The sequence below is a fragment of the Podarcis muralis genome, chromosome 13, assembly GCF_964188315.1.
Source record: "Podarcis muralis chromosome 13, rPodMur119.hap1.1, whole genome shotgun sequence".
NCBI lineage: Eukaryota > Metazoa > Chordata > Lepidosauria > Squamata > Lacertidae > Podarcis > Podarcis muralis.
Genome location: NC_135667.1, coordinates 13556487 through 13611903, shown reverse-complemented (window position 1 = coordinate 13611903; position 55417 = coordinate 13556487). Strand labels below are relative to the sequence as shown.

Here is a 55417-nt window from a genome sequence, read left to right as displayed (position 1 = left end):
GAGGAGGAGGAGGAGAAGAAGAAATATTCTACTGTACACACAAAGAAAAGCACAAATTAAAGCAAAGGACAGGTTTCCTATTTCTTTATTTTTTCTTCCTTATTAGCTGTTCCCTATTGTTCAGCTCAGGCCTCAGAATGATTATGTAACATTTTGGGGAAAAGATGCAAACCAGCAACCCAATACTGGAGGTTAAGATGGAGAAGATCTCCACAGCTACCATATATTTCCCCTTGGTGCTCAGGTAGGAGGGAATAAAGGACAGCCAAACACTGCAGAAGACCAACATGCTGAAAGTGATAAACTTGGCTTCGTTGAAACTGTCTGGTAACTTCCTGGCGAGGAAAGCCACAGCAAAACTTACAGTTGCCAGGCAACTCATGTAGATGAGGACACAGTAAAACATTGTCACAGACCCTTCATTACATTCTAGTATAATTTCTTCAGTCATTGAGTGCCTGTCCACATCTGGGTATGGGGGAGAGGTTGCCAGCCACACAGTACATATGCCTACTTGGACTATGGAACAGAAAAGGAGAATGGAGTGGCCTAGTCCTTTCCCCACCCATTTCCTCATCCTGGACTCTGGTTTTGTAGCCATGAAGGCCAAAACCACCGTGAAGGTTTTTGCCAGGACGCAAGAAACAGCGGTTGAGAAGATGATGCCAAAAGCTGTTTGCCGGAGGAGGCACGTGACCTTCTCAGGTCGGCCAATGAATAGCAAAGCACAAAGGAAACAGAGCAGGAGAGAGATGAGGAGAGTGTAGGTGAGGTTTCGGTTGTTTGCAATGACAATGGGTGTGTCATGGTGTTTTATAAATGTACCTAGTACCAGAACTGTGATCAGGGAAAGGAAAAGAGAGAAGCAGGCTAAACTGATGCCCAAAGGTTCTTCATAAGACAAGAAGCTGATATCCTTGGGTAGACATGCATCCTGGTTCTTGCTTGGATAGTCTTTGTCTGAGCATTTGTTACAGTCATTCATATCTGGGGAAAAATAAATAAATTAGCTCATATCATATCAGCTTGCTGAAATGTTTACTTTCTGTCTGAGAAGAAACGAAGCTCTGTTTAAATCAAAACACATGTTGAATTCTGTCTGTAATGTGGTATTGTTGAATTCAATCAGTTCAGAGCTATGTGGTATGTAAATGGCACAGCCAGGGCTATTGCTGCTCATGAAATTGGGATGCATCATTCCAGTAGCCTTGGTGCAGTGACAAGCCCCCTCTTGATATGAGTTGAACCACATACCACCCAAGTACTCTCAATGCATAGTCATTCTCATTTGATTAGCATATTTAGACTATCTGAAGGGCAGTGATCACAAAAAGGCAGAATCAGACACACAGTAGATCAACACCTCTTTTGAACCTTAAACTCAGCCATCATTACAACACCTTTCATTCCGAAGTACTGAGTCTGGATCTATTGAATCTATTTCTCTTACCATCCTGGTTTGCAATCTTCCCCTCTGGACATGGGATGCAATCGTAGCAGCAAGGTGGCTGTCCCTCCTTCACTTTCTTGCTGGATCCTGGAAGACATCTCTCAGTACAGACAGAAAGAGGCTGAGTCTATTCCATAAATGAAACAGTAGAAGGTTCATCAAGAGACTAATGAGTTTGGAATCCTTAATGTTCTCTGTTCTTTCTCTATGTTACTAAACTGACACAGCATATCAGCAATATGTAATGGCTATACAGAGAGCCATTGCTCCTTTTCTTATTATTATTCTGATTACTACTAGCAATGTTTGAAATTATGTGATATTCCATCTATATTGCTCTGGGATGTGCAGTGCCCCATCTGTTCTGCAAAGATTGCTTTATCCATTATGGTACAGTTTGAAGTTACTTTAGTTTCCTTCTTAATTTTGTTAGAATTGTTAATGTTGAGTATGCTCTCCACTAGGTAGACACCTCTAGAACTGATTTTGGTGCCGGTGGCTACACCTATACTTGGACCCATCAGATGCTGCCTGGGGAAGAGTTCCGAATAAGACATTCAGAGCGGCTGGGAAAACCCATCCAGATTGGTGGGTATTATTATTTTGAGAAATGCAGTATTTGTGAATTCCAATACAAAAATATTCTGGACAAATACATGAATTGGAATGCAGCTATCTAGTGTCCATGACACTCCTTGGAATGCTGCAACACAATAATTCTCAGCATGGTAAGAACAATATCTACCTTTGAAAACATATTTTGAGATCACTCTTTTTAAAAGATTGATGCATCCATTCCTAATGCTCTGTCTCTTGCTCTTCACACCTTTCTTCTTCTTTCCCTCCTTCACTCTCTCAATCTTCACCACTTCTGCTTCCACCTCTTCCAGTGCCCCCCTTAGAAGAAGACTGCTGCATCTGCTGCTGTCCTCAGTTTCATTTTTCTGGTATTATTATGCCTCCTTTCCCCAACCACTTCATTTCCTCACCTTTCTTGCAAGAAAGACAAAATCCTGGGGGTTATCAATTTGTACATCATATTTCACTCAGTTAAAAACCAGTATTTAATAAGTTTAAAGAAATCCCAATTTCTTTGGTTTATTTTACAATAGTTTTCTTTTTCTACTTAGGATTCTGGTTGAAGTCTTCCACTGGAAAATAATAATCCATTTAATCAGTCCGAGTTACCACTTTTCTGCACTGTTTGATGTAAGGTTGCTTTAAGAGCATAATGGTCTTGCAGAAATCCACTTCATAGCTTCATGGTCTTTCAGCACACAAACCCTTTAGCACTGGGGAAATGTACTCAGAGACTCTATTTGACTGAAATAAAACCTTCCCTCCTATATCCAGGCCTTTTCATATGACAACTAATATTTGACCTGAACCTAATTACCCACATTCAGATGAAGATGTATCTTGTAGTGGGGTATCTGAATGGCTGGGATATTGTTTTGTAATCCCCTTAATAAAAGATTTGCCTTTAATCCATGTGTGACTTCTTCCAGTAAGCTTTTGGTTCATAATCTAGTACCTGGATGCTTTGGCCATACACCACTCATCAACTTGCATCTCAAAAGACAGTGAGTAGACCTGTAGGTGGATAATGATTGCTTATTCAATACTGAATCTCTTTTGAATTAGCAAACAATGCAACCCTACCTGGTTAAACCAACTGTGCCATGTGATGGCATCTTCATCAAGGAGTAATGATTGGTTTGGAGGAGCCTGTGGATCTATCCTCCCAACTCTCACTCTGTGCAAACTTTGGTTGGAGAATATAATCCAATTGACAATATCCAAGCTAGATGCTGCCTCTCCATTCTGGTTGATGAAGACCACATCTCCTGCAGTATTGTTAAATGAGATGCTTCTCAGAAAGTGATGGAGCTAGATTGAAAACAGAAAAGACAGGGGTTTGGAAAAGACACCAGTCTAATGCAGGGAGGAGTATTTTTTCCCTATGAGCAGAACCTACAGCAAATGGTCAGTGACAGCAACTGTCAGTGGATTCAGGCCCAAGCATGGAGAGAGTCAACCAGTTTTCTTTCACACGCATGCCTCTCTCCGAAACTTCCTTACAACCCGTCTCTCTCTGAATGCCCGCAAGTTAAATATGTGTGAGTAGCGAGGTTTCTCTCTCTCTCTTACTCCTCACTGTCACTGAACATCTTGGAAGACACAGCAGTGGTGTGCGAACACGTGGTCTAAGGAAGGATTTGGTTGATATGGGATAGAGGGAATGCTGAACATCTCTCAACCATTACCACAGCTTCCTATATATGAATGCAGTGGCACTTCACTGGGCTGCAAAGCTTCCCTCATACAAATGCTTTCTCTTCAAACACAAGGCAGTACCTGCTCAAGGATGAACACGGCCATCATCATATGTGTATGTAGTGAGGTCTCTCTCTCCCTCATACAAATGCTTTTTCTTCAAACATAGGACAGTACAGTCAAACCTTGGAATTCAAATTTAACCCATTCTGGAAGGACTTTTGCCTTCTAAAACGTTCGATTTCCAAGGCATGGCTTCCGATTGCCTCTTTCAATACCAGTTTGAAAACCGGAACACTTATTTCCGGGTTTTCGACGTTTTGGAGCTGAAACATTTGGCAATGGAGATGATCTGAAACCAATCTTTGAATGGAATGGGATATCATTGGACTGCAAAGCTTCCCTCATACAAATGCTTTCTGCTCAAACACAGGGCAGTACCTACTCAAGTAAGGGCACCACTATCATTTCCCTTTCCTATAGGGCCTACTGTCATTTGCAAGCAGCACAATATGTGGGGAATCATCTAGTGTACCATCATATCAGTGCCACCTCCTACACTGTCTGTAGAATTATAAATTCAGTTCTTTGTTCTTCTTCCTAACACACCCGCTCAAATGTTTGAACTCAGAGAGGAAAGAATAAGTCGATAGGCTTTTGGGAACCCAAAAAGTGTCAGGAAGGAAGAGGACTTTCACAGTTGAGGATGTTCAGCCTTTACCTGCCAAATCTGTTGATTCAGATTCTTCCCTCTCTCTTTGTATGGCATTCTTCTATGTCTGAATCTGGAAGTGGACATGGCATGTAAGGCATGGGCCATGGCGTAGACAGCACTGTGGATGCTATAACTGTGACCTGTCATGCTCATTTCAAAAAGTGATCCGGGAAGGCTCTCCAGCTTCTCTTCTCCGGTGCAAATATTCCCCTCCACCTTGTCTGAAGTGATATCTGGAAATACACATTCAAAGGCCTGTTGCCAGAAGTCACTGATAAAACCATCCCCATCTGTGCTGGAAGGATTTCTGTGCACAACATACTGATGAAATCCTGGTGGGTTTCTGAAGTGAATTTCAAAGGATATAGCACCATTGAATATTCCTGCATCCCAGTACCTTTGAAAGACAAATGAAGCAAACTCAACCTGGGCTGATATTATCCATACTTTACTTTTTACTTTCTTTGTCATGTCATCATTTTCTGAAAAGTATGAAAGCAACCTAAAAGTTGTCATGGAGTAAGATTCTCCAGAGGCAACCACTACTTTAGCATTGCTGCTAAAAATTTTCTCGTTTATTGTTGCCCCATGTGTTAGCATTCCAGGAATTTCAGAAATAAAACTAAAACTGGGGATTCTTTCTAGGAATGCAAAGCAGACACCACTCTTGGTAAACATTGGGGAAATAGTTTGCACAAATCTTTCTCCATTGTCATTGTCCGTTGCAATAATTCCAATCCACGTCCACCTGAAATGCAGAAGCAAAGAGAGAATTCCCTCATATTGAAGGGCTTCTGTAGCTGCCATCTGGTAGAAGGGAAGCCCTGGGCTTTTATCATTCATCACTGGAGCAGAGCCATAAATGAGCTGAAGAGGGAATGGAGGAAGAGAAGAGGCCAAGTAATATTTGCAGAGTTCTTTCAAACTATTCATATACATTATGTGGTGAATCCTGTTAGTCAGATATGCCTTTTGCCACCCACCAGGTGTTGCATTCCTTTCTCACTTATACTAAAGACACACATGCAGATGGTCTGGAAATTGTGATCATCTCCTATTCCTGCTTGTTACACATTTGTTATGTTGACCAGACAGGGGCATTGTTCTTATATTATCTTATATTTTTTAAACTTACGCATACTTGCAAAATTTGGCAGGGTCTTGTACGATGGATGAAACTGATTGGAGGGACACATAATGCCCTAAACAGAATTGCAAGTATGCAACTTGGGTTGCATACACATTCCTTCTCTGGAACTTCTTTCGTATTCATGATGCACATACCCCAAGACGCAGCAGAACTGCCATTTCTCCCTCTTCTTTTTCAAGACTTCTCAGACATCATTTATGAACATTTATTTCACTTTGAAACCAGCTGCTCAGTACTATTACTGTTTTCCTGCATAACTGGATTATATCTGCAATTTGTCATAGCTTCAGAGTGTGTTTAATTTGAAAGTGCTTTCCCCCTAAACATACACATATCGTGTGTGGAGCCATGGCTGGTGAGGGAGAAGCCCACTCTCCCACCAATTGCCTTTGGGATGTCCTTAATATGTGTTACAGGTAGGTAGCCGTGCTGTTCTACCATAGTCGAAACAAAATAAAAAAAAAATGCCTTCCAGTAGCACCTTAGAGACCAAGTAGGTTTGTTTTTGGTATGAGCTTTTGTGTGCATGTACACTTCTTCAGATACTTAATGTGTGTGTAAGAGATTGGGTGTGTGACATATTTTTTCTGGTATTGCAGCCTTTCTTTCCCCTAATTCAGGTAATTTTATTTTATTTTAATTCTGTACCACCTTTACATTCCAAAGAACTGGTTCTGCTCCAATTTCATCCCAACCCAGAACTGGTAACACACCCTGAACAGGTGCTGTGAAAGTGTGCATGCACATGAAAGTTCATACTAAGAACAAACTTAGTTGGTCTCTAAGGTGCTAGTGGACAATTTTTTTATTTTATATATTTCTACTGCATCAGAGCAACACGGCTACCTACCTAAAACTCAAGCTAACAGAGGTATAGTACATAGGTGTCCTACCTGCGGAATCTTATAGATATCCAAAACAGTTGCCACATAAAAGGAGATTTCAGAATCAAGTCCCCCAATGACCCCTGCCAGATTATTTTCAACATCACATATATAGTTAGGAACAAATTTCTCCACCCTGGATAAAAGCAGCAGTGTGGCGAGATACGTGCTCCTTGCATTCTTATAGCTGTCATATAAGTGGAAGCCCAAGGTGATATTGGGTAAGATGTGAGGGTCTTCGTTGACCTCCTTGACTGCAAATGCCAAGGCCACAATGTGCTGGTAAAGCTTAGGCACCACCCTAGAATGAGAGTTGCAAACAGTTTCAGAAGGAACATATACCGGTATATTGTTTTACATATCAACAAAGTAGTTAATCATATAGACTTCAGTGGAGTTAACTCCCTGTCTATTCCATTGATGAACAGTTCTTATAATTAGCAAGTTCTTCCTGATGTTTAGACAGAATCTCCTCTCTTGCAACTGGAATCCATTGGTTCGGGTCCTTCCCTCTGGAGCAAGAGAAAACAAGCTTGCTCCATCTTCCTGCTGACAGCCGTTGAGATATTTAAAAATGGCTATCCTACATCCACTCAGTCTTCTATTTTCATAGCTAAACATACTCAACCCCCTCAACTTTACCTCATAAAGTTTGACTTCCAGACCCTTGATCATATGTGTCACCCTCTTCTGCACATGTTGCAGCTTGTCAATATTCTCCTTAAATAGTGCTGTACACAACTGAACACAGTACTCTAGGTGTGGTCTGAGCATGGCAGAATAGAGCTGCTCTATTACTTCTTTTGATTGGGGCACTATACTTCTGTGGATGCAGACTCCTTGATCATTTTCAAGTGTGCTACTGGCAAGCCAATGTTCCCTATCATAGATTTGTGTAGCAGGTAATTTCTGCCTAAGTGCAGAACCTGACATTTGCCCCTACTGAAATTCATTTTGTAATTCACAAAATTCTATGTTTCATAATATATACCATCATTATTCTGAGGCTGCATCTGTAGGTTTGATCATTCCTGTTCTGTAATAAGTGAGTGGTTTAGTTCTTACACAAGCTCTTCAGGCAGCGCTGGTGGGGGTTCCTCAGTGAATGTTGCTGCAGACGAGATGAAGCCACTATGGAAAACAATGCCACCAATGAGGAAGTCTCCTGGCTGATGATACATGTGAAGTGGACGGTGTGGATCTTGAAGCCTGCATTTTGCTATTTGAGCCTGACATACAATGTAAGAAATCAGTTCCAGCAACAAGAACATTAAAACCTCCATTCTGAACACAAAGGCAACTTTTTGTTCTATGCAGAAACTACGTTTTCTCTTTTCTGAGTTAAAATTGTCTTGTTTAAATGGTAGTTTATTTTCCCAAAACGACGCAATCTGGGAGTATCCAAAATCAGATTCAAATTATAGCCCTGTTAATTATCAAGCAGGAATGTAGTTATTCACCCAATGCTAAGAATTCCCTCTGGAATTGCTGAAGAAAATGTGTTTGTCACCTATTCAGAACTGTTATTTTTATTACCCTTTCATTAGATAATAAAAGACCAGTGGTGTATTGATGAAGTTAGAAGTTAGAAACTCATTAAAGAAGACATTGTAACCAATTGGGTTTCCAAAATATGTAGTCCGCATCTTGGAATTGGGGTCCCTTCCAGCTCTATGAGTCTAGGTTACATGAACCACTGCTTCCCTTAATAACAGTACTGTGTAAGAGGAAAGTCCAGGGAGAATAGCTACATGGTCTGCTCTATGAGCTATGGGGGACTGTTTTGTTGGGTTGTGGCAAAATGAATATAAGGAGATTTAGTCCATCTATTATATGCCACATCAAATACACTTGGTCATGCTTCATTTCTTTCTTATGATAAGCTGTCCCCTGCTGTTTAACTCTGGCCTCACCAAAATGATATAGCATTTGGGGAAGAAGATACAGCCTAGTAACCCAAAACTAGAGGCCACAATAGAAAAGATCTCCACAGCCACCATGTACTCTCCCTTGGTACTCAGGTAGGTAGGAACAAAGGACAGCCACACACTGCAAAAGACCAACCTGCTGAAGGTGATGAACTTGGCTTCATTAAAACTGTCTGGTAACTTCCTAGCTAGGAAAGCCACAGTGAAACTGACAAGGGCCAGCATTCCCAGGAAGCCTAGAACACAGTAGAACATGGTGACTGATCCGTCATTACATTCCAGTACAATTTCTTTAGTCATTGAGTGCTTGTCTAAATCAGGGGGTGGGGAAGCAACTATCAGCAAGGCACTACAAATCATCATTTGAATGAGGAAACTGAAAAGAACAATGGAGATGGCCAGATGTTTCCCCACCCATCTCCTCATTCTGGACCCTGGCTTGGTAGCCATGAAAGCTAGAACCACTATAGTTGTTTTTGCTAAGATGCAAGACACTGCCTCTGAGAATATTATTCCAAAAGCAGTTTGTCGAAGGAGACAGGTTATTTTTGTGGGCTGGCCAATGAATAGCAAAGGACAGAGGAAGGAGAGAATGAGGGCTATAAGGAGAACATAGGTGAGGGTCCGATTGTTGGCTTTGAGTATAGGAGTTTCTTTGTGCTTGATGAAGATCCTAAGCACCAAAGTTGTAGTGAAGGTATATAAAAGAGCAAAAGTGACGAAACTGATCCCCAGAGGCTCATTGTAAGTCAGGAAGCTTATTTCTTTTGGAAGACATATATCCTGGCCAATGTTTGGATACTGATCTTCTGAACATTGAAAACAATCATCCATGTCTGAAATCAAATATGAAAAATAAAGATAAAATGGTATTTAAGTATGGCTTTCTGATCCTGAATGAGGGTAGTGAACTTGAAGTATCAAAAGTGGATTTTGCAGTAAGAATAATAGGAAATTCTACCTCTTGCATAATCTGAACTCAATGGCAATTAGAGCCTGCTTTCTCATGGGTTCCAAGCAAATCCAGAAAAATAAACAAACTGAAACCATCCTGCTAGCGGCTGAAGGTGTCAGAGGCCTCTGTGTCTATTGATTTGTGTGTTTGGGGTTGGAGCTTGCACAATATTTTTGTTTCAGCTGATCCAAACTACTGATATTCATATCCCCTATGAATTTAATTGATATTCTGTTCACCCACCCAAGTTACCTCATGTGAAGGATGTGGAAGACAGCCCTGGATCGTTTGACCCTTTTATTATTTCTTTAAGGTTACCAGATTTTTTCCAGATTAACCCGGGGACACTTTTCAACTTCAAGGGATTTTGTATGGGGACTGATTTGTAAATCCGGGGACTGTCCCCGGGAAACGAGGATGTCTGGTAACCTTATCTATTTTCCCTCCTATAAAAAACTACACAAGACTAACTATCATGAATCACCAGGTCTAGAAAAAAATTATATAAGGTAGCTGCTGAACACATCTCTGCAAATATTCTATTGTACACACAGAGAAAAGCACAAAATGCAAAAAAGAACAGGTTTCTTAAGTCTTTAATTTTTCTTCCTTATTAGCTGTTCCCTATTGTTCAGTTCAGGCCTCAGAATGATTATGTAACATTTGGGGGAAAAGATGCAAACCAGCAACCCAATACTGGAGGCTAAGATAGAGAAGATCTCCACAGCTACTATATATTTTCCCTTGGTGCTCAGGTAGGAAGGAATAAAGGACAGCCAAACACTGCAGAAGACCAACATGCTGAAAGTGATAAACTTGGCTTCGTTGAAACTGTCTGGTAACTTCCTGGCGAGGAAAGCCACAGCAAAACTGACAGTGGCCAGGCAGCTCATGTAGATGAGGACACAGAAAAACATTGTCACAGATCCTTCATTGCATTCTAGTATAATTTCTTCTGTTATTGAGTGCATGTCCACATCTGGGTATGGGGGAGAGGTTGCCAGCCACACAGTACATATGCCTGCTTGGACTATGGAGCAGGAAAGGAGAATGGAGTGGCCTAGTCCTTTCCCCACCCATTTCCTCATCCTGGATTCTGGTTTTGTAGCCATGAAGGCCAAAACCACCGTGAAGGTTTTTGCCAGGACACAAGAAACAGCAGTTGAGAAGATGATGCCAAAAGCTGTTTGTCGGAGGAGGCAGGTCACCTTCTCAGGTCGGCCAATGAAGAGCAAAGCACAAAGGAAGCAGAGCAGGAGAGAGATGAGGAGAGTGTAGGTGAGGTTTCGGTTGTTTGCAATGACAATGGGTGTGTCATGGTGTTTCATAAATGTACCTAGTACCAGAACTGTGATCAGGGAAAGGAAAAGAGAGAAGCAGGCTAAACTGATGCCCAAAGGTTCTTCATAAGACAAGAAGCTTATATCCTTGGGTAGACATGCATCCCGGTTCTTGCTTGGATAGTCTTTGTCTGGGCATTTATTACAGTCATTCATATCTGGGGAAAATAAGGAAATGACCTTTAGCTCATATCACCTTGTTGGGTCTGATGTTGACTTTCTGTCTGAGAAGAAAAGAGCTCAGTATGTGGAATACTGCCTGATACTCTGTAATGTGGTATTGTTGAAGAGCTATGTGGTTCAGAGCTATGTGGTCAGCCAGAACCATTGACATCTGAATGTTTATTCCCACTAGCCTGGGTGCAGCCTGCGCAAGTCACAAGGAGTGCATAGCTGTTAACTTACAGATTTGAAAATAAGGGACCAGCAGTCTCAAAAATAAGGGATCAACAGTCAAAATAAGGGATCAACAATTACTTTGTTACCAGCTACAGTCTAGGAGCAATGAGAACTTTGCCCACCTCCCTGGTCTTGAAGCTCACAGAGATTTCAAAACTAATTTGTGATGAGGTCTGCTATTCAAATTCAAATACCAGGTACCCTTCAAGTAGCTTTCCAGATTCCAGCTGCTTTGGCACAATATCCTCAAGCCTTCCCCTCTTGCGACATTTACTGCTATTCCTTTAATTTAAACTGATTCACAGCCTGAAGCCATCAAAACAGTGTACAGCGAGATAATAAAAAAAGCAAGCAAACCGTTTCTACAATGGAAAATGTGTTTTTTTTGCTTGTTTTTCAGAGGTATGCTATAGCTCAGGGGCTTAGCAGCTGCCTAACCCTAAATCAAGTAAATAAATACAAATATTTAACTAAAAGAAATTGTAGAAAGATTTTGACAGATTTGTCTGAGCACTAAGGGTCAAAAGGAAGTAATTTTAAACAACTGTTGCTGAGGAATTTCATTCTGAATTTGCACAGGATGATGGCAGGTGGGTGTCCTGCCCCCTCCCCAAATCCTCGCTATGCCCCTGCTGTATGTTGCTGCTTAAGCAGCAGCAGCAGGTCCCCCAAGTGAGGGTTGAGTCCTGATGTCAGGTATGGGAGACACTTGGCTTAGGAAAGAAGGCACCCGTGCGGGAGGCACGCCCATCCATCCATGCCGCACACAGCCCTTTGGACCGGTCCACTATGGCTTCTGCACCACCTGGCCAGCTCTGACAGCGGAGGCGGCTCTCCAATGGAGCCGAAGAAGGGAGGGCCTAACCAAACACGGCGGAGCTGGTGGGCAGCCGCCCTACCCTTCAAGTGGGCTGAGGCAGAAGCGGATGGCGAGCGGATGTGCTCGGGTGGATGACAGCGAGCTGGTGGAAAATGCTGCGCTTAGCTGCCGGGCTCTTGGCGGCCGCCCTCGCTGCCCTGCTGGTGGGCTAGCACAGCCCTTCACGGCCCAAGCAGTTGTGGCGCCAGCCTCGCTCCTTCTCCTCTGAGCCGGCGCCCAGAGCAGAGGTCAACAACCTGTTCTAGATAATTCAGGTGAGTTGAGCTGAGGTGAGCAACGCAGCCAAGCAACACAGCTGGAGCCTCCCTCCTCCCTGGCTGGCAGGGAGGGAGGGAGAGGAGCTGCTTCCTTTTAAACCCGGGAAATTTAAGAGACATTATCGATCCGGGACAGCAGCGGGACATGGCGCTGGGATAAGGGAGTTTCCCGCCAAATAAGGGACGGTTGACAGCTATGAAGGAGTGGCAATCTAGATATGATTCGAAACACATACCACCCAACTACTCTCAATGCATAGTCATGCTCATTTGATTAGCATATTTAGACCATCTGAAGGGCAATGATTACAAAGAGGTAGGATCACACACACAGCAGATCATCTCCTCTTTTGAAACTTAAACTCAGCCTTCCTTACAGGACCATTCAATCCTAAGTACTGAGTCTGGATCTATTGAATCTATTTATTTCTCCTACCATCCTGGTTTGCAATCTTCCCCTCTGGACATGGGATGCAATTGTAGCAGCAAGGGGGCTCTCCCTCCTTCACTTTCTTGCTGGATCCTGGAAGACAACGCTCAGTACAGACAGAAAGAGGATGAGTCTAATCCATAAATGAAAGAGCAGAAGGTTCATCAAGAAACTAATGACTTTGGAATCCTTTATGTTTTTGGACCCCTCTCTATGTTAGTAAGCTGACACAGAATTTCAGTAGTATGTAATGGCCATACAGAGAGCAACTACTTTTTTCATATTCGTAGTAGTAGTAATGTTTGGAGTTATGTGATGTTCCCTTAATATTGTTCTGGGATGTGCAGTACCCCATTTGTTCTGCAAAGATTGCCCTGTCCATTAAAGTACACTTTGAAGTCACTCTAATTTCCTTGGCAATTTTGTTATAATTCTTACTTTTGAGTATGCTGTCCACTAGGTATACAGCTCTAGAACTGATTTTTGTGCCTGTTGCTACACCTATACTTGGACTCATCAGATGCTGCCTGGGGAAAAGTTCTGAATATGCCACCCAGAGTGGTTGGGAAAACCTACCCAGATAGGGGATATTATTATTATTATTATTATTATTATTATTATTATTATTATTATTATTATTATTATTATCATCATCATCATCATTTTTTTTTGAGGAATGAAGAATGGCTGGGGAAACCCACCCAGATTGGGGGTTGTTGTTGTTGTTGTTGTTGTTGTTATTATTGAATGCTTTTAATGTTTAATGGACTATTATATTTTAAGATTTTGTTGGAAGCCGCCCAAAGTGGCTGGGGAAACCCAGCCAGATGGGCGGAAAATGAATGAATGAATGAATGAATGAATAAACATAACAATAATAATAATTATTATTTTTGAGGAACGCAATCTTTGTGATCTCCTGCAATCTCCTGCACCTGCTGCTGTCTGCTTTCAGTTTCTTCCTCTGGTATTATTATGCCTCCTTTCCCCACCTTTCTAGCAAGAAAGACCAAATCCTGGGGCTTATCAAATTTTACAGCATGTTTCACTCTGTCAGAAATTAATATTTAATAAGCGTAAAGAAATCCCAATTGCTTTGGTTTATTTTACAATAATTTTCTTTTTCTACTTAGGATTCTAGTTGAAGTCTTCCAGTGGAAAAAATAATCCATTTAATTAGTCCAATTTAACACTTCTCTGCATTGTTTGATATATTGTTGCTTCAAGGTCACAATGATTGTGAAGAAATCTACTTTGTAGCTTCATGGTCTCTGAGCATGTATACTCTCTTGTGCTGGGGGAATGTACCCAGAGGCTCCATTTGACTGAAAGAAAACCTGCCCTCCTGTCTCCAGGCCCTTTTATAGAAAAACTGATAATTGATCTGGACCTAATGGCGCACATTCAGATGAAGGATTGTGTGATGCAAAACCCACATTTGCATGGATGCAGCTTGTAGTGTGGTCTGTGAATGGTTGGGATGTGGGTGAGACAACCTAGCTTTTGTTATTTTCGTCTGAACTAGGATCCCCTTAAGGCATATTTACACTGTTAGCCATGCTTAACTTTATTTTTTAGTAAAAGGGTTCTGTTTTGTAACCTCCTTAATAAAATATTGGTCTTCTAGCAGCAAACTTTTGGCTCTTAATCTGGTACCTGGATGCTTTCGTCATACACCACTCATCAATTTACGACTCAAAAGACAGTGAGTAGACTTGCAGGTGGATAATGATTGCTTATTCAATACTGAATCTCTTTTGAATTAGCAAACAATGCAACCCTACCTGATTAAACCAACTGTGCCATGTGATGGCATCTTCATCAAGGAGTAACGATTGGTCTGGAGGAGCCTGCGGATCTATCCTCCCAACTCTCACTCTGTGCAAACTTTGGTTGGAGAATATAATCCAGTTGACAATATCCAAGCTAGATGCTGCCTCTCCATTCTGGTTGATGAAGACCACATCTCCTGCAGTATTGTTAAATGAGATGCTTCTCAGAAAGTGATGGAGCTAGATTGAAAACAGAAAAGACAGGGGTTTTGGAAAAGACTGCAGCATTTTCCCCTAGGAGCAGAACCTACAGCAAGTGGTGGGGGATGATTCAATGAACTGTCAGTGGATTCAGGTCCAAGCATGGAGAGAGCCTATCAGTTTTCTTTCACACACATGCCTCTCTCTCAATCTTTCTAACAACCCTTTATTTAGCCCATAAGTCTAATATGAGTATGTAGTGAGGTATCTCTCTCTCTCTTTCTCCCCCCCTCTCTCTCCCCTCCCTCCTTCCCTTGTCTCCCTGAACATCTCAGAAGACACTGCAGTGGTGTGCAAACACCTGTTCTAAGGAAGGATTTGGTTGATATGGGATAGAGGGAATGCTGATCATCTCTCTCAACCGTTACCATAGTTTCCTATATATGAATGCAGAGGGACCTCACTGGGCTGTAAAGCTTCCCTCATACAAATGCTTTTTCTTTAAACATAGGACAGTACAGTCAAACCTTGGAATTCAAATTTAATCCATTCTGGAAGGACTTTTGACTTCTAAAACGTTCAATTTCCAAGGCGTGGCTTCCGATTGCCTCTTTCAATACCAGTTTGAAAACCGGAACACTTATTTCCGGATTTTCGATGTTTCGGAGCTGAAACATTTGATCTGAAACCAATCCTTGAATGGAATGGGATATCATTGGACTGCAAAGCTTCCCTCATACAAATGCTTTCTGCTCAAACACAGGGCAGTACCTACTCAAAGAAGGACACCACTATCATTTCCCTTTTCTATAGGGCCTACTGTCATTTGCAGCAGCAAAATATGTGGGGAATTATCTAGGATACTATCATATCAGTGCCACCTCCTACTCTGTCTGCAGAATTATAAATTCAGTTCTGTGTTCTTCTTCCTAATACACCTGCTCAAACGTTTGAAGTCTGAGAGGAAAGAACAAGTTCATAGGCTTTTGGGAACGCAAAAAGTGTCAGGAAGTAACAGGGCTTGCCTATTGAGAATATTCAGCCTTTACCTGCCAAGACTGTTGATTCAGATTCTTCCCTCTCCCTCTGTACGCCATTCCTCTATGTCTGAATCTGGAAGTGGACATGGCATGTAAAGCATGGGCCATGGCGTAGACAGCGCTGTGGATGCTATAACTGTGGCCTGTCATGCTCAGTTCAAAAAATGATCCAGGAAGGATCTCCAGCTTCTCTTCTCCGGTGCAAATATTCCCCTCTGCCTTGTCTGCAGTGATATCTGGGAGTACACATTCAAAGGCTTGTTGCCAGAAGTCCCTGATAAAACCGTCCCTATCTGTGCTGGAAGGGTTTCTGTGCACAACATACTGATGAAATCCTGGTGGGTTTCTGAAGTGAATTTCAAAGGATATAGCACCATTGAATACTCTTGAATCCCAGTTCCTTTGAAAGACAAATGAAGCAAACTCAACCTGGGCTGTTGTTATCCATACTTTACTTTTTACTTTCTTTGTCATGTCATCATGTTCTGATAGGTATGAAAGCCATCTAAAAGTTGCCATGGAATAAGATTCTCCAGAGGCAACGACTACGTTAGCTTTGCTGCTAAAAATTTGATCTTGTATATGGGCTGCTTGTTGTAGCATGCCATACATTTCAGAAATAAAGCTAAAATTGGGGATTCTTTCTATGAATGCAAAACAGACACCACTCTTGGTAAACATTGGGGAAATGGTTTGCACAAATCTTTCTCCATTTTCATTGTCCATTGCAATGACTCCAATCCACGTCCACCTGAAATGCAGAAGCAAAGAGAGAATTCCCTCATACTGAAGGGCTTCTGTAGCTGCCATCTGGTAGAAGGGAAGCCCTGGGCTTTTATCATTCATCACTGGAGCAGAGCCATAAATGAGCTAAAGAGGCAATGGAGGAAGAGAAGAGGCAAAGTAATATTTGCAGAGTTCTTTCAAACTATTCATATACATCATGTGATGAATCCTGTTAGTCAGATATGCCCTTTGCCACCCACCAGGGGTTGCATTCCTTTCTCATTTATACTAAAGACACACATGCAGATGGCCTAAACTGGGACCATCTCCCATTCCTGCTTGTTAAATATTTGTTCTGTTGACAGGGGGGGGGCATTGTTGCTTTTTTAAAAAACAACAACAAAAACTTATGCATACTTGCAGGGTCTTGTGCGATGTATAAAACTGATTGGAGGGACACACCTCCCTAATAGAGGATTCGCCACCCCTACTTGAGGCATTATTTATGGAGCCATGTCAGAATTGCAACATGGGTCGGATACACATTCCTTCTCTGGAACTTCTTTTGTCTTCACAATGCACATACCCCAACTGCCACAACTTCCATTTCTGCCTTTTCCTTTTCAAGGCTTCTTAGACTTCACTTATGAACATTTATTTCACATTGGAACCAGCTGCTCAGTACTATTACTGTTCTCCTGCAGAATTGAACTGTATTTGCAATTTGTCATACCTCCAGAGTATGTTTAATTTGAAAACCCTTTCCCCCCTAAACATTCACTGGCCTTTGGGATATCAGTGTCCTTGAGGTGTGTGTAAGAGATTGGGGGTGTGACAGTGTTTTTTGGTATTGCAGCCTTTCTTTCCCCTTATTAAGGTCATTTTATTTTATTTTATTTTAATTCTGTTCCACATTTATTTTTCAAGGATTTCAAAGTGGTGTACATGGTTCTGCCCCAATTTCATCCTCAGCCTGAACTCGTGATGCTCCCTGAACATGTGCTATTAATTCAGGCTCTTTCTCTATGCAAGCTAATAGAGGTATTGTACACGGGTGTCCTACCTGGGGGCTCTTATAGATATCCAAAACAGTTGCCACATAAAAAGAGATTTCAGAATCCAGTCCTCCAATGACCCCAGCAAGATTATTCTCAACATCACATATATAGTTAGGAACAAATTTCTTCACCATGGATAAAAGCAGCAGTGTGGCGAGATATGTGCTCCTTGCATTGTTATAGCTGTCATATAAGTGAAAGCCCAAGGTGATATTGGGTAAGATGTGAGGATCTTCATTGATCTCCTTGACTGCAAATGCCAAGGCCACAATGTGCTGGTAAATCTTAGGCACCACCCTAGAATGAGAGTTGCAAATGGCATCAGAAGGAACCTATACCGGTATATCATTTTACATACCTTAGGCACCACCCTAGAATGAGAGTTGTAAACAATATCAGATGGAACTGATATATAATTTTACATATCAGCACAATAGTTAATCTTCCTGGTGACAGCCCTTGAGATACAGTGGTACCTCAGGTTAATAACTTAATTTGTCCTGGAGGTCTGTTCTTAATCTGAGGTACCACTTTAGCTAATGGGGCCTCCCACTGCTGCCATGGCTCTCTCCTGCAATGACCCCTTTCCTATTCATGAAGCAGTGATGGTTGTTGTAATTCACAGAATTCTATGCTTCATAATATATACCATCATTGTGAAACAAACTTTAGCCTAAGATCAGGAAATGAAATGATATGAGCATTCAGGTTCAGAACAGGTTCTTTTAATTCATTCTCACTAACACTCCTGTTCAGATAAAGTCTATCAAAACTGGCTTTTCAAAAGGGTTCTCTCTCTCTCTCTCTCTCTCTCTCTCTCTCTCTCTCTCTCTCTCACACACACACACACACACGTATACATTTCAATACATTTATATTCATTTCCCTATTGAGAAATGGGAGCTTCAACAGGATTCTCTTAATTCACAAGAGATTCCTATGGATTTTTGCATCAGCATATGTCCCACTGAAATCAAAAGTGGTTATCTCAAGGTAAATGGGTTGACGTTTGCAGCCTCAGTCATTATTCTGAGGCTGAAGCTCTTGGTTTGATCATTCCTGTCCTGTAATGAATGACTGACTTAGTTCTCACACAAGCTCTTCAGGCAGCGCTGGTGGGGGTTCCTCAGTGAATTTTGCTGGAGAGGAGATGAAACCACCATGGGAAACAATGCCACCAATGAGGAACTCTCCTGGCTGATGATACATGTGAAGTGGACGGTGTGGACCTTGGAGCCTGCATTTTGCTATGTGAGCCTGACATACATTGTAAGAAAACAGTTCCAGAAGCAAGACCACTAAAACCACCATTCTCAATACAAAGGCAACTGTTCTATGCAGAAACCACCTTTTCTCTTTTCTGAGTTAAAATTGTCTTGTTTAAATGGTAGTTTATTTTCCCAAAACGACGCAATCTGGGAGTATCCAAAATCTGACTCAAATTATAGCCCTGTTAATCATCAAGAAGCAATGTAATTATTCATCCAGTGCTAAGAATTCCCTCTGGAATTGCTGAAGAAAATGTATTTGTCACATACTCAGAAGTGCAATTTTAAATTTCCTTTCATTAGATAAAAATGGACCAGTAGTGTATTGGTGAAGTTAGAAGTAAGAAATAGATGACCTTGTAAATAATGGAGTTTCCAAAATATGTAGTCAGCTCTCTCTGTCTAGGATACATGAGGTACTGTGGTACCTTGGTTCCCAAATGCCTCTGTTGTTGACTGTTTCAGTTCTCGAATGCTGAAAACCCAGAAGTAATTTTTTCCATTATTGAATGTACCTCGGAAATTTTACGTCTGATGTGGCTTCCGCTGAGTGCTAGAAGCTCTTGTAAGCAATTGGAAGCCGCACCTTGGTTGTCTAGTGTATTGGAAGTCAAAGGTCTTCCAGAACAGATTACATTCGACAACCGAGGTACCACTGTAATTTGTCAGGGCTGTTCTGCTGGCTTTGGAGAACAGTTTTGTTGGCTTGAGGCATTCTGAGATGAAGAAAAATGAATTCAAGGAGATTTAGTTCAGTTATGATTTGCTACATCAAATAGACTTATTTATGCTTTAACTCTTTCTTATAATAAGCTGTCCCCTGCTGTTTAACTCTGGCCTCACCAAAATGATATAACATTTGGGGAAGAAGATGCAGCCCAGTAACCCAAAACTAGAGGCCAAAATAGAAAAGATCTCCACAGCCACCATGTACTTTCCCTTGGTACTCAGGTAGGTAGGAACAAAGGACAGCCACACAATGCAAAAAACCAACATGCTGAAAGTGATGAACTTGGCTTCATTAAAACTGTCTGGTAACTTCCTGGCTAGGAAAGCCACAGTGAAGCTGACAATGGCTAGCAAGCCCATGAAGCCCAAGACACTGTAGAACATGGTGACTGACCCTTCATTACATTCCAAAACAATTTCTTTAGTCACAGAGTGCATATCCAAATCTGGGAATGGGGGAGACGTTGCCAGCCACACACTACAAATAATGGCTTGAATCAGGGAGCAGAAAAGAACAATGGAGGTAGCCTGTTGTTTCCCCACCCATCTCCTCATTCTGGACCCTGGCTTGGTAGCCATGAAAGCTAGAACCACTATAGTTGTTTTTGCTAAGATGCAAGACACTGCTACTGAGAAGATGACTCCAAAAGCAGTTTGTTGAAGGAGACAGGTTATTTTTGTGGGCTGGCCAATGAAAAGCAAAGGGCAAAGGAAGGAGAGAACGAGGGCTAGGAGGAGAACATAGGTGAGGGTCTGATTGTTGGCTTTGACTATGGGAGTGTCTTTGTGCTTGATGAAGATCCTAAGCACCAAAGCTGTAGTGAAAGTCAATAAAAGAGCAAGCGTGACCAAACTGATCCCCAGAGGTTCATCGTAAAACAGGAAGCTTATGTCCTTTGGAAGACATATAACCTGGCCAAGGTTTGGGTACTGATCTTCTGGACATTGAAAACAGTCATCCATGTCTAAAAAGAAAAACAACAACAAAGAATATGTTTACTGCAGACTTTTGGAGTTCATTGGTGGTAGGGGGAAAGGCTTCCACAGCCTTTTGTTTTATATCCCACTTCTTTACTCGACTCTTCAAAGCAGTCAACAACATTTAGAAAACACAGCAGATCACAAAGCAAAATAACCAGCCTATTGAACCAGCCAGCAGCAGGCACCAGATGTTTGTTTCTTCAGTTAGCCCTGTCTTTAGCCAACTGAACTAGGCCCTGATGTGGTCTTTGATTGCCTCTCTTGTTCTGTCCTTTCTTCCCAAAAGGCAAGTGTCTGTTGGCTCATGTAGACTAGGCCACATTGCTCCCCTCACATCTGACCATCTCTGATTCAGTGTCATATTTGTGGAAATAATGCAAATAGCTGCACACTTCATAAACTACTTCAGTATTTTGGTGGAATACAACTAAATTTCAGCAGGCTACAGTCCCTCCAACTGTTCCTATTTTCCATGGATGTCCCCGCTTTACAGAAGCCATCTGTCAGGGTGCCCTCAGAGCACTCTGACATAAGCTACACCCGTGAGACTGAGCTGTATGAGAGGCAGGAGGATGGGATTGAAGATGGAGTTTCTGAAGCGGAAGGAGGCAATGGAGTGAGCAGGGGTTATTGGTATTCCCAGCCCATGCAGGGGGAGGAGGACTTGGTCTGGGAGGGAACGCAGGAAGAAGAGACACAGGAGAGAGAACAGGCAGATTCATAGGCGTTGCAAGGGTTAAGTTCAGGGTCAGAGGCAGAGCAGATGCATGAATCTCTGCGCTCAAGGCATCTTGGGAGACTTTGGGAACGCAGGGAAAATGTCATAAAGATCCCACACTTTCTGTGTTTTAGACGGAAGGGGAAGTCAGTGCTCCCAACTGACAGCTCCGAGGAAGACTGATTTACGCGGGCTCCCACCCGGGTTGTATAAACAGCAATAAATAAGGACCATAAAACCATCGCAGTGTCAAGGCTTCTCTGTGTGTAGAGAGATCAATTTGCACATCCCTAACACCATCCTGGTTTCTGATTTGATCCCAGAATGCCCCACTTTCCCTTAGGACGTCCCTATTTTCATCAGAGAAATGTTGTAGGGTGTGGAGTTATCTGACCCCCCCCAAGCCTTCTGTATAGGGAAGGTTTTTTTTAATGTCTAATGTTTTATTTAGGACCCTCGTACCTACGGGACCGCCTCTCCTGGTATGCCCCACGGAGAGCCTCAAGGTCCATAAATAGCAACACCCTAGTGGTCCCAGGCCCTAAGGAAGTTAGATTGGCTTCAACCAGAGCCAGGGCCTTTTCAACTCTCTGGTGGAACGCTCTGCCTCATGAGACCAGGGCCCTGCAGGATCTGATTTCTTTCCGCAGGGCCTGTAAGACAGTTGTTCCGCCTGGCCTTTGGCTTGGAGCCAATTTGATTCCCTCCCTCCCTCTCTTTCTTTTTTCTTTTCCTTCTCCTCCTGCAATGAGGCTACATTTTAATATTTTAATGTTCCATTATTTTAATGTTGTATTTTATTTTTGTTTTTAAGTTGTAATCATTCATCTTGTTTTTATTATTGCTTATAAGCCGCTCTGAGCCCGGCCTTGGCTGGGGAGGGCGGGGTATAAATAAAAAATTATTATTATTATTATTATTATTATTATTATTATTATTATTATTATTTATATATGTTAGAAGCCACCCAGGGTGGCAACCCAGTCAGATGGATGGGGTATAAATAGTAAAGTTATTATTATTACTATTATGGTACAGTGGTGCCTCGCAAGACGAAATTAATTCGTTCTGCAAGTTTTTTCTTCTTGCGAGTTTTTCGTCTTGCGAAGCACGGTTTTCCATAGGAATGCATTGAAAATCAATTAATGCGTTCCTATGGAAACCGCCTTCAGACCAGGTCCGGGGACAGTCTGTCCCCCGACCTCTTCTGAAGGCTGGGGGGGGGGACAAGGGCTTTTCTTCCCACCCCCAGCATTTAAAAAAAACCCCGGGACAGCGGAGGACTTCTCCGCTGTCCGGGGCGATTTAAAAGCCCCTGGGAAGGCAGGCAGGGGGGACAAAGACTTTTGCCCCCCGCCAGCCTTCAGAAGAGGTCCTGGACCTCTTCTGAAGGCGGGCGGGGGGCGAAAGTCTTTGCTCCCCCCCCGCCTGCCTTCAAAAGCCGTCCGGGATAGCGGAGAAATGCAGCGCGTTTCTCCGCTCTCCCAGGAAGGCAGGCAGGGGGGAGCAAAGACTTTTGCCCCCCGCCGGCCTTCAGAAGAGGTCCAGGACCTCTTCTGAAGGCGGGCGGGGGGCGAAAGTCTTTGCTCCCCCCCCGCCTGCCTTCAAAAGCTGTCCGGGACAGGCTTCGCGGACCTCTCCGCAAGCAGCGGGAGCGCTCCCGTTGCTTGCGGAGAGTTGGCAGCATGCCGAAGCCTGCGTGCGCTGAGATCAGCGCGCCCAGGCTTCGCGGACCTCTCCGCAAGCAGCGGGAGCGCTCCCGCTGCTTTCAGGGAGTTGCCAGCATGCGAAGCCTGCGCACGCTGAGATCAGGGGGGAGCAAAGAGGTCCAGGACCTCTTCTGAAGGCCGGCGGGGGGGCAAAAATCTTTGCTCCCCCCGCCTGCCTTCAAAAGCCATCCGGGATAGTTGGAAGCGCTTCCCTGCTATCCCGGACTGCTTTTAAAATGCTGGCGGTGGGGAGCAAAGCCTTTCGGCCCCCGCCGGCCTTCCTGGACCTCTTCTGAAGGCCGGAGGGGGGGGGGGAAGGCTTTGCTCCCCACCGCTAGCATTTAAAAGAGGTCCCCGGAGATTTCCCTATGGGCTTTCTTCTTGCGAAGCAAGCCCATAGGGAAATTCGTCTTGCGAAGCAACTCGCAAACAGAAAACCCTTTCATCTTGCGGGTTTTCCGTCTTGCGAGGCATTCGTCTTGCGGGGCACCACTGTATAGGACATCCCTATTTTGTTCAGAGAAATGTTGGAGGGTATGAGACTAGAACTGGTGTTTCTACACTTTCTGAACTGCAGCTGTTACTGCAGCTGTTATGATGAAGGTGATCAGTGAAATAGAGGAGAGATTTTGACAAGAAAGTTCTGGCTCATGGTTTAAGCAGATCGGAAAGCGTGTTTTGATGACAGAAAGGGCTCTGTTTGCTTGGTAAGGCTTTAGCTGAGCTGAGAGCATATACAGATGAAATAAAACATAAAATTCATTAGTAGCCCAGAGTGGCCCTCTTGAACATTTATATACCCTAGGGAGGGTCAAAATCATCTTTGAAATAGGTGGCATACATACATCTATATATCACATTTATAACGGTTCCCGTTGTCTTAGGAAAGCAAACAACATCCTGCGGGATTCATCTCACCCGGGACACAGTCTGTTTGCACTACTGCCTTCTGGCAGGAGATATAGAAACATCAAGTCAAGGACAAATAGACTGAAAAACAGTTTCTATCCAAGAGCTGTGGCCTTTTTGAATGCTGTAACTCGATAGTGTGACCTGGGAGTTTGATGGGTGTTGGTGTGGGTGTGGCTGGAATGTGGTTTGTTTGGTTGTTGTTGTTGTTTTGCTTTTGTTGTTTTTAAGGGATGGCATCCAATTTCGTTGCACTTGTGCAATGTTGCACTTGTGTAATGACAATAAAGAATCTATTCTATTCTATTCTATTCTATTCTATTCTATTCTATTTTAAAACCTTTCTTACCTTTCTGGTTGGAAATCTTTCCTTCTGGACATGTAAAGCAATCATAGCAACAAAATGGCTTCCCTTCCTTCTTGGTTCGACTGTAACCTGAACTGCAATGATCATTGCATATAGAAATGGGCCGGGTCTGTCCATAAATATCAGAATAGAATGTTTTAGGTAATATCATGAACACTAGAGAGTATTACGAATGCAGTACAGTGGTACCTCAGGTTAAGAACTTAATTCGTTCTGGATGTCCGTTTTTAACCTGAAACTGTTCTTAAGCTGAGGTACCACTTTAGCTAATGGGGCCTCCCGCTGCCGCTGCACCACCAGAGCACGATTTCTGTTCTCATCCTGAAGCAAAGTTCTTAACCCGAGGTACTATTTCTGGGTTAGCGGAGTCTGTAAACTGAAGCATCTGTAACTTGAAGCTTCTGTAAGCCAAGGTACCACTGTACCCACAAGTTGAATGTAAGTAGCGAGTTCTCTCTCTCTCCCCCTCTCTCCCTCTCTCCCCCCCGCCTCTCTCCCCCCTCCATCTCTCTCCCCCCCCCTCTGTATTTATCTGTGTAGATAAAAAGGTAAAGGTAAATGACCCCTGGATGGTTAAATCCAGTCAAAGGTCACTATGGGGTGTGGTGCTCATCTCTCTTCAGGCCGAGGGAGCCGCCGCTTGTCCACAGACAGCTTTCTGGGCAATGTGTATGTATTTAATGTATTATTATTATTATTATTATTATTATTATTATTATTATTATTATGTGGCCTACATGACTAAACCGCTTCTGGTGCAACGTAACACCGTGACGGAAGCCAGAACGCACAAAAATGCTGTTTACCTTCCCACCACAGGGGTAACTATTTATCTACTTGCACTGGTATGCTTTCAAACTGCTAGGTTGGCAGAAGCTGGGACAGAGCAATGGGAGGTCACCCGTTGCACAGATTTGAACTGCTGATGTTTTGATCGGGAAGCCCAAGAGTTTCAGTGGTTTAGACCACAGCACCACCCGCTTCAATCAGCTGACAGTAGTGTTCAATGTGGAGAGATATTGATACTTACCTATCCTGCCACCACATGCTTAACGAATGAAAATGGGTTTTAGCAAAAAACAAAAAAAAGGTGAAGGAGCATGCTTAATATTAATCAGGAGTGGGTTCTAGAGTGTTGGTGCTACCGCTCTGAATGAATGATTCCTTGTAATTGCAGAAGGAACATTAAGTGGCACATGAAAGTTCAGATTGAACAAGTCTCACTATATTTACAGAATACTGAGAAACAGCCATTTGAGTAACTATCTTCTTCCTGACCATTGGGCAGGTGATGGAATGAACCCTGAAAAGTGCAGAGAACCCACCTGGTTAAATTGGTTGGGCCATACAATGGCATCCTCATGAATGGTGAACAATTTTTCCTGGGTACCCAGAGAGTCTATCTTCCCAATTTTGACTCTAAGAAAGGACTGATTTGGAAACATGAGCCAGTTTATAATGTCAAAGCCAGCAATTAATTCACCATTTGCGTCAAAACGCACCTTTTCTCCTGCACTGTTGTTAAACGAAATACTTCTGAGAATGTGATGGAGCTAAATAATAAAAATAAGAAAGGTTTATATAAATGCTCTTATTATGTTATCATACAACACGGTGAAAATACATCCAAGGCTCAGGATTATGATCCCATGAAATCTTTGTGCAAGCTAATGTTAGAAACAGCTAAAGGTCACTTAAAATCCCACACCATGGAATATTGGCCACATCTGCACCACTACTTTAACTTCCACTGTTTTGTGTTACACTAAAGAACTTTCCGCATTGTAGGCTTATCAATAGAGGTTAAGATTTTTCCATCAAGAGACCTCTACTATCTTTAAAAGACCACAATCCCCATGGTTTAAGTCTGTGGTATGGATGTATCTATTGTGGAGTGAGATATCACGACTGCCAACAATATGGTTGGCAGCCCTGTTGCTGCTTCTGGTATTTTCAAAACTGCAAGGAAAGGGGCAGTGATACCCTCTTCTGCTTCTCTAGTAAGGCACCTGGGGAAGGGCTTTGGCTCACTGGTGACTCATGCTTTAAATGCAGAAGGTTCCAGGTTCAATCCCCAACAGCTCCATGTAGGGCTGGGAAAGGCTTTTGCCTGAAACACTGGGGAGTTGCTGCCAGTGTTCTCTACATGGTATAAAGCAGCATTCTACGCAATGTGAGACACTGTGAAGAAATCTTTGATACCCTAGCCCCAACTTGGTCATTTATTTTGTTTTGCTTTAAAAACGCTGCACCTGCTACCTTGATTGTGAAGGGATGGAAAGAAATTATTTTACAAACTGAGAGGAGTTCTGTTAATCTCTGCTGTGGAGGCAAAATAAAAGGCTTGAAGTATGGTAAAGTTATTCTATGAGATTAACTTTCTTGTTAATTTCATGGAAGGTTGATAAAGCTCGACCATCATTTTTGCACCAAAAGATACGTAGGTACCTTCAGCTTTCATCTGACCAAGACATTACCTGCCATGGTTGTGGATTTGGAAGCTCCCATCTTACTCCCTCTGCCATTCCTCTGTGCTTGAATAGGGATGAATGTCTGATGTGCAAAGCATGTGCCACTGCATAGACTGCATTGTAGATGGTGTAGCTATGGGCAGTCATTCTCATTTCAAAAACAGACACGGGGAGTGTCTCCATCTTCTCCTCCCCAGTGCAAATTTGCCCACCTATATTATCTGCCACAGAACTGGAGAATGAACAGTTAAATGACTCTTCCCAGAAGTCCTTGATAAAACCATCTTCTTTTTCTGTGCTTGGGTTCTTGATCTGAAGGAACTTCTGGAAAGCTAACAGATCCACTGAGTGAATGGAAAGGGAAAGAGAACCATGAAGGAAACTTATGTCCCAATATCTTTGAAATGGAAATGATGTGATATCCATCTGGGCTGTCAGGAACCAGATTTTACTCTTGGTCCTCACTGGTATATGCTCAAAGTTTAAAACCTGGGGCACCATTTTCAATGCCATCATGGAATGAATTTCTCCGTGTACAACCACAACATTGGTAGTGCTCCCCATAATAACACTGATAGCGTGAAAGCCCTCCCCCACCATGTCAGTGATTCCACTGGAAGATGTTAGCTTTGGGAATGTTTCTATGAAGTCAAAGCAGATGCCACTCTGGGAAAACACTGGAAGTACATTCTCTATAAAACCTTCTGTATTTTCCCTAACTTGAGAAACCACTCCAATCCACGTCCACTGGAAATGCAGCAGTAACTTGATGATTCCTCTATATTGATGGTCCCCATTTGGGAACATTTGGTAGAAGAAGACTCCTTGAGACTCTTTATTCATGACTGGGGAAGAGCCATATATGAGCTAAGGTTTTTTTATATATAAAAAAAGATGAGAAGAGAAGAATGGTTTTCAATATAAAACAATTACTTGTGTGTAGTTTTGTTTTCTTTCTTCTGTTCATTTCTGGCCAGGACTATAACGGTTAAGTAGATCCTGCAGACTGCAGGATTGAATTATGTGTTCAACTACTGGAGTCTACTTTCCCTGTGCATTTCATGCAAAGAACACGCTGAGGAAGTAGGCCCCTGCAACTAGCAGGATTGAAACCTCAACTCACCAGATGCTCAGCCTAGCGTATATAATTGCTTAGTTTTACTGTGTGCTTGTTACAGCCATGTGAAGACAATCTCATTCTTCCTACCAAGACCATGCCCCAACAGCCCCAGATCACTCCTGCGGGCCAGACCGAATCTGGGAATGTTTCCACCTAATTCATCTACTTCCACCTAGTTTCCACCTAATTCATCTAGTTCCACCCAATTCAGAATTTGGACTTTGGCTAAATCTGACCCATAACCCTTACAGCTCCTTATTGATTGCTCTTTCACTGTGCATGTGCGTGTTAGGAATGGGAGGATCTGTCAATATTTCTCTTAAGTTTCTTATTTAACCACATCAATTAGATTTCTTTTTAAGCCTCATGAAAATTTCTCCTAAAATACAAAACTTTATGCAAATTTTGCCTAATATGCACATCTTTGCAAAGCAATATTTGCTAATACAATGCATTTTAAGTATATTTTTACTAACATGCATTTTTAATGCACACTTTACCTTAATCTATGCATTTTTGGACACATTATTTGACTGGAGAACTGCTTTGCAAAATCCGGAAAAGGGGGAATTTCAAAGAATGGCTGCATTTCATGTATTGGTTCTGAAAGTGTGAATTCAGTGAAATTGAGGTGTGAATGTATTTAGATCTTACTTGCGGTATCTTGTAGGTAGACAGGATGGGTGTCATGTGAAGACAGACATTAGAGTTAGGTCCCCCAATGACTGCTATTGGAGTGCTCTCAGCATCACATTTATAGTTAGGGATGGCCTTGGCCCTTCTTGAGAGAAGCTCCATTGAGGCTTCATAGGTCCAGCTTGCACTGAAATGGCTGTTATAAATGTGGAAGCCCAGGGTGACGTTGGGCAAGATCTGGGGAGTTTCATTGATCTCCTTTACAGCAAATGCCAAGGCCAGGATGTGCTGGTAGAGGTGAGTCAGCACCCTGTATTGAGAGTTACATACTGCATCAAGGTTCATCTGCTTCAGACCATAACATAGACTGCTTTTCAGTTCAGTATCAGTTCAGATATTGTACAAAAACAGGTTGTAAGCTCACATCTCACAGACTTGTAAAAGTAAACTGGCTCACGAATCTATGACGTCTCTTAAAAGCATCTCAAATTCCAGGACTTCTTAGAGAGTCTCTTAGTATATCTACAGAAGACATAATTCAATAAGGTGTTTTTATTTATTCTGGCCCATAGGGAATCTGGATGAGGTGTTTTGTATGTTTAATATCTGCTGGTCAAAAGTTACTTGTAGTTTGCATGTTCTTCATTCACACAGGATACACATCCTAATAAGCAAATACCAATGTAGCATTTTTCTTTGGGTTTTTCTTAGAAGGGGTAAAAAAATACATAGGGTCACAGCAGCCACTATGGAGAAATTATCTTAATGCTCCAATTTTATCTATATCCAGTGGATGTGAGCTTAATTTATAATGTAAAATATGTTTCAAGCCTGTTTTGATGCCATGTGGATCTCTGTAGGCAAGACTTGACATCTGTACAAGCAGTTGTCCTGGAAGCCAATATTTTATGCTCGGTAAATGTTTTAAAATTCTTCAATAAAGTTTGTGTGAAGAAAAGAGTATTGGAAATGGTGAAATTAAAACAATTTTAAATGTATTTTTGTTTGTGGAATGTTTGTTCTTTTTGAAAAGCAAAGAAACAGATTATTGCAGAAAGAGGGGGAAAGATATTTAGGAGTAAATGCATGCAAAAGTGAGCAGACCAGACATATTTCATCAGCATATAATATGTTTTTTTTAAAGAAACATTCAGCTACTTACATATGGTCATCTGAAAATTCCTGAGATGGTTGTTTTTCAAAGGATAGGGTATCTGAAAATATGTAGATCTGAGATATAATGCCAGCAATGATGAGGTCTCCTGACTGATAATATTTGTGAAGAATAGGGACAGGTTCTCTGATGGAACACTGAGGAAGAAACTTACACATCCCCTGCAGTGGCAGTAAGAGCACCAGCAACCTAAACACTACCATCTTGCAAGGGATTATTCATTTAGGCACAACTTCACCTCTTCTGTTACTGTCATTCAAGTGACTGTGAGCAGTAGAGACTAACTTGAATGGTGACCCACTTAGGTGATTCAAAGCCATACTGATGAGCCTCTGTATATCTATAGACCCAACCATGTTCACTTCATATTTACTAATAAGAGCCTCCAGTCTTAGTTTCATCATTCTGTATGTGGGCAGAGGAGGTCCCTAGGGAAGGGGAGAAGATGTAATTCTGAATAATCTGGTAATTACAGGTGAGGTAATCACTTGCTTTGAATTACGGATTCTGTGTAATATTTTAAGGAAAACAGGATTATCATATCTCATTCAAAATATCAGGCAGCTTCCTAGCTAGGAAAGCCAAAGTTAAGCTGGCAATGGGCAGGAAAGCCATGAAGCTCAAAATAGAGCAAAACATGATATGTCATTGCATTCTAGTACAATTTCTTCAGTGATTGAGTGCGTGTCAACACCTGGGAAATGGAGGACAGGTTGCCAGCCACACAGTAATAAAAAGAGTCTGAACAAGGAAGCTGGAAAGAACAATAAAGGTTGCCAGTTCCCCCCCCATCCATCTCCTCATTCTAGAGCCTGGCTTGATAGCCATGAAAGCTAGAACTATTATTGTGGTTTTGGCTAATATACAGGAAACTGCCACTGAGAAGATTGCACCAAAAGTCGTTTGTCGTAGGAGACATGTCACTTCATCTGGTTTGCCAATGAATGTTGTTGTTGTTTAGTCGTTTAGTCGTGTCCGACTCTTCGTGATCCCATGGACCAGAGCATGCCAGGCACTTCTGTCTTCCACTGCCTCCCGCAGTTTGGTCAAACTCATGCTGGTAGCTTCGAGAACACTGTCCAACCATCTCGTCCTCTGTCGTCCCCTTCTCCTTGTGCCCTCTATCTTTCCCAACATCAGGGTCTTTTCCAGGGAGTCTTCTCTTCTCATGAGGTGGCCAAAGTATTGGAGCCTCAGCTTCACGATCTGTCCTTCCAGTGAGCACTCAGGGCTGATTTCCTTCAGAATGGAGAGGTTTGATCTTCTTGCAGTCCATGGGACTCTCAAGAGTCTCCTCCAGCACCATAATTCAAAAGCATCAATTCTTCGGCAATCAGCCTTCTTTATGGTCCAGCTTACACTTCCATACATCACTACTGGGAAGACCATGGCTTTTACTATACGGACCTTTGTTGGCAAGGTGATGTCTCTACTTTTTAAGAAGCTGTCTAGGTTTGTCATTGCTTTTATCCCAAGAAGCAGGAAGAACAAAGAAAGGAGAGGAGGAGAGAGGATGGGAGAACATAGGTTCTGATTATTGGCCTTTACTATGGGAGTGTCCTGGTGCGTGAGGAATATTCCAAGAATCAAAGTTGTGATTAAACAAAATAAAACAGCAAATGTGGTCAAAATAATCCCCCAAGGTTCATCATAAGACAGAAAGTTTATGTATTTATGGAGGCATCCATCTTGGCCAATGCTTAAATAATGATTTTCTGAACATTTAAAACAGTCATCCATGTCTGAAATCAAATATGAAAAATAAACATAAAATGTTACTTAAGTATGGCATTCTGTTCTTGAATCAGGGTAGTGAACCTGAAATATCGAATGTTAATTTTGGTGTAAGAATAATAGGAAATTCTACCTCCTGCATAATCTGAGCTCAATAGCATCAAGGGCCTTCTTTCTCATGGGTTCCAAGCAAATCCAGAAATATAAACAAATTAAAACCATCCTTCTAGCAGCTAAAAGTGTCAGAGGCCTCTGTGTCTATTGATTTGTGTGTTTAGGGGTGGGCTCGCACAGTCTTTTTGTTTCAGCTGATCCAACCCACTAATATTCTTATTCTCTATGAATTTGTCTGATATTCTGTTCAGCCACCCAAGTTACCTCATGTGAAATATGTGGAAGACAGCCCTGGATCATTTGACCTTTTTATTAGTTCTCTTTTCCCTCCTATAAAAACTACAGAAGACACTCTCTGTTCGAACTTTAAAGAACAAATACCTTTATTCAGTATTCTTGCTTTTGGAGATTATTATGTTCAGTGCAGGTAGATGATACTTAAATTGCTAATATAGTGGTACCTCGGGTTACACACGCTTCAGGTTATGCGTTTTCGGGTTGCGCACCGCGCCGAACCTGGAAGTACCAGAATGGGTTACTTCTGGGTTTCGGCACTCACGCATGCGCAGAAGTGTCGAATCATGACCCGCGCATGCACAGACGAAGTGCTGTGGGTTGCGAACGCTGTGGGTTGCGAACGTGCCTCCAGTACGGATCACATTTGCAACCTGTGGTTCCACTGTATGTCTTACATCTATTAAACTGTTACAGACTGACTAACTCTTAGGCAAACGGCAGCAGCACACAACAAACCTGCTACTCTAAATTTTAAGACTGTTCAGCTAACTGCCATAACTGCCACAAGTGTATGACATCACAGAGTTCTACAGTCCTTGCCATTAACCCTTTACATATGTTTTGTGGATGCTAACATTTCACCATTTTGAATGTTAAAGAAATTAGTTCAAGCATTTAAAACACTGATGGGAACCAGCTGGATTGCAGTCAATCTATTTATAAAATAAATGGTATCCATCTGTTAAATAGATGGTAACTGTTAAACAGAACACATCTACATATGACATTCATTACCTTTCTGGTTTGAAATCTTCCCTTCTGGACATGGAAAACAATCATAGCAGCAAAATGCCTTCCCTTCTTTTTTAGCTCTTCTATAACCTGGACTGCAGTGATCATTACATATGGAAATGGGACAGTTGTCAAAATCACCAGGTCTAGAAAAAATTATATAAGGCAGCTGCTGAACACGTGTTTGCAAATATTCCACTGTACACACAGAGAAAAGCACAAAATACAGAAAAGGACAGGTGTGTTATTTCTTTAATTTTTCTTCCTTATTAGCTGTTTCCTATTGTTCAGCTCAGGCCTCAGAGTGATTATGTAACATTTGGGGAAGAAGATGCAAACCAGCAACCCAACACCGGAGCCTAAGATAGAGAAGATCTCCACAGCTACCATATATTTCCCCTTGGTGCTCAGGTAGGAGGGAATAAAGGACAGCCAAACACTGCAGAAGACCAACATGCTGAAAGTGATAAACTTGGCTTCATTGAAACTGTCTGGTAACTTCCTGGCGAGGAAAGCCACAGCAAAACTTACAGTGGCCAGGCAGCTCATGTAGATGAGGACACAATAAAACATTGTTACAGACCCTTCATTACATTCTAGTATAATTTCTTCTGTCATTGAGTGCATGTCTACATCAGGGTATGGGGGAGACGTTGCCAACCACACAGTACATATGCCTGCTTGGACTATGGAGCAGGAAAGGAGAATGGAGTGGCCTAGTCCTTTCCCCACCCATTTCCTCATCCTGGATTCTGGTTTTGTAGCCATGAAGGCCAAAACCACAGTGAAGGTTTTTGCCAGGACACAAGAAACAGCAGTTGAGAAGATGATGCCAAAAGCTGTTTGTCGGAGGAGGCATGTCACCTTCTCAGGTCGGCCAATGAAGAGCAATGCACACAGGAAGCAGAGCAGGAGAGAGATGAGGAGAGTGTAGGTGAGGTTTCGGTTGTTCGCAATGACAATGGGTGTGTCATGGTGTTTTATAAATGTACCTAGTACCAGAGCAGTGATCAAGGAAAGGGAAAGAGAGCAGCAGGCTAAACTGATGCCCAAAGGTTCTTCATAAGACAAGAAGCTGATATCCTTGGGTAGACATGCATCCTGGTTCTTGCTTGGATAGTCTTTGTCTGGGCATTTATTACAGTCATTCATATCTGGGGAAATAATATTAAGGAAAAGACCTTTAGCTCATATCATGTCAGCTTACTGAAATGTTTATTGTTCTATTTAATCTGAGTACTAAGTTTGGATCTATTTAATCTATTTATTTCTCCTACCATCCTGGTTTGCAATCTTCCCCTCTGCACATGGGATGCAATCGTAGCAGCAAGGTGGTTGTCCCTCCTTCACTTTCTTGCTGGATCCTGGAAGACAACGCTCAGTACAGACTGAAAGAGGCTGAGTCTAATCCATAAATGAAAGAACAGAAGGTTCATAAAGAGTCTACTGAGTTTGAAATCCTTTATGTTCTCGCTCCTTTCTCTGTTACTAATCTGACACAGCACTTCAGTAATATGTAATCACTATACAGAGAGCAATTGTTTCTTTTTGTATTATTAGTAGTAATGTTTGAAGTTATGTGATATGCCCTTGATAATGCTCTGGTATGTGCAGTACCCCATCTGTTCTGCAAAGGTTGCCCTGTCCATTAAAGTACACTTTGAAGTTACTCTAGTTTCCCTGTTAATTTTGTTAATGTTGAGTATGCTATCCACTAGGTAGACAGCTCTAGAACTGATTTTGGTGCCGGTGGCTACACCTATACTTGGACCCATCAGATGCTGCCTGGGGAAGAGTTCAGAATAAGACATCCAGAGTGGCTGGGAAAACCTACTCAGGTTGTGGAGTATGATGATGATGATGATGATGATGATGATGCAATATTCTGGACAAATACATGAATTAGAATGAAGCTATCCAAGACCTATGACACTCCCTGGAATGCTGTAAAACTTTTCTCAGCATGCTATAAACAAAATGTACCTCTAAAAAATATTTTGAGATCACTGTTTTAAAAAGTTTGATGCATACATTCCTAATGCTCTGTCTCTTGCTCTTCACACCTTTCTTCTTTTGTCCTTCCTTCACTCTCTCAATCTTCACCACTTCTCCTGCTTCCATCTCTTCCACTGGCCCCCTTAGAAGACTAGTGGTCTCCTGCATCTGCTGCTGTCCTTGATTTCTTCCTTTAGTATTATTATGCCTCCTTTCCCCAACCACCTCATTTCCCCACCTTTCTAGCAAGAAAGACAAAACTCTGGGGCTATTCAATTCTTACATCATCTTTCAATACTTATTAAATCAGTATTTAATAAGTGTAAAGAAATCCCAATTGCTTTTGTTTAATTTACAATAGTTTTCTTTTTTACTTAGGATTGTGGTTGAAGTCTTCCAGCGGAAAATAATAATCCATTTCATTAGTCCAACTCACCACTTGTCTGCAATGTTAGATGTAAGGTTGCTTCAAGATCACAATGACTGTGAAGAAATCCACTTTGTAGCTTCATGGTCTCTAAGCATGTATACACTCTTGTGCTGAGGAAATGTACCCAGAGGCTCTATTTGACTGAAAGAAAACTTGCCCTCCTGTCTCCCGGCCTTTCCATAGAAAAACTGATATTTGATCTGGACCTAATGACCCACATTCAGATGGAGGATTCTGTGGTGCAATAACCACATTTGCGTCGATGCAGCTTGTAGTGTGGTCTGTGAATGGTTGGGATTAGGCTGTTGTTATTTTGTCTGAATTTGGACCCCCCTAAGGCATATTTACATTGTATCTTCTGTTTTGTAACCTCCTTAATAAAATATTTGCCTTTAATCCATGTGTGGCTTCTTTTTTATATATATAATAATTTTTATTAAATTTTTCCTTTTACAAATTCGCCATCTCAAACAAATTTCAACTTTTTGGACTTCCACCGGCTTCTCCACTAATCATCCATATTTTCCATTTTTACGCATTCTCTATATTTAGTATTGCCATTTAATATTATCCTTTCAATTCTATTTCTTTTTTTTACAATACATCTTTAACCTTCACAGAGCCTCTTTAAAACCCACTAGCGTTGTCTGTTCGTCACATATGCTTTTCAGATAATCTGTAAACTTTCCCCAGTCCTCGATGAACTTGTGATACCATTGATATCTGATCTTCCCAGTCAATTTGTCCAATTCTGCATAATCCATAAGTTTCATTCTCCACTCTTCAAGGGTCGGTAACTCCTCTTGTTTCCATTTTTGGGCCATTAATATTCTTGCCGCTGTTACTGCGTATTGAAAAAGTTTGTGGTCCCTTCTATTTATCTCTCTTCCTATTATTCCTAACAAAAAGGCTTCTGGTTTCTTTACAAATGTGTATTTAAACACCTTCTTCAACTCATTATATATCATTTCCCAGAAACCCTTTACCTTCTTACATTCCCACCACATATGGAAAAATGATCCTTCTTTTTCCTTACATTTCCAACACTTATTACATGTTTTAAACATTTTTGCTAACTTAACCGGTGTAATATACCATCTATATACCATTTTCATAATATTCTCCTTTAACACAGTACATGCAGTAAATTTCATATTTTCATTCCATACTTTTTCCTAATCAACCAATTGTATATTATAACCAAAGTCTCTGGCCCAATGTATCATAACCGACTTTACCTCCTCATCCATCGTTTGCCATTCCAACAATATTTTATACATTTTTGACATTATCTTATAATCATTATTTATTATCTCTGTTTGAAATTTCGATTCTTTTTCTGTATATCCACTCTCTTTAAAATCCTTTTTAAACATTTCATTTACCTGGAAATAATGCAACCAATCAAACACATGTTCTTTTACTTGTTCATATGGCTTCATTTTCCATTTCCCCCCTTCTTTAATTATTAAATCACCGTAAGTAATCCAATTCCCTCTCATATTAATTTTCTTTACACTCATAACCTCTAATGGAGACAACCCGTGTGGGACTTTAGGTTCTAATACATTTTTATACCTATCCCATATTTCTATTAAAGATCTCCGGAAGATATGATTCTCAAAACCCTTATGACTTTTCTTCTTCTCCAACCATAAATATGCGTGCCATCCAAATCTGTTATCAAATCCTTCTAAGTCTACAGTTTGTTATTTTTTAATTTTATCCATGCCTTCAACCAACAGAGACAAGACGCTTCGTAATATAATTTCAAGTCTGGCAGGGCAAAGCCTCCTCTTTCCTTCACATCTGTTAATAACTTAAATTGTATTCTAGGCTTTTTACCCTGCCAAATATATCTTGAAATTACTCTTTGCCACTCTTTAAAGATTGTTGTCCCTTTGATTATAGGAATCATTTGAAATAAGAATAACATCTTTGGAAGCACGCTCATTTTGATCGTTGAGATTCTACCCCAAAAAGAGAGTTTCATCCTTCCCCATACCTCCAGATCTTTTTTAATTCCATTCCACACCGGTGTATAATTGTTTTGAAATAAATCAATATTTTTTGAAGTTAACCATATTCCCAAATATTTTACCTTCTTCGCCACTTCAATCCCTGTTTCTCGTTGCATTGTTCTATTACACTCTGGTCCATATTCTTAACCATTACTTTGGCTTTTTTCTTATTTAATATAAACCCGGCCACCTTGCCAAATCCATGTGTGGCTTCTAGCAGTAAACCTCTGGCTCTTAGTCTGGTACCTCAATAGTTTGGTCATACACCACTCCTCAACTTGCGGCTCAAAGAACAGTGAGTACACCTGCAGGTGGATAATGATTGCTTATTCAATACTTAATCTCTTTTGAATTAGAAAACAATGCAACCCTACCTGGTTAAACCAACTGTGCCATGTGATGGCATCTTCATCAAGGAGTAATGATTGGTTTGGAGGAGCCTGTGGATCTATCCTCCCAACTCTCACTCGGTGCAAACTTTGGTTGGTGCATATGATCCAATTGACAATATCCAAGCTAGATGCTGCCTCTCCATTCTGGTTGATGAAGACCACATCTCCTGCCGTATTGTTAAATGAGATATTTCTCAGAAAGTTATGGAGCTAGATTGAAAACAGAAAAGACAGGGGTTTGGAAAAGACTGCAGTCTAATGCAGGGTGGAGCATTCCCCCCCCCCCCCGTGGGCAGAACCTACAGCAAGTGGTGGGGGGTGGTTCAGTCACCTCTCAGTGGATTCAGGTCGAATCAAGGAGAGAGCCAATCGGTTTTCTTTCTCACACATGCCTCTTTCTCAGTCTTTCTTACAACCCTTCATTTAGCCCATGAGTTAAATATGTATGAGTAGAGAGGTTTCTCTCCCTCCCTCCCTCCTTCCCTTGTCTCCCTGAACATCTCAGAAGACACGCCAGTGGTGTGTGACCACCTGCTCTAAGGAAAGATTTGGTTAATATGGGATAGAGGGAATGCTGAACATCTCTCTAAACCATTCCACTGCTTCCTATCTGTGAATGCAGTGGCATCTCAGTAGGCTGCAAAGCTTCCCTCATAAAAATGTTTTCTCCTCAAATGCAGGGCAATAGCTGCTCAGAGAAGGACGCAGCCATCACTTCCCTTTCCTATAGGGTCTACTGCCATTTGCAAGCAGCACAATATGTGGGGAATCATCTAGGATATCATATTCGTACCACCTCCTGTTCTGCCTGCAGAGTTATAAATTCAATTCTGGGTTCTTCTTCCTAATTTGTTGTTGTTGTTTAGTCGTTTAGTCGTGTCTGACTCTTCGTGACCCCATGGACCAGAGCACGTCAGGCACTTCTGTCTTCCACTGCCTCCCGCAGTTTGGTCACACTCATGCTGGTAGCTTCGAGAACACTATCCAACCATCTCGTCCTCTGTCGTCCCCTTCTCCTTGTGCTCTCCATCTTTCCCAACATCAGGGTCTTTTCCAGGGAGTCTTCTCTTCTCATGAGGTGGCCAAAGTACTGGAGCCTCAGCTTCACAATCTGTCCTTCCAGTGAGAACTCAGGGCTGATTTCCTTCAGAATGGATCAGTTTGATCTTCTTGCAGTCCATGGGACTCTCAAGAGTCTCCTCCAGCACCATAATTCACCATAGTTCAAATTCTCCATAATTCAAATTCACCATAATTGAAAAGCATGAATTCTTGGGCGATCAGCCTTTTTTATGGTCCAGCTTTCACTTCCATACATCACTACTGGGAAAACCATAGCTTTTACTATACGGACCTTTGTTGGCAAGGTGATGTCGCTACTTTTTAAGATGCTGTCTTCTTCCTAATTGTTGTTGTTTAGTCGTGTCCGACTCTTCGTGACCCCATGGACCAGAGCACGCCAGGCTTCTTCCTAATACATTACCACAAATGTTTGAACTCTGAGAGGAAAGATCAAGCTGAAAGCATTTTAGGAACGCAAAAAGTGTCAGGAAGTAACAGGGCTTTGCCAATTGAGAATGTTCAGCCTTTACCTGCCAAGACTGTTGATTTGGATTCTTCCCTCTCACTCTGAATGCCATTCCTCTGTGCCTGAGTCTGGAAGACATGGCATGTAAAGCATGGGCCATGGCGTAGGCAGCACTGTAGATGCTATAACTGTGGTCTGTCATGCTCACTTCAAAAAGTGATCCAGGAAGGTTCTCCAGCTTCTCTTCTCCGGTGCAAATATTCCCCTCCACCTTGTCTGCAGTGATATCTGGGAGTACACATTCAAAGGCCTGTTGCCAGAATTCCCTGATAAAACCATCCCCATCTGTGCTGGAAGGGTTTCTGTGCAGAACATACTGATGAAATCCTGGTGGGTTTCGGAAGTGAATTTCAAAGGATATAGCACCACCGAATATTCCTGCATCCCAGTTCCTTTGAAAGACAAATGAAGCAAACTCAACCTGGGCTGATATTATCCATACTTTACTTTTTACATTATTTTTTATGTCATCGTGTTCTGATAGGTTTGGCAGCCATCTAAATGTTGCCATGGAGTAAGATTCTCCTGAGGCAAGCACTACGTTAGCTTTGCTGATAAAAACTTTCTGGCTTATTGTTGCACCCTGCCGTAGCATGTCACTAATTTCAGAAATAAAACCGAAATTGGGGATTCTTTCTAGGAATGCAAAGCAGATGCCATTCTTGGTAAACATTGGGGAAATGGTTTGCAGAAATCTTTCTCCATTGTCATTGTCTGTTGCAATGACTCCAATCCACGTCCACCTGAAATGCAGAAGCAAAGAGAGAATTCCCTCATACTGAAGGGCTTCCGAGGCTGCCATCTGGTAGAAGGGAAGCCCTGGGCATTTATCATTCATCACCGGAGCAGAGCCATAAATGAGCTGAAGAGGGAATGGAGGAAGAGAAGAGACAAAGTAATATTTGCAGAGTTCTTTCAAACTTTTCATATACATCATGTTATGAATCCTGATAGTCAGACATGCCCTTTGCACTTTCCACCCATCAGTGGTTGCATGCCCTCTCTCATTTATACAAAAGATACACATGCAAATGGCCTAAAAATGGGATCATCTCCCATTCCTGCTTGTTAAATATTTGTTCTGTTGACGGGGGGGGGGGGGGCATTGTTCCTATTTTTTTTTTAAAAAAAAACAAAACAAAAACTTATGCATACTTGCAGGGTCTTGTACGATGTATAAAACTGATTGGAGGGACACACCTCCCTAATAGAGGATTCTCCACTCCTACTTGAGGCATTATTTACCGTAGCCATGTCAGAATTGCAACATGGGTCGGATACGCATTCCTTCTCTGAAGCTTCTTTTGTCTTCACGATGCACATCGTGCATCTGCCATCTGCCAACTGCCACAACTTCCATTTCTGCCTTCCCCCCCCCCCAAGGCTTCTCAGACTTCACTTATGAACATTTATTTCACATTGGAACCAGCTGCTTAGTACTATTACTGTTCTTCTGCAGAATTGGACTGTATCTGCAATTTGCCATACCTCCAGAGTATGTTTAATTTGAAAGCCTTTCCCCCTAAACATTCAGTGGCCTTTGGGATATCAGTGTGCTTGAGGTGTGTGTAAGAGATTGGGGGTGTGACATATTTTTTCTTGTATCGCAGCGTTTCTTTCCCCTTATTCAGGTAATTTTATTTTATTTTAATTCTGTCCCTTCTGCATTTTCCAAGGAACTGGTTCTGCTCCAAATTCCATCCTCACCCTGAACTGGTAATAAACCCTGAACAGGTGCTGTGAATTCAGCCTCTTTCTCTATACAATCTAATAGAGGTACTGTACTCAGATGTCCTACCTGTGGAATCTTATAGATATCCAAAACAGTTGCTACATAAAAGGAGTTTTCAGAATCAAGTCCCCCAATGACCCCAGTAAGACTATTTTCAGCATCACATATATAGTTAGGAACAAATTTTTCCACCCTGGATAAAAGCAGCAGTGTGGCGAGATATGTGCTCCTTGCATTGTTATAGCTGTCATATAAGTGAAAGCCAAAGGTGACATTGGGTAAGATGTGAGGGTCTTCATTGATCTCCTTGACTGCAAATGCCAAGGCCACGATGTGCTGGTAAAGCTTAGGCACCACCCTAGAATGAGAGTTGCAAATAGCATCAGGAGGAACTGATATATCCTTTTACATATCAACACAGTTGTTAATCATTTTGTGTTCAGTGGAGTTAACTACCTGTCAATTCCATTGTTGAACAGTTATTATAATCAGCAAGTTCTTCCAGATTTTTAGAAAACAAGCTTGCTCCATTTCCCTGGTGACAGCCCTTGAGATACTTGAGAATAGCTATCCTACTTCCCCTCAGTCTTCTATTTTCATAGCTAAAAATTCCCAACCCCCTCAATGTTCCCTCACAAGGTTTGGTTTCCAGACACTTGATCATATTTGTCACCTTCCTCAGCACACGTTGAAGCTTGTCAATATCCTTCTTAAATAGTGCTGAACACAACTGAACAAAGTACACCAGGTGTGGTCTGAGCATGGCAGAATAGCGCTTCTCTATTACTTCTTTTGATTGGATCACTATACTTCTGTTGATGCAGACTCCTTGATCCTTTTCACATGTGCTACTGGCATGCCAGGTTTTCCATATCTTAAATTTGTGCAGCTGATATTTCTTGCCCAAGTGCAGAACCCACCATTTGTCCCGACTGAAATTCATTTTTGTTAGTTTTGCCCCAGTTCTCCAATTTGTAAAGGCCAATGGCATCTAGACCAGGGGTTGCTAATGTGGTGCCCATTGGAACATTGGAACCCCTGGGGTCTTTCCCTGAAACATCTGAAGTCTTTCCCTGACATTTACAGTATTTCTCAGTTCTGTCATGCAATGACAGCTTCCTTGTTCATGAGGCAGTGATAGTGGTTGTAATTCACAGATTTCTATACTTCATAATATATACTATCATTGTGAAACAAATCTTAGACTAAGATCAGAAAATGAAATGATATGGGCATTTTGGTTCAGAACAGTTTTTTTTAATTGATTCTCACACTCCTGTTCAGATAAAGTCTATCAAAAACGGCTGTTCAAAAGGGCTATCTCAGACATACAAATATATACACATTTCAATACATTTATATTCATTTCCCTATTGAGAAATGGGAGCTTCTACAGTATTCTTTTAATTCACACAAGATTCTTAGGGATTATACATCAGCATATGCCCCATTGAAATGAAAAGTGGTTATCCCTAGGTAAATGGGTAGAAGTTTGCAGCCTCCGTCATTATTCTGAGGCTGAAACTCTAAGTTTGATCATTCCTGTGCTATAATAAATGAGTGGCTTAGTTCTTACACAAGTTCTTCAGGCAGTGCTGCTGGGGGTTCCTCAGTGAATGTTGCTGGAGAGGAGATGAAGCCACCATGGAAAACAATGCCACCAATGAGGAACTCTCCTGGCTGATGATACATTTGAAGTGGACGGTGTGGACTTTGGAGCCTGCATTTTGCTATGTGAGCCTGACATACATTGTAAGAAATCAGTTCCAGCAGCAAGAACACTAAAACCACCATGCTCAATACAAAGGCAACTGGTTGTTCTATGCAGAAGTTACGTTTTATCTTCTCCAAGATAAAAATTGTCTTGTTTAAAAGGTAGTTTATTCTCCCAAGACGATGCAATGTCGGAGTATCCAGAACCAGACTTGTAGATCACAAGTCTGATTAATTCTGATTAATTTTAGTATACTTTGCAGTAGGTTTACCAGAGGTCACTGTAAGTCCCCATTGTTTTTTGAGAAGCAGCAGCTTAAATTATAGCCCTGTTAATCATCAAGAAGCAATGTAATTATTCATTCAGTGCTAAGAATTCCCTCTGGAATTGCTGAAGAAAATGTGTTTGTCACATATTCAGAACTGTTATTTTTATTACCCTTTCACTTGATAATAAGGGACCACTGTTGTATTGGGGAAGGAAGAAATTAGAAGCTCATTATAGAAGACCTTGTAACCAATGTAGTTTCCAAAATGCGTAGTCAGCATCATGGAATTAGGGTCCCTCCTCAGTCTATGAGTCTAGGATACATGACCCACGGCTTCCCTTAATCAGAGTACTTTGTCAGGGGAAAGTCCAGGGAGAACAGCTACATGGGCTCATCTGTTGGCTTTGTTGGGTTGAGGCATTCTGAGAAGAAGCAAAATGAATACAAGGAGATGTAGTCCAGTTATGATTTGCTACATCTAATAGACTTGTTCATGCTTTAATTCTTTCTTATGATAAGCTGTCCCCTGCTGTTTAACTCTGGCCTCAGCAAAACGATATAACATTTGGGGGGAAAGATGCAGCCCAGTAATCCAAAACTAGAGGCCAAAATAGAAAAGATCTCCACAGCCACCATGTACTTTCCCTTGGTACTCAGGTAGGTAGGAACAAAGGACAGCCACACACTGCAAAAGACCAACATGCTGAAAGTGATAAACTTGGCTTCATTAAAACTGTCTGGTAACTTCCTAGCTAGGAAAGCCACAGTGAAACTGACAAGGGCCAGCATTCCCATGAAGCCTAGGACACAGTAGAACATGGTGACTGATCCTTCATTACATTCCAGTACAATTTCTTTAGTCATTGAGTGCTTGTCTAAATCAGGGAGTGGGGGAGCAACTATCAGCCAGGCACTACACATCATCATTTGAATGAGGAAACTGAAAAGAACAATGGAGATGGCCAGATTTCCCCTCACCCATCTCCTCATTCTGGACCCTGGCTTGGTAGCCATGAAAGCTAGAAGCACGATAGTTGTTTTTGCTAATATGCAAGACACTACTATTGAGAAGATGACTCCAAAAGCAGTTTGTCGAAGGAGGCAGGTTATTTTTGTGGGCTGGCCAATGAATAGCAAAGGACAAAGGAAGGAGAGAATGAGGGCTATGAGGAGAACATAGGTGAGGGTCCGATTGTTGGCTTTGACTATGGGAGTTTCTTTGTGCTTGATGAAGATCCTAAGCACCAAAGCTGTAATGAAAGTCAATAAAAGAGCTAACGTGACCAAACTGATCCCCAGAGGTTCATCGTAAGACAGGAAGCTTATATCTTTTGGAAGACATATATCCTGGCCAATGTTTGGATACTGATCTTCTGTGCATTGAAAACAGTCATCCATGTCTGAAGAAAGAAAGAAAGAAAGAAAGAAAGAAAGAAAGAAAGAAAGAAAGAAAGAAAGAAAGAAAGAAAGAGATATTAATTACACACTCTTAAGAGAGTCAGAGGTGGTGGGCTCTGTTGGCTCACAAAGACAAGGCCACACCTCTCTCCCCCCACCCACATTTGATCATTTCTGACTCAATGTCATTTCTTTGGAATAATGCAAATAGTTGTGCACTTTGTAAACTACTTCAGTATTTTGATCTAATTCAATAGAATATCAGCTGACCAGAACGGGTGGTTCCACACTTTCTGATTCTGCAGCTGTTACTCAGCTCATTTTAAAGGTGAATCTGTGTGCATGGTGAAGCTGATCAGCTTCAAGTGCCAATGGATCTGATTCAGATTTAGAAATGCTTACTGAAGATCCAGTGAAATCAGTGGTACTTGTTTATGTGATTTCCCATTTATTCAAATGGTTCTCTCTAAACATAACTAAATAGTGATACAACACTGTATTAAAAATAGACTTGTAGTTCACTTATAATGGATTTCAAATCAATTGCCCATGAATTGGGGCAATATTTTAAACATCAAGGAAATCACTGTTAAAAAAAACACCTATTGATATACATAACCAGATCAAAATCATCTATGAAATAGGTGGTATACATAAAGGTAAAGGTACCCCTACCCGTACGGGCCAGTCTTGACAGACTCTAGGGTTGTGCGCCCATCTCACTCAAGAGGCCGGGGGCGAGTGCTGTCCGGAGACACTTCCAGGTCACGTGGCCAGCGTGACATCGCTGCTCTGGTGAGCCAGAGCAGCACACGGAACGCCGTTTACCTTCCCACTAGTAAGCGGTCCCTATTTATCTACTTGCACCCGGGGGTGCTTTCGAACTGCTAGGTTGGCAGGCGCTGGGACCGAACAACGGGAGTGCACCCCACCACGGGGATTCGAACCGCCGACCTTTCGATCGGCAAGCCCTAGGCGCTGAGGCTTTTACCCACAGCGCCACCCGCGTCCCATCGGGTGGTATACATACATCTATAGAAAACATTTTTTAGCCTTTCTTACCTTCCTGGTTGGAAATCTTTCCTTCTGGACATGGAATGCAGTCATAGCAACAAAATGGGTTCCCTTCCTTCTTGGTCCGACTATAACCTGAACCGCAATGATCATTACATATAGAAATGGGCCGAGTCTGTCCATAAATATTAAAATATAATGTTTTAGGTAATATCACGAACACTAGAAAGTATTGCAAATGCAGTGGGCTTTTAGAACTTGAGTCCTTGGCTCATGTTATGGTACGTTATTATTTATTTATATAACACTTTTTAGAGCAAATGCCACCAAAACAGTGAGCATTAAAATCAATGACATATTTTAAAACAAACCAAAGGAATGTGCATCAAACAATAGAGGTGGTCTGACCCCAAAATTGTTAACTGTGCCCAGGGTAAAGAGGTGCATCTTCACCAATCCATAGTAACTATAAATGAGGATGTTTGACGTGACACTTTGGGGAAAGGGACATGTTTTGGGAACTGTCACAGATAATTCCCTTTCCTAGACTGCCATCCCTCAGGTTTCTGATTGTGGCAGAAGTACCAAGAGGGAATCTTAATACTCAAAAGGTTATGTATGGAAAGAGGCAAGATATGTTGAACCTAAATAATCGTATAAATAACACAAAACTGTGCGACTCAAATTCATTACAAAAGTCAAAGCGTCCTGGAAGAAATGTGTCTTCACCTGTTTCATTGATATGTATGAAGTCCACACTCAAATTATGAAAGGGTTACATTTTGGGGTTAGTGTGTGGAGCCAAAATTGCCTATAGTTAGAATGCATGTAATTGAATGGTGGGTGGAATTGCCAAAGTCTTCCCCGCCACCCCAAGAATGAACATTAAGTGGCACATTATTATGGAACTACAACATGAATGTTCAGATTGAAAGCCATTGTTTGAATTGGGCTAAATAAATTTACAGAATACTGAGAAACAACCATGGGGCAAGTGATGGAATGAACCCTGAAAGATTCAGAGAACCCACCTTGTTAAATTGGTTGGGCCATACAATGGCATCCTCATGAATGGTGAACGGTTTTTCCTGGATACCCAGGGAGTCTATCTTCCCAATTTTGACTCTAAGAAAGGACTGATTTGGAAACATGAGCCAGTTTATAATGTCAAAGCCAGCAATTAATTCACCATTTGTGTCAAAACGCACATTTTCTCCTGCACTGTTGTTAAATAAAATACTTCTGAGGATGTGATGGAGCTAAATAATGAAAATAAGATGGAAGATACATATAAATGCTCAAACTATGTTATCATACAATATAGTGAAAGGGACAGGATTATGATCTCTTGAAAGCTTTGGGCGAGCTAATGTGTCAGGCATGCCCTTCTCAAACAAAGAACAGATTAATTTAAAACAAATCAAAGTCTTGATGAAATAAATGGTGGAATTCGCCTCTCCCCTTCCCCTCAACGAATGGTTGAATTAAATACTGGACAAAATATCAGAGCAGCACCAAGTTATGAAACTCCATCCCCCCAAAAGTGCACAGGTACACAGGTGAAGGGATGGTAAGAAGTTCTTTAATAAACTATGGGGAGATTTGTCAATCTCTGGGATGGGGTGCTGCAGAGGGGGGGGGGACCAAATGCTAGATGTATTGTAAAGCTTTTCCCCGAAAATAAATTTCTTGTTAATCTCATGGAAGGTTGAGAAAGGTTGCCCACATTTCCCCACCAAAACATATGGAGGTATCTTCAGGACATTACCTGCCAAGGTTGTGGATTTGCAAGCTCCCATCTTACACCCTCTGCCATTCCCCTCTGCTTGAATTGGGATGAATGTCTGATGTGCAAAGCATTTGCCACCGCATAGACTGCATTGTAGATGGTGTAGCTATGAGCTGTCATTCTCATTTCAAAAACAGACACAGGAAGTGCCTCCATCTTCTCCTCCCCGTGCAAGTTTGCCCACCTATATTATCTGCCACTGAACTGGGGAATGAACAGTTAAATGACTCTTCCCAGAAGTCCTTGATAAAACCATCTTCTTTTTCTGTGCTTGGGTTCTTGTTCTGAAGAAACTTCTGGAAAGCTAAGAGATCCACTGAGTGAATTCCAAGGGACAGAGAACCATGAAGGAAACTTATGTCCCAATTTCTTTAGAATGGAAATGATGTGATATCCATCTGGGCTGTCATGAACCAGACTTTACCCTTGGTCCTCATTGGTAAATGCTCAAATTTTACAATGTGGGGCACCATTTTCAATAGCATCATCGTCTGAATTTCTCCATGTACAACCACAACATTCATAGTGCTTCCCATAATGACACTGACACAGTGAAAGCCCTCATGCACCATGTCAGTGGTACCACTGGAAGATGTTAGCTTTGGGAATGTTTCTATGAAGTCAAAGCAGATGCCACTCTGGGAAAACATTGGAAGTACATTGCCTATAAAACCTTCTGTATTATCCCCATCTTGAGAAACCACTCCAATCCATGTCCACTGGAAATGCAGCAGTAATTGGATAATTCTTCTATATTGACGGTCCCCATTTCGGAACATTTGGTAGAAGAAAACTCCTTGATACTCTTTCTTCATGACTGGGGAAGAGCCATATATAAGCTAAGCTATATATATATAGATAGATAGATAGAGAGAGAGAGAGAGAGAGAGAGAGAGAGATGAGAAGAGAAGAATGGTTTTCAATACAAAACAATTACTTGTGTGTAGTTTTGTTTTCTTTCTTCTGTTCATTTCTGGCCGGGAGCATAATGGTTAAGTAGATCCTGCAGGATTGAATTACAGTGGTGCCTCGCAAGACGAAATTAATTCGTTCCGCAAGTTTTTTCTTCTTGCGAGTTTTTCGTCTTGCGAAGCACGGTTTCCCATAGGAATGCATTGAAAATCAATTAATGCGTTCCTAGGGAAACCGCCTTCAGACCAGGTCCGGGGACAGTCTGTCCCCCGACCTCTTCTGAAGGCTGGGGGGGGGGGGGGGACAAGGGCTTCTGAAGGCTGGGGGGGCTGGGGGGGAACAAGGGCTTCGCTGCCGACCCCCAGCATTTTAAAATCTCACCGGGACACGGGGAGATTTTAAAATGCTGGGGGTCAGCAGCGAACGCTTCGCTGATCCCGGGACGGCAGGCAGATCTGCACCGCCATCCAGAGCGGGGCGGGACTTAGCCCCGCTCGGGATGGCAGTCCCGGGACGGCAGACAGCTCTGCGCCGGCATCCCGAGCGGGGCGGGACTTAGCGCCCGCTCGGGATGGTGGCGCAGATCTGCCTGCAGTCCCGGGACGGCAGACAGCTCTGCGCCGGCATCCAGAGCGGGGCGGGACTTAGCGCCCCGCTCGGGATGGCGGCACAGATCTGCCTGCAGTCCCGGGACTGCAGGCAGCTTTGCACGGCCATCTGTAGCGGGGCGGGCTTCGCCCCCGGCTCCCGATGGCCACGCAGAGCTGCGCTGATCCCGGGACGGCAGACAGCTCTGCGCCGCCATCCCGAGCGGGGCGGGACTTAGCGCCCGCTCGGGATGGTGGCGCAGATCTGCCTGCAGTCCCGGGACGGCAGACAGCTCTGCGCCGGCATCCAGAGCGGGGCGGGACTTAGCGCCCCGCTCGGGATGGTGGCGCAGATCTGCCTGCAGTCCCGGGACTGCAGGCAGCTTTGCGCGGCCATCTGTAGCGGGACGGGCTTCGCCCCCGGCTCCCGATGGCCGCGCAGAGCTGCGCAGATCCCGGGATGGCAGACAGCTCTGCGCCGCCATCCCGAGCGGGGCGGGACTTAGCGCCCCACTCGGGATGGTGGCGCAGATCTGCCTGCAGTCCCGGGACGGCAGACAGCTCTGCGCTGGCATCCAGAGCGGGGCGGGACTTAGCGCCCCGCTCGGGATGGTGGCGCAGATCTGCCTGCAGTCCCGGGACGGCAGACAGCTCTGCGCTGGCATCCAGAGCGGGGCGGGACTTAGCGCCCCGCTCGGGATGGTGGCGCAGATCTGCCTGCAGTCCCGGGACTGCAGGCAGCTTTGCACGGCCATCTGTAGCGGGGCGGGCTTCGCCCCCGGCTCCCGATGGCCGCGCAGAGCTGCGCTGATCCCGGCACGGCAGACAGCTCTGCGCCGCCATCCCGAGCGGGGCGGGACTTCTCTGCTGTCCCGGGGAGATTTTAAAATGCTGGGGGTCGGCAGCGAACGCTTCGCTCCCGCCCGCCAGCATTTTAAGATCGCCCGGGGCAGCGGAGAAGTCTCCGCTGTCCCGGGAAGGCAGGCGGGGGGGAGCAAAGACTTTTGCCCCCCGCCGGCCTTCAGAAGAGGTCCAGGACCTCTTCTGAAGGCCGGCTGTGGGCGAAAGTCTTTGCTCCCGACCGCCAGCAATTTAAAACAGGTCCCCGGAGATTTCCCTATGGGCTTTCGTCTTGCGAAGCAAGCCCATAGGGAAATTCGTCTTGCGAAGCGCCTCCGAAACAGAAAACCCTTTCGTCTTGCGGGTTTTCCGTCTTGCGAGGCATTCGTCTTGCGGGGTACCACTGTATCTCTTCAACTACTGGAGTCTACTTTCCCTCCGCATTTCGTGCAAAGAACACACTGAGGAAGCAGGCTCCTGCAACTAGCAGGATTGAAACCTCAACTCACCAGATGCTCAGCCTAGCGTATATAATTGCTTAGTTTTACTGTGTGCTTCAATCCACTCTTTGTTACAGCCATGTGAAGACAAATCTCATTCTTCCTACCAAGACCGCGCCCCAACAGCCCCAGATCACTTCTGAGGGCCAGACCGAATCTGGGACTGTTTCCACCTAATTCATCTAGTTCCACCCAAATTTGTCCAATTCAGGATTTGGGCTTTGGCTAAATCTGACCCACAACCCTTACAACTCCTTATTGGTTGCTCTTTCTCTGTGTATGTGTGTGTTAGGAATGGGAGGATCTGTCAATATTTCTCTTAAGTTTCTTAAGAGATCACATCAATTAGATTTTTTTTAAAGCCTCATGAAAATTTCTCCTGAAACACAAAACTTTATGCAAATTTTGCCTAATATGCACATCTTTGCAAAGCAATATTCACTAAAACAATGCATTTTAAGGATATTTTTACTAACATGCATTTTTAATGCACACTTTACCTTAATCTATGCATTTTTGGACACATTATTTGACTGGAGAACTGCTTTGCAAAATCCGGAGAAGGGGGAATTTCAAAGAATAGCTGCATTGCATGTATTGCTTCTGAAAGCGTGAATTCAGTGAAATTGAGGTGTGAATGTATTTAGATCTTACTTGCGGTATCTTGTAGGTAGACAGGATGGGTGTCATGTGAAGACAGACATTAGAGTTAGGTCCCCCAATGACTGCTATTGGAGTGCTCTCAGCATCACATTTATAGTTAGGGATGGCCTTGGCCCTTCTTGAGAGAAGCTCCATTGAGACTTCATAGGTCCAGCTTGCACTGAAATGGCTGTTATAAATGTGGAAGCCCAGGGTGACGTTGGGCAAGATCTGGGGAGTTTCATTGATCTCCTTTACAGCAAATGCCAAGGCCAAGATGTGCTTGTAGAGGTGAGTCAGCACCCTGTATTGAGAGTTACATGCTGCATCAAGGTTCATCTGCTTCAGACCATAACATAGACTGCTTTTCAATTCAGTATCAGTTCAGATATTGTACAAAAACAGGTTGTAATCTAACATTTCACAGGCGTGTAAAAGTAGACTGGCTCATGAATCTATGACGTCTCCTAAAACCATCTCAAATTCCAGGACTTTTTAGAGAGTCTCTTAGTATATCTACAGAAGACATAATTCAATAAGGTGTTTTTATTTATTCTGGCCCATAGGGAATCTGGATGAGGTGTTTTGTATGTTTAATATCTGCTGGTCAAAAGTTACTTGTAGTTTACATGTTCTTCATTCATGTATTTTTTTACCCCTTCTAAGAAAAACCCAAACAAAATTGCTACATTGGTATTTGCTTATTAGGATGTGTATCCTAAGCAAATACCAATGTAGCAATTTTGTTTGGGTTTTTCTTAGAAGGGGTAAAAAAATACATAGGGTCACAGCAGCCACTATGGAGAAATTATCTTAATGCTCCAATTTTATGTATATCTCATGGATGTGAGCTTAATTTATAATATAAAATATGCTTCAAGCCTGTTTTGATGCCATGTGGATCTCTGCAGGCAAGACCTGACATCTGTAGAAGCAGTTGTCCTGGAAGCCAATATTTTATGCTCGGTAAATGTTTTAAAATTCTTCAATAAAGTTTGTGTGAAGAAAAGAGTATTGGAAATGGTGAAATTAAAACAATTTTTAATTTATTTTTGTTTGTGGAATGTTTGTTCTTTATGAAAAGCAAAGAAACAGATTAATTCAGAAAGAAGGGGAAAGAGATTTAGGAGTACATGCATGCAAAAGTGAGCAGACCAGACATATTTCATCAGCATATAATATGTTTTTTTTTTAAAGAAACATTCAGCTACTTACATATGGTCATCTGAAAATTCCTGAGATGGGTGTTTTTCAAAGGATAGGGTATCTGAAAATATGTAGATCTGTGAAATAATGCCAGCAATGATGAGGTCTCCTGACTGATAATATTTGTGAAGAATAGGGACAGGTTCTCTGATGGAACACTGAGGAAGAGGAAGATACTTGCACATCCCCTGCAGTGGCAGTAAGATTACCAGCAACCTAAACACTACCATCTTGCAGGGGATTATTCATTTAAGAACAAGTTGACCTCTTCTGTTACTGTCATTCAAGTGACTGTGAGCAGTAGAGACTAACTTGAATGGTGACCCACTTAGCTGATTCAAAGCCATACTGACGAGCCTCTGTATATCTATAGACCCAACCATGTTCAATTCATACTTATTAATAAGGGCCTCCAGTCTTAGTTTCATCATTCTGCATGTGGGCAGAGGAGGTCCCTAGGGAAGGGGAGAAGATGTAATTCTGAACAATCTGGTAATTACAAGTGAGGTAATCACTTGCTTTGAATTATGGATTCTGTGTAGTATTTTAAGGAAAACATGATTATCATATCTCATCCAAAGTATCAGGCGCCTTCCTAGCTAGGAAAGCCAAAGTTAAGCTGGCAATGGGCAGGAAACCCACGAAGCTCAAAACAGAGCAAAACATTTCATTGCATTCTAGCACAATTTCTTCAGTGATCGAGTGCATGTCAACATCTGGGAACGGAGGACAGGTTGCCAGCCACACAGTAATAAAAACAGTCTGAACAAGGAAGCTGGAAAGAACAATAAAGGTTGCCACTTGTTTCCCCACCCATCTCCTCATCCTAGGGCCTGGCTTGATAGCCATGAAAGCTAGAACTACTATTGTGGTTTTGGCTAACACACAGGAAACTGCCACTGAGAAGATTGCACCAAAAGTAGTTTGTCGTAGGTGACATGACACTTCATCTGGTTTGCCAATGAATAGCAAAGCACAAAGAAAGGACAGGAGGAGAGTGGAGAGGAGAACATAGGTGAGGTTCCGATTATTGGCTTTGACTATGGAAGTGTCCTGGTGCTTGAGGAATATTCCAGGAACCAAAGTTGTAATTAATGAGAAAAGAAAACTGTAAATGTGGTGAAAATAATCCCCAGAGCTTCATCATAAGACCGGAAGTTTATGTATTTATGGAGGCCTCTATCTTGGCCAATGTTTGGATAATGATCTTCTGAACATTTAATACAGTCATCCATCTCTGAAATCAAATATGAAAAATAAACATAAAATGTTACTTAAGTATGGCATTCTGTTCTTGAATCAGGGTAGTGAACTTGAAATATCGACTGTTAATTTTGCTGTAAGAATAATAGGAATTTCTACGTCCTGCATAATCTGAGCTCAATAGCATCAAAAACCTTCTTTCTCATGGGTTCCAAGCAAATCCAGAAATATAAACAAATCAAAACCATCCTGCTAGCAGATGAAAGTGTCAGAGGCCTCTGTGTCTATTGATTTGTGTGTTTGGAGGTGGGCTCGCACAGTCTTTTTGTTTCAGCTGATCCAACCCACTAATATTCTTATTCTCTATGAATTTGTCTGATATTCTGTTCAGCCACCCAAGTTACATCATGTGAAGTATGTGGAAGACAGCCCTGGGTCATTTGACCTTTTTATTAGTACGAATTTTCCCTCCTATAAAAACTACATAAGTCACTCTCTGTTTGAACTTTAAAGAGCAAATACATCTATTCAATATTCTTGCATTTGGAGATTATTATGTTCAATGCAGGTAGGTGATACTTAAATTGCTAATACAATTGTACCTCGGGTTACATACGCTTCAGGTTTCGGGTTACATACGCTTCAGGTTTCGGGTTGCGACCGTGCCGAACTTGGATGTACCGGAACAGGTTACTTCCGTGTTTCAGCACTTGCGCATGCGCAGAAGTATCAAATCACGACCTGCGCGTGCACAGACGAAGTGCTGTGGGTTGCGAACGCTGTGGGTTGCGAACGTGCCTCCAGCATGGATCACATTTGCAACCTGAGGTTCCACTGTATGTCTTACATAGATTAAACTGTTACAGACTGACTAACTCTTAGGCAAACGGCACCAGCACAAAACAAACCTGCTGCTCTAAATTTTAAGACTGTTCAGCTAACTGCCATAACTGCCACAGAGTGTATGACATCACAGAGTTCTACAGTCCTTGCCATTAACCCTTTACATATGTTTTGTGGATGCCAACATTTCACCATTTTGAATGTTAAAGAAATTAGTTTAAGCATTTAAAACACTAATGGGAACCAGCTGGATTGCAGTCAATCTATTTATAAAATAAATGGTATCCATCTATTAAATAGGCGGCAACTGTTAAATAGAACACATCTACATATGACATTCCTTATCTTTCTGGTTTGAAATCTTCCCTTCTGGACACGGAAAGCAATCATAGCAGCAAAATGCCTTCCCTTCTTTTTTAGCTCTTCTATAACCTGGACTGCAGTGATCATTACAATTGGAAATGGGACAGCTGTCAAAATCACCAGGTCTAGAAAAAAATTATATAAGACAGCTGCTGAACACATGTTTGCAAATATTCCACTGTACACACAGAGAAAAGCACAAAATACAGAAAAGGACAGGTGTATTATTTCTTTAATTTTTCTTCCTTATTAGCTGTTCCCTATTGTTCAGCTCAGGCCTCAGAGTAATTATGTAACATTTGGGGAAGAAGATGCAAACCAGCAACCCAACACCGGAGCCTAAGATGGAGAAGATCTCCACAGCTACCATATATTTTCCCTTGGTGCTCAGGTAGGAAGGAATAAAGGACAGCCAAACACTGCAGAAAACCAACATGCTGAAAGTGATAAACTTGGCTTCATTGAAACTGTCTGGTAACTTCCTGGCGAGGAAAGCCACAGCAAAACTGACAGTGGCCAGGCAGCTCATGTAGATGAGGACACAGTAAAACATGGCCACAGACCCTTCATTACATTCTAGTATAATTTCTTCTGTCATTGAGTGCATGTCCACATCTGGGTATGGGGGAGAGGTTGCCAGCCACACAGTACATATGCCTGCTTGGACTATGGAGCAGGAAAGGAGAATGGAGTGGCCTAGTCCTTTCCCCACCCATTTCCTCATCCTGGATTCTGGTTTTGTAGCCATGAAGGCCAAAACCACCGTGAAGGTTTTTGCCAGGACACAAGAAACAGCAGTTGAGAAGATGATGCCAAAAGCTGTTTGTCGGAGGAGGCACGTGACCTTCTCAGGTTGGCCAATGAAGAGCAATGCACACAGGAAGCAGAGCAGGAGAGAGATGAGGAGAGTGTAGGTGAGGTTTCGGTTGTTCGCAATGACAATGGGTGTGTCATGGTGTTTTATAAATGTACCTAGTACCAGAGCTGTGATCAAGGAAAGGGAAAGAGAGCAGCAGGCTAAACTTATGCCCAAAGGTTCTTCATAAGACAAGAAGCTGATATCCTTGGGTAGACATGCATCCTGGTTCTTGCTCGGATAGTCTTTGTCTGGGCATTTATTACAGTCATTCATATCTGGGGAAATAATATTAAGAAAAAGACCTTTAGCTCATATCATGTCAGCTTACTGAAATGTTTATTGTTCTATTTAATCTGAGTAGTAAGTTTGGATCTATTTAATCTATTTATTTCTCCTACCATCCTGGTTTGCAATCTTCCCCTCTGCACATGGGATGCAATCGTAGCAGCAAGGTGGTTGTCCCTCCTTCACTTTCTTGCTGGATCCTGGAAGACAACGCTCAGTACAGACTGAAAGTGGCTGTGTCTAATCCATAAATGAAAGAACAGAAGGTTCATAAAGAGTCTACTGAGTTTGAAATCCTTTATGTTCTCGTGCCTTTCTCTGTTACTAATCTGACACAGCACTTCAGTAACATGTAATCACTATACAGAGAGCAATTGCTTCTTTTTGTATTAGTAGTAGTAATGTTTGAAGTTAT

General features: G+C 42.3%; 2 protein-coding genes, 1 long non-coding RNA gene and 1 pseudogene across 4 annotated transcripts; all 4 read right to left on the bottom strand.

The window, feature by feature from the left end:
* Positions 1-19: 19 nt before the first annotated feature.
* On the bottom strand, positions 20-3783 carry LOC114582581 (uncharacterized). Its single transcript, XR_013390549.1, has 3 exons — positions 3113-3783; positions 1451-1577; positions 20-987 (listed from the first exon to the last, which is right to left on the bottom strand). It is a non-coding gene; the product is annotated as an uncharacterized LOC114582581 (long non-coding RNA).
* A 15520-nt stretch (positions 3784-19303) lies between these two features.
* LOC114581943 (vomeronasal type-2 receptor 26-like) lies at positions 19304-42271 on the bottom strand. The gene is made up of 9 exons (XM_077918096.1): positions 42156-42271; positions 40646-40937; positions 38852-39709; positions 37242-37469; positions 29533-29705; positions 28389-28680; positions 26621-27481; positions 24126-24252; positions 19304-20424 (listed from the first exon to the last, which is right to left on the bottom strand). Exons 1-9 carry the CDS (start codon positions 42269-42271, stop codon positions 19523-19525), a joined length of 3849 nt encoding a protein of 1282 aa, XP_077774222.1. The 3' UTR covers positions 19304-19522.
* Positions 41888-50835, bottom strand: LOC144324925 (vomeronasal type-2 receptor 26-like; annotated as a pseudogene). The gene is made up of 4 exons (XR_013390548.1): positions 50256-50835; positions 46742-47601; positions 45022-45148; positions 41888-43961 (listed from the first exon to the last, which is right to left on the bottom strand). The product of XR_013390548.1 is annotated as a vomeronasal type-2 receptor 26-like (transcript).
* A 2832-nt stretch (positions 50836-53667) lies between these two features.
* LOC144325266 (vomeronasal type-2 receptor 26-like) lies at positions 53668-54990 on the bottom strand. Its single transcript, XM_077917991.1, has one exon. The coding sequence runs from the start codon at positions 54988-54990 to the stop codon at positions 54091-54093; it is 900 nt and encodes a 299-aa protein (XP_077774117.1). The 3' UTR covers positions 53668-54090.
* Between the last annotated feature and the right edge of the window lie 427 nt (positions 54991-55417).

What these genes read in the sequence shown, in the direction of transcription:
- LOC114581943 (XM_077918096.1), bottom strand. Translation starts at nt 42,271, where the DNA reads ATGTATCATCAGCCAGGAGAGTTCCTCATTGGTGGCATTGTTTTCCAT. An exon ending in CAAATCAACAGTCTTGGCAG is followed by an intron (nt 37,470 to 38,851) that starts GTAAAGGCTGAA and finishes TTTTCAATCTAG; the next exon opens with CTCCATAACTTTCTGAGAAA. An exon ending in AAAGATTTCCAACCAGAAAG is followed by an intron (nt 20,425 to 24,125) that starts GTAAGAAAGGTT and finishes TTTTCTTTTTAG; the next exon opens with ACATGGATGACTGTTTTCAA.
- LOC144325266 (XM_077917991.1), bottom strand. Translation starts at nt 54,990, where the DNA reads ATGAATGACTGTAATAAATGCCCAGACAAAGACTATCCGAGCAAGAAC.